Source organism: Nelusetta ayraudi, unplaced genomic scaffold (genome assembly GCF_046127955.1).
Source record: "Nelusetta ayraudi isolate G7.1 ecotype Tasmania unplaced genomic scaffold, CSIRO-AGI_Nayr_v1 ptg000052l, whole genome shotgun sequence".
Taxonomy (NCBI): domain Eukaryota; kingdom Metazoa; phylum Chordata; class Actinopteri; order Tetraodontiformes; family Monacanthidae; genus Nelusetta; species Nelusetta ayraudi.
The window spans coordinates 729,076-801,164 of NW_027466102.1; positions in this window are offsets into that span (position 1 = coordinate 729,076).

Consider the following 72,089-nt stretch of genomic DNA (forward strand, 5'->3'; position numbering starts at 1 on the left):
CTATTAACTGGACAATGCAAGTGCGCATGCGCCACGCCTTGCTCTCGCGACTCATGACCGCACAACTACGTCGTCTAACAAAACAGACGGCGCGAAACAACCTGGCAAACGCGAATAAGAATGTTGACATTTGGAGAGAGGATGAGACCGGGGCGATGCTTTCTCTTCTAAAAGAGATGGACATATTAAAATAATGCGCAACGGAGACCTTTTTAAAAAGGGTAGCGCAGCAAATGCAGGGCTCCGGCTTTACGCACCCCTGAACAAATACGTATTCCTTCGTATTTATATTTCTACCTTTTCGTTCACATTTTTTGTAAGTTAGAAGAATTTTAACTTTGTAAATAAAAGCACAGCAAAGACATGTTTTCCTGATTTGTTTTTATTTTGGTAATTTCGCTGTTATTCTGCTGGAAACGGTGTGCAGCGGCACCAGCTTCCTCTACGGTCGGCACTTTAATGAGCGTGTGTATAACTGAAAACACTGTTCCTTTGCAAAACCTGTACACAAACTCTCCCACCAGTCTGCGCGGAACCCGAATCCAACAAGAACGAGAGTTTGGGGTCCGTAGCGACGACACAAAGCGTAGCATCGAAGTGTTGTTGTAGCCCTCCAACAGCAAACAACGTTCTTGTCTGCCTTTTAAAATAACCATGAGCACAAGAAATAGGGTACACCTTATCTGCAAAGCAAGTAACACGTACATTATGAACTATCGTTCCATATCATAATAGATTTAATATGTCAACTGAAAGCAGCTGACTATATATATATACATATATATATATATATATATATATATATATATATAACCTCTTTCATTGAACTCCAAAACATACATGGTCAAAATCCATATTTTTTTTAAATGCTCATACAAAACAAAAAAAAAGTGTGACATTATTTTTGCCAGCAAGCTTCTCTTGTTATGACTGAATACGTTGAACCATATTTCCCATATACTCACTTGTATCAGATACCCTGCAAGGGCCCCGAGGTGATTGGTGGAGTGACGCGCAACCAGTACGTGACCTCTACGACGAGCTTCCACCCACGGAAGTACCATAGGAGGACACGGCTTAAATAGTATGGCTTGTCCACCAGAAGGCTGTATTATGGTGTACATCATATAAAACTTCGGCCCAGTTCTGCTTGTATTGCAATGGTTGGTGTTCCTGAAGTTTCATTTTTCGTCCCTTTTTATTTTTTACATCCATGTTTGTGATGAAATAGTATTGTGAATCGCGAGCTCGCATTGCATGCTGGGAAACAGCGTCACTCAAGGAAGTTTTGGCTTCGCTGACACGGTCCTGAAGGGAAGTGGGTTTTAGTGCACTGGAACGGGATGAATGTGTTCAATCAAGCAGTACAAACCTGATTAATTGTCTTAATACTTGACTTGGAATGGCCATATTGTTTAGGATTAGAATTAGATGACAACTTGTTCACAATATTTGCAACTATTCAATTTGACCAGCAGGTGTCAGTAGAAGACGAAATTTCATGTTGACTATTTCCTAATGGAAGTGCTCTCTTTACGTTGGATTTTTCTCATAATTATTTGAAGTGTAGGCCTGTAGTTGATGAGGAATCACGGTGTGCTAACGCTACTCAAACAGCTTAGATGAAAAAAGGGAGTGTGATTTGGGTTTGTGGTACATTATGACAATCTTGGACTTGCAAGACTGAGGCGATGGTTCAATTCCCATCAATGTGTATCATATATGTGTTATTTAGCTCATCTATTCTACATTTTAAATAGATCACATTTGACATCTGACCCACTGAACACTTACTATTGAACATAGTTTTAAACTATGGGCTATTTAGTCTTGTTTTAGGATATAATATAATTCATTGCACAAACTGTCAGGCTAAGTATAAGAGCTATAGTCTACTACAATCAGTCGTGCCAAAAAAGAGACATTGTCTTTATTTTTCATTTTTATTTTATTGTGTCAGCATTGAACCATACAAGCATGTAGTGTTGTCCAACAAGAATGCATGGCGAATCAAATCCCAAACAACCTATGAAACAATGAACACGTTTCCATTGCACTTCATTTTATTGAGCACTAGATGACCTCCTCGAGCACTGTGTCATTGAAGCCTCGAGGAATGAACCATTTTTTGAAACAAGTGTCAACAAAGCCTCGATTGGCCATCACTTCCTACGGCTGCGTGCTCTAACACAATTTCAGAAGTGACTAACTGCAGAGTTGGGAGCGGAGGAGGGATGACCGTCAGGCTGGCTCGACTGCTCCTCCTTCTCAGCCGTGGCGCGTCCAATCAGCAGCCGACATCGAGGACCGCACCTGCAAGGCGTCATCCACTCTCTCTCTCACACACAGACACAAAGATAGAGGCACCTAGACCCACCCGTGGGTCATAACACTCCGTGTGGATCTTTTCACTCTGGCATTGAAAGGGGGTGCTAGCGCTAGCCGTTTGCTAAGCTATGTACAGACAGCACCACCGCTTGCCGAACCACATAGTCACACCGTTTATATACAACAACTCGTCATCAATATCTCTAAAGTAGAAGTCTTTTTTCAAAAACGATAACTAACTCACACTTTTTTGTGTGTTTATAAAAACAAACTAAAACAAACTTAAATTGAAGTCATATTTCACTTCGTTTACGTCTGTCAAATGAATATTTACACAGGAAAATCGTTTAGTTTTACGCAGCAGCACCAAAATGCACCTCGCGTTCTGTGACATCACCCCTCTTTCACAGCAGTATGTTGACGAGCGACTCGCGGCGGGAAAGTCCGATATGCCACTTTTTCCCAATACGACGAAGAGAGTGACAAAAGCCAATGTCTTGTGGTGGAAAGACACAAAATATGTGGCTTGCTTCTAAAAAGGGAAAAACCCCGACAAACCTCCATTTCAGAAGCAGCAGTGGTGAACATGTTTATTGAGACTGGGAAGTAGACACGACAGTTTGACTCAGTTGACTCAAATATCCTGTGGCGATGAGAGTGGTTATGGCTATCTGATAAAGCAAGATTTAATATTGGGAATTTAACAAAATGAAAAGGAACCGACAACGCCACCCTGGGAATTTCACCCAGGGAGTTCTACTAAACACAAAAGTAATAATTAGGCACACAGGTAAGTTCTACGAGGAAGGAGTAGGAGACGTGGTTCAGAATGTTTAAAATATCAAACCAACTTTTATTCAACATTTAAAAATAAAAGGAACAAACAGACCAACACTTAAAACGGAGCTACTGAGCTCCTTATTCTTGGTGTAGAAACTGAGGCTTACCGATGAGGGGGCCAAACGGGGGAGTGTTGTGATTCTATATTAAGTTTAATGCATTATAGCTGTGTGAGTTAGTATATTAGCAAATATTGTATGTATGTGTTAGAATTATTAGAGTTAGTTAAATGTTTGAATGTAGTGAATATTAATACATGTAGTTCTCTTATAACCATTTGCCCATCATTATCAGTACTTTAGGGTCATTCAGAACCTCTGAGCGAAGACTGTGAAACTCATTAAGTCTCGTAAACAGTGACCTGGGTGAACAGAGAGTGGTCAGCTAAGGAAACTGCATTTGCGACCCCCATAAAGTTTATGACCCATCCAGGCACGGGAACAAGAACTTTTCACCCCAGGAGGTTATGGCATGGAAGTGTTCCAGTAGACCAGATCGGAAGGAGGATGGATCATTTGGCTCCCTGCCAAATAAGGACTTGTTTATTTTTACTATTATTAACTGGGGGCTGGGATCTGGACACCCGGCAGCCAGTCAAAGGAGGACAATACCGGAGAACATTTGCATGTTTTCATTATGTATAAAAGGACTGGGTCAAGGGACAGATAGCAGTCAGACTTCATGCCCTGACAATACATTGTTGTTGCTAGGGTTTTGAACTCGGCCCAGAGCTCTGTATATTTGTATCCTGAATTGTTTTATTTACTAAAGATATATTTAAATTGGCATTCTTCTCCTGAGACCCTTCATTCAACGAACACGCGGATCAGCAGCACGACATAAGGAAATAATCTGATCCAACAATTTGGTGACCCCGACGTGATGAAGGAGGAGAAGTAATCTGAAGGAATGAATTCAACAACGGTCACTTCGGAGGACAACTGACGACAAAGGCGCCAACAAAAAAGGTAAGCAGACACCTGTTTAATCAAAGTTCTGCACATTGGCTATTTCCAAAATTTGTCGTCACTGTCAATTGAAGTGTCCTAGTTAGAAAATCTGGGTACAAATATAATATAAATTATTACGGTTCATCACCGGAAATACGGTTAATCACCGGAAGGATACAGTTTAAACTGGTAATACGGTTCATCACCGGAAATACGGTTAATCACCGGAAGGATACAGTTTAAACTGGTAATACGGTTCATCACCGGAAATACGGTTAATCACCGGAAGGATACAGTTTAAACTGGTAATACGGTTCATCACCGGAAATACGGTTAATCACCGGAAGGATACAGTTTAAACTGGTAATACGGTTCATCACCGGAAATACGGTTCATCACCGGAAGGATACAGTTTAAAAAAAAAAAAAAAAAAAATTATAAATAAATAAAAAACTGGGGTGGAACTCGGAGCGCATTTGACGGGACGGACACTCCCGGCGTCCGAGCAATATGATTGTGTGGGTGGAATGAATGAGTTAGTGAACGTGAATTAAAAGATTCTTTGTCCTTGAGTGAAACCGGACCAACTAAAGTTGGTCTCGGAGCTTGTTTCACTGAGGCACTGAATTGGCCGACGGAGCCATTCACATTCAAGCTCACTCGGGAACATAATAACTAAATAAATAGGTATATTCATAAATAAATAAATTAGAATGGAAGGCAATAAAGAGTGTTGGGAGCAGGGAGGTTGTCCTCCCTATCCATTGACGGTGCAAGACCAGTGGAGACAGACACTGGCACAAGCAGTAAGTAGTATTCCGAAAGAAGAAAGGGAGAAAGAATTAGAGGTGATGAATGAGATTTGGGAAGCAGGCCAGCAGGAAGGAAAACTACCCCCATTTACAGCTAACGTTAGTTTGGTCTATGCATTGTCTCAGATGGAGAAAGAGGCAAAAGAGGTGTTAAAACAACATCGAGAGAATAAAAAAGGAGGTCCTCTGGCGGGACCTAATTGGAGAAAAAAGGAGAGGAATCTAGAAAACAATCGACGTCTTATACACCTCATGGCTATGGCATGTGCTGCAGTCCATGGAGGTTATCAAATGGGGGAAGAGGGTACGAAGGAAGAGAAAATTCTTGAGAAACACTCAGGGCCCACACCAACCTCATCATTGTACCCTCAGTTATCATCTGTGAATACACCACCACCTTATCAAATGCCAGTTGCACAAATTACTGAGGGGATATTGAAGTATGATGATGAGGGACAGAGAGAGTTGATACATATGATGCAGCGTCTATCCAGACAACTTGAAGGTAGAGAAGGACAGGGTCAGGAGCAGGAGGTTGAATATGAAAGTAATGAGACAGAAAAGAAGCCGTCCAGCCATACTACTCCACAAACAGATATAAACACAACACATTTGAAGCAGGAACCATCTAAGCCGACAATAGATTATTCTGGAGGGTTTGAGAGACAGGCACTGAGAGAAGGTGTGATGCCCAATCCAGAATTAGGACCACCTGTAGTGAACAGGAAACAAAGAAAGGAAACAGAAAGACTGGACCTTACGTCATGCATTCCACTAAGCGGAGAAAAAGAAAATGATACATTGTACCCCCAATTTGAATCTGAGGATTATGCGGTTGATTTTCAGGGAAGACTGACAGTGCACGGGGATGGCCCCCTCACACCACAAACAAAGAGGCAGTACCGCCCCACTCCTGTGAAATCACAGGAGGAGGAGGAGGGGTGTCACAAATGTGTAAGGGACAAACAGGAGCGCGATGCCATAAATTTAGACTTAGAAAATGATATTTTCTCAGAGGTAACAGGAGACTATGATTTCCAGACTCGGAAGAGATATTGTACTAGAAGTACTACTCGAGGGGGTGATCACCCAGTTGCTATTCAAATGCCATTAGTTCCAAAAGGACAAAATATGCACCCTACATATGTACCATTTGCGATGACAGACATAAATTGTTTGGTGGAACGCATGCCTCCTCCCTCAGAGGGGGGTAACAAATGGATGACATCATTCTGTAGTTTTACCACAGGCATGCAATTAGCATTGGGAGACTGGAGAAGTCTTATATCCAGACAATTGGCCCAGTGGGATGTAGATCAGATTGAAGTGGTTGCTGCCACTAAAGATTTGCCAAATAGAACTGCTCTAGGCCCATATGCTACTGCATTGGGCAGAGCAATGCGTGATAAGTTTCCTGTTCCCTTAGGTGCTGTTCATTCCCTAACTTTTAAGTTGATAGATAGTGAAAACATTCATGGGTATTTGACACGCTGTAAGGAGGAATGGTTGGGTGCTGTGGGATGTCATCCAGGGACAGATCGTCTTCAGACCACTCTTTTCCGGCAATCTGTGATGGCAGGATTGCCCCAAGGTGTGAAGGGGGCAATGGAAAATAACCCTGATTTACCAGGAAGCACAACTGATGTGTGGGAGAGACATCTTTCTCATCACATCAAGATTTACCGTGAAAAAGAGGCAAGTAAGAAAGACGGTGTTGTGTCAGCTCAGGAACAATTGTTAAAACTCCAGTTGGACGAGGCCAGGCGTAAAGTTAATGATAAAATGAAGAAGGAACAAGTAAACGAAGACCGACAGATGGTCCAACATCTATCTCAGCAGCCTCCCCCTCAGGAACAATCGCAGGCAGTTTGGTTTTTTAACCCCTATTGGGGCGGTCCTAGAGGAGGCAGAATTGGGGGTCGCGGAAGGGGTTGGGGGACCGGCATGGCGGCATCGGGTTACGGCAAAGATCTGTGTCACCGTTGTGGACAGAGAGGACATTGGCGTAACAGTTGTCCGTGGAGTCAACAGTTCAGAACACAAAGGAATTTTGATTTCCCGTCCTATGGAGTGTATTCTGATCCGCCTCACAGGCCACCAGCAGGGCGAGGCAACATCCCCCAGACTCAAGGTCCACCGCAACATCAGGCTCCCAATCCAGGAGCTGCTCCGCAAGGCCAGTACACCCAGGGTGACTATCACTACACTCAGTGATGGAGCCCAGAGGTTCCCACGGAGGAGGCGCTGGCAGAACCCCTCATCCAAATGACGGTGTGAGGGAAGGAATTTTCCTTCCTGGTCGACTCAGGGGATCGTTATTCAACGCTATCTCAACATCTTCCAGCGTCATTGCTCTCATCCGACACCGTTAAACTTGTGGGTTTCTCGGGACGACCAGCATGTCTGCCAATGACTGTTCCGTTACATACTCGACCAGCTGGACAAACTTTGTTACATCCCTTTGTGGTTTCATCGCACTGTCCCATAAATCTCTTGGGAAGAGATTTATTGGTGAAAACAGGTGAGGCTATTCTCTGTGGCTCTGATGGAGTACAAGTGAGATTTCCTGATGGAACTGAACTGAACTGCTCAACCAGCACACCCGGTGCTACGTGTCGCATGTTGATGAATGCCAACACAGCACCGGGCGAAGAATTCTGGGCAGATATTTATTGGGGTGAACTGGAATCTGAAACATCTTATGGAACTGGCATAGTGTCGCTGTTTCAAAGCTGGAAGCCCTGGTTGTCTCTGCTCCGGCCTTTTACTCCGCCCGCTGACCCCTATCATGTCACCTTATTCTACGATCGTGATGAAAATGAAGTTTATAGGGATGCATTTGAAAATGAATTAGAAGGGTCTTTTTGGTCCATAACATCGCCTTGTCTTTTAATAGGTCCGGAGGGTGTGGCTGCTCAGGTAGTATTGACAGGTGAACAGATGGAGTGGTATGAGATGGCAAAAGAAGCATTTCCTCATGTCACGTTGTCTGTTCATGCTAAGCACCAAGCCAGAGATTTGGGCCCTATGACTAAACGCCTCGTCTCAGTTCAAGACTGGGTTGATATACAAGTTCCGGGGTTATCACATTCACCGTCTGAAGATAGTTATCGCATCACACATACAACCACTAATACAGTGGTGCTCCACCATCGGCAAATTGAAAGACATCATGGCAGGGAATAGACTGATCATTCTCTGAGTGATCTAATGTTGGACGACCTGCCAGAGGGACTCTGGTCAGCTGGTCCCACTGATGTTGGATTTTGTTCCACAGTGAAGCCCACTACATTTGCTATCTCAGACTCGACACCAATTTGGCAAGGGCAATATAAACATAAACCGCAGGCAGAGGAGGACATAGTTGACACCATTGAAGGCCTTTTGGTGTCAGGAATTTTGGAGCCGTCTGATTCCCAATGGAACACTCCTATTCTGCCAGTTGAGAAGACAGGGACAGGCAAGTATCGGATGGCACATGATTTGCGGCGCATTAATGCAATTGTGACCACTCCCACGGTCCCAGTCCCAACCCCTACACAGCAATGTCAGCATTAGAGTCAAACCATAAGTGGTTTACATGTATAGATTTGGCTAATGCATTTTTGTCTCCCTCTAGATCCTGAACGCCGAGACATTTTTTCATTTACTTATAGGGGGAGGCGACTCCGATACACTCGACTTCCACAGGGGTTCATTTTGTCCCCAGGACTATTTAATCAGTCTCTAAGGGCACTCTTACAGGATTTTGTTTTGCCTGAGGGTGTAGTTTCGGTGCGGTATGTTGATGATATCTTATTAGGTGCCACGTCGTCGGACTCCTGTCTACAAGCGACGCAGTTTCTCCTCCGACATTTGTTTGAGGAAGGGTTTAAGGTCTCTAGGAAAAACTCCAATGTTGTCCGAGTAACTCTGAAAAGACTATACCCCTTCGTGCGCTCTTCAATCAGCAGGGCATGCGTAATTTAACGGTTCCATTAACTTGGACCAAAGAGGCAGAAATGGCATTTATTCTCCTTAAGCAATCACTGACATCCGCAGCACAGCTAGCTGTTCCAGATTACAAGAAACCTTTCTTTTTGGATGTTTCTGAAGGACAACACACGGTAAACGGTGTTCTCTTTCAGAAAAAAGGGGGTGAGAGAAAGGTTTTAATGTACGCTAGTGTAACATTAGATTTAATAGAAAATAGGCAACCACCATGCGTTAAACACGCAGCCGGTGTAGCAAAGCTGTTGCAAAAGACAGCACACCTGGTGATGGGACACTCTTTGACAGTACTCACAACACATAGTGTAGTCTCGTTGGTGAGTTCAGCAGCATTCACAATGATCACTCAGGCAAACGAGAATGGAGAAAATTTTAACGGCACCACATATAATATATACACATGAAGAAGTGAACATGGCGATGGCATGTGGGAAGGTGAACCACATAGGTGCGAGGAGAAGGTTGCAAGGGATGAGAAAGTAAGAATAGATTTACAGGCAGAACCGTTGACTGCCCCAGATGAAATTTTGTTTACAGATGGCTGCTGTTTCAGACACCCCCAAGAGGGTCTGAAGGCAGCCTATGCGGTAGTAAGGAAAGTAAAACAAGGGAATGAGGCAGCAGATTTGGCAGCTAAGAAAGCAGCAGGATATCACCCAGTTATATCATGCTCCATTTTGAAATATAAACCCTATTTTGATCAACTAAAAGCGACTCTCTCAGTTTTCTCTCAACAGGTAAACTTGGGAACCGCAGGTGAAGGAGAGCAGGGGACTCCAGACGCATCGGAGTGGGTTCTCTTGACAGCCATTAAGAGAAAGTGGGCTGACCCGAGGTGGACAGGACCGTTCCGAGTAGTGGAGCGTACGATCCACGCTGTTCGTCTGCGGGGCAAAGGTGAAACCTGGTAGCACTGGAGCCAGTGCACACCGGCAGCTGCACCTCGGAGATCACTTCGCAACTGTGAAGAACATCAACAGGAAACAATATGAAGTTTTGGGTTTTATTACTGCCTGGGCTATTAGGTTTGTGTGAGGGGCAGATAGGTGAGATTTGTTTAGGTTACACAGGGGTGGTGTTAAATTACGTTAGGGGAAGTGACACTACATTTCAATTTGACTTGTGTGATGTAGTAGGAGGCTGTAGAAATCCAGAGGGATGGAGGAGTTATGATGTATATATATGTATGTATAGCGTGGTGCATTATACTTGTTTATATGGGAAAGGGGTGGTTCAGGAAATGTGTCCAAATTGGAATTATGTCCATTGGTACACGGGGCGGAACTGGAGTCCCAGTGTCCCAGCGTTTTGGACAAAGGATGATAGGGACAAGATAACATTTACCAGGGGACAGTTGATAGGACAGAAACATAGGGGTTCAAATCCACTGCTACTCTCCATCAGGGATATGCAGTATTCTCCACAAAGGAGGTTGGACGGGACAGGTGACAGATTGTTTTTAGTATTAGGTGTAAATGCAGCAGGTCAGGATCCCAAAGGTATTATAGAAATTAATTGGATTGACCCAGTGCCATTAAGTCCCGCACCAACAGCAATTCCTGTGTTGAGGGGGTTGGCCGAGGTTATCGCCATTGATGTAACAAACCTGACCGCAGGAGATGTGGTCCGGATGGCGACGGGATATGGTGATACCAACATTTGGATTGAATGGATACAAGCTACAGTTAGAGACAGAAACATGACAAATTGTGTGGCTTGTTCCTCAGCTCGTCCCGTTCTGCGTACATTTCCGGCACCCTTATTGATTGACACTGACCCTCAAGGATTTCAATGTATGCTTTCTTTGCATTTGTATGATAACCCTCTTAACTGTACAACTCTATCAGCCCTTTTCCCAGTGATGTCCAACAAAACAGCCCCACCAATGTTTGCACCATCTAAAAGCAACTATACGTGTCTCAGTAGGAAGGGAGACGCTCAGATGGGTGAGTTACCTGGCACCTGGTGTGGGAAAACAATTAATGTCTCATCATGGAATAATGCCTCTCATTTTCCAGTACATCGTGCAGACCTGTTTTGGTACTGTGGGGGACGGACATTATTTGCCGCCCTCCCTCCAAGGTGGTCAGGCACCTGCACCATTGTACGATTATTGCTCCCATTAACCCTTCTGGGTCAAAAGGGGGTGCCTTCTCTGCCAGCCAGGGAAAGGAGATCGACTCCATCGTTTGATCTCACTCAAGGATCCCCCACCTACATTGATGCTATTGGGGTTCCGAGGGGTGTTCCAGATGAGTATAAATTAGTTGACCAGGTGGCGTCAGGATTTGAGAATATTCCAATTTTATCTGCATTGTTCCCTGTCACCCCAAATAAAAATATAGATCGGATTAATTACATACATTATAATGTTCAGAGACTGGCTAACCTCACTCGGGATGCTGTTGCAGGTCTGTCAGAGCAGCTGGCGGCCACCTCGCTGATGGCGGTTCAGAACAGGATGGCACTCGATATGCTCCTGGCTGAAAGAGGTGGTGTCTGCTCTATGTTTGGTGATCAATGTTGCACCTTTATTCCTAATAACACAGCCCCGGATGGTTCAGTAACTCGGGCGCTAGAAGGTCTGAGGACTTTGTCAGAAGAGTTGAAGGAAAATTCGGGCATTGATAATCCTCTGGGAAAATGGTTAGATAGAATGTTTGGAAAATGGAAAATGATTATTGTATCTGTATTAATCTCATTCATTTCAGCTGTAAGTGGTTTAATTTTGTGTGGTTGTTGTTGTATTCCATGTATTCGTTCATTATGTAATCGCCTTATTGTTACTGCTTTAGAAGGTAAACAACCCCCACCCTACCAAATGGCTCAATTTCAGAAGGAGAGGGCGCCATTAATGGAGGATTTAGAAGAAGAGATAATTGTTAACATGTTCTGAGGTGGTTTGTGGTTGGCCTAGTGGAGGCTAGGCCAAAAGGGGGACTGTTGTGATTCTATATTAAGTTTAATGCATTATAGCTGTGTGAGTTAGTATATTAGCAAATATTGTATGTATGTGTTAGAATTATTAGAGTTAGTTAAATGTTTGAATGTAGTGAATATTAATACATGTAGTTCTCTTATAACCATTTGCCCATCATTATCAGTACTTTAGGGTCATTCAGAACCTCTGAGCGAAGACTGTGAAACTCATTAAGTCTCGTAAACAGTGACCTGGGTGAACAGAGAGTGGTCAGCTAAGGAAACTGCATTTGCGACCCCCATAAAGTTTATGACCCATCCAGGCACGGGAACAAGAACTTTTCACCCCAGGAGGTTATGGCATGGAAGTGTTCCAGTAGACCAGATCGGAAGGAGGATGGATCATTTGGCTCCCTGCCAAATAAGGACTTGTTTATTTTTACTATTATTAACTGGGGGCTGGGATCTGGACACCCGGCAGCCAGTCAAAGGAGGACAATACCGGAGAACATTTGCATGTTTTCATTATGTATAAAAGGACTGGGTCAAGGGACAGATAGCAGTCAGACTTCATGCCCTGACAATACATTGTTGTTGCTAGGGTTTTGAACTCGGCCCAGAGCTCTGTATATTTGTATCCTGAATTGTTTTATTTACTAAAGATATATTTAAATTGGCATTCTTCTCCTGAGACCCTTCATTCAACGAACACGCGGATCAGCAGCACGACATAAGGAAATAATCTGATCCAACAGGAGGAACCAAAGAAAACAAGTAACACCCCACTCACACGTGACACACCTGCAAAGAAAGTGAAGTGCAAAAAAAAAGAAGAAAACAACCACAATCCCGGGTCACAGCACTCGAAGGGGCCCACCACCCGGGACACCGCCACAACCAGCAGCTCTCAGCGACTACAAAAGAAAAGATAAACAGTTGGTTACTAAAAGTTCCCTAAAATCTGTCACATGTACTGAAATAGCAAGAAAAACAAACAAACAATGCAATCACACACACACACACACACACACACACACACACACACACACACACACACACACACACACACACACACACACACACACACACACACACACACCAACCAAGTTCCCACCAACCACGCACACGCATACACGCACGCACACCACTGTAGCTGGACCGGCGACTTGATAGTGTAACGTCTGCTGTCTGAGGGTCAGCAGTGGCGACGTAAGCAAACGAAGAAAAACAACGCAAGAACGGAAAAACAACAAGTAAAACCAAGGCGGGACGGAAGCAACATGCACCGTCGACCGTCTGTACAGGGCGGCTAGCACAATCAAGTGTGGGCGAAGCAGCAGTGTTCCTGCACCAAGTTTTGGGCCACATGTCTTGATCAACAAGCGTCCTCCAGGTGAGGAGAACGAGGAGGCTCTGCGCAGCTTTGTGCTAGCAGGCGGCTGTAGTGTGCCGGTGAGGTGTTCAGGAAGCACTGTAAAAAGAACGGACAGGTGAGGTACCTATGCTAATAAGCCATAATAATTTAAATGCTAAAATGTCCGCACCTGATCCTCTTAAAACTCGGGCACACAAAGAGGATGTTCAGTGTCCCATTGACCACAATGGACCACTAAACGAAGCTTTTAAGAAAAATGCGAAATGAAGCAACTGAGAGCTAAAACAACATGCAAACAATGCCACAGTGCAGCTTTTCTCAAACGGGTCAATTTTGAAATCATTTTAATCAACTCTGTCTTCATTGATCAGAAGCTTTTTGCAGATTTGGAATTAAAAAATTTTAACTGCAGGAATCATAAAATCGTCTCATCAGTGACGTTTATAGAGCCATTAAAAAATTAAATATGTGCTGAAGAGACGAACGGAGGTGTAAGAGGCCTGTGTGACCAGCAGGGGGCAGCAGAGGACCGACAGCCGCAAGTTCCTCCTCAGAGAGGCCTGAGAAGGTTCTGCACCTTCAGCTCCTCCAGGAGGTCCTCAGCAAAGTGTCAGAGTTCGTTGGTTTTTTACCTCGGTCGGCAGAGTCACAGTATGAAACTTGTAGCCAGGGGGCGCTGCAGCTCACTCAACACCTACAAGGTTTGAAAAGGAAATTGAGTGGAATTCATCTGGAATGAAAAGAAAAGCACAACTACAGCAGAAAAACTGAACACAAAGACGCACAAAGTTTGAACTACACACTGATTTTCTCCGAACGGGGGCCCCACAGGGCAAGCGAGACCGGACTCATCCCCATGACAGGACCCAGCCCCTTCACCCACCGGGAGGATTGGTACCCAAAGCAGGCCCGGGCACCCAGAGGCCCCCCCCCTACGGACCCAGTATGGCGCATCGACCGCCCCCCTCCACCCCCCCCCCCCCCCCCCCACCCGCCCCCACTGCCCCGGGACCCCCCGGCCCCCAAGGCCACAGCCGCACCCCCGTCCCCAACGCCGGCAAAGCGGGCCCCCAAGTGAGAGTCCCCCCTTCTTCCCCCTGTGCCCTGTAAAAGAAGAAAATAAATAAATACATACCTAAAATAAAAAGATTCAAAAAATAAAATAAATAAATAAATAAATAAATAAATAAAATAAAAAGATAAAATTAGATAAACAACCTGTGGACCCCCGCCCACCACTGTCAGACCCCCGTGTCTCGGGTCATCGCCGCCCAGCCGCCCCCGAGCGGCGCAGGGGGACCACCCGGGCAGCGGTCCCCATAGGCCCAGCCGGTCTCGCACCCCAGGGGCACCGGACTGCACAGGGCCCATCCAGGGTGGGAAAGATGCTGGATCCCGCCCCCGCTAGCAGGCCGGCCCCACTGTGTGTAGGGGTGTCAGTGTGTGTATATGTGCACTTGCTGGTGTGTTGAACTATGGTGCGTTTAAAATGGAGGGGTGGTAAGGCCCTGGGGCAACCACACTGCTGCTGAGCAGGGCGATGGAGACCCTCATCCAAAGCCCTAGTGATAATGTCAGTGGGTCATTGACTGCGTGGGGGCCAGGTCCTCGCCAACGAGGGTGCAGTCGGTGCCCCATAGCAAGGGTGAGGAGACCGTACTGGGGGCAGGCCCACCGGGGACCCGGTCGCCGCCCACATCGAGTCCCCCACGGCGCCCGGCCAGAAGGCCGGGCAGCGACCACCCAAGACACAAATCCCCCGAAACAGAAGAAAATAAATTAATTAATTAAAAATTTAGGGAAAAAAACAAAAAAACAAAACAAACACCTATTATGTGACCAGGGGGGACTCCCGGTCAGGGCGCCCCCTCAGCGACATCGGGGCCAGGGACACCACAGGGATCCAGGAGCCAAAGGGGGCCCACCCCCCACCGCCCGAGGGCCCCGGAGCAGCGGCAGCGACCAAGGAGACGGAGGGCGAAGGTGGGACAGAAGGCACCACCCGGGCACACAGGAGCGGTAGCCGGCGAACGTGCAGCCCCACCCCAGGCATGTGACCCCACCGCTTACGATCCAGCACCAGTCCCCAGACACAGGGACGGACCAGCCCTCCCACCAACAAGGGGGCCCCCAGACCAGAGCCAGGGACGCCCCCCCAGAGCACAACCCCCGGAGCACCACCCACCAACCATCAGGCCCAGCCCCCCGCGTGGTAGACATCCCCCGCCGGGGCACCCAACCCTCGAACCCCCACCAACCCGCAAAGCAGCCCAACCCCCACGCCCAACCAGCAGACATTCCTACCAAGGAGGTGTGGTCTAACAGTAAGTTCCTATATTGTGCAATGTGCAGGTGTTGTTTTGTTTTCCAGTTTGTGAGGATTGTTTTCTTAGCGATAGATAAGGAGGTGATCAGCATGCGAGATTCTGCCTTATCTGATGTGATATCACTGAGGTCCCCTATGAGACAAAAAGAAGGAGTGGCTGTGATGTTGTAACCAACCTGTGCTGATAGATCATTGCATACTACGTGCCAGAATTTATTTACTGGTGGGCAATGCCATACAGCGTGTAGGTAATTATCTGGGACATTAACTGTGCAGTGTGAGCAGGTCTGAGAGGCGGTCATGCCCATCTGAAACATCCGCTGTCCAGTGTAGTGGATCCTGTGGAGTACTTTAAAATGTATTAATTGTAGAATAGGTTGTTTTATCAGTGAAAAGGTGTTCAGGCAGAGTGTTCTCCAGAAATTAGAGTGAGGCTGGAGAGACAGGTCTCTTTCCCACTTAACAATTGGGATAGAAATTGTGCAATCTGTATTTGTAAGCAACTCACTCCAATAGAACTGCACTCGTCCTTCTCTCACATTACATTGGATCACAATGACCAAACAACAGAACAAAGACAATGATGCCACTGTGCTGCCACATCCAGACTCTGTGTAGGTCTGTAGGCCTCTTGGACCTTCACGTGAACCACTGCGTGTTGACTGGAGGTGAAACATGACTGACTGCTGTCCTCCTCCCTGGACAATGCAATCTCACTTTCAATCTCACAGCCACTAAAAAACCTGATTGTGATTGAGAGGTCCTCAGCAGCCAATCACTGTTGGGAGTCCAGCCTTCAAACACTCCTCCTGAATCCACAGTCACATCTGTGAGCATCTGGAACTTTGGCCCCGATCCTCCACACCACACAACTTGGGATGACAGCGCCACCTACCTGTATACTTTCAGCAGCCAGTCCCATGTTCTGACCCGTTTCCACTGTGGCCTGTTGGCTCATCTGGTCCAAAGTCTGGATCATCAGTGTCCAGGTTCATGGAATGAATCAGTGTGCCGCCGTCCTGTGATGTCATGATAGAGAATCACTCTATTTATACTAATGTGCAGAACCACTGGAGTGTGGAAGCAGACAGTTACCATAATCCAAATGAAAAAGCAACAGCAGAAATGCTTTTTCATTTTAAGAACGTGGCTGCATTATTTGACTCATAAAAAAAATTGTTAATAAATAATCCAAACTGCATTTTCATTTTCTTATTCATGACTGCTCATTCTTGTACTTAATTCAAATGAAGGAAAACACATTTGAGATTCAATTTTCAAAACATGCACCAGCAAAGAGTTACCAAAATTCAATATGAAATGTAAAATTCAAAAATGAAAAAGCAATAGCAGAATGCTTTTTCATTTTAAGAACGAAGCTGCATTATTTGACTCATAATTAAAATCATTAATAAATATTCCTATATGCATTTTCATTTTCTTATTCGTGTCGCACCTTTTATGACACAATCAAAAAGAAAACTGAGGGCATTGCTTTTTAATTTTCGTGGTCCTGCCCTGCACAAGAGTTGCCACAACTCGAAAACGAAATCGCAATCTCAAAGTAAGCGCGCGGCGCAGGAAAGTGACGTCAGCAGCTCTCCACCTGTGGGTATGGCGGTATGACGCCAAGTGTCATTTGCCTCCTGTTATGTGTAAATTGTAATGTTTGTGAATTTAATAAAGATATATATATATATATATATATATATTATTTTTTTTTTTATTTAAAAAGAAAAGAAAAGAAAAAAAAGGTATGGCGGTATGACACCACTTTGCCATCGTTACTACTTTCACGTCATTCAAGTTGCCGGTAATCGAGATTTAAATCGCCGAAAAACATGGACCACTGACAGATCTCGCACCAGCATCTGCCACCAGTCGACGGATTGATCTGTTGCTTCGCATCCTTCGTCGGATGGACTGGTGGCCGACGCCGAACGGAAGCAATGATCCGTTGCATCGCATCCTGCGACGGATGGACTGGTGGCCGACGCCGAACAGCTGTTACTCCACCCATGTAACAAATAGCTTTAGCTTTGATGTTGTGCTGGTGCATCAAGGTGTTCCATAACTGACAACAGGTTGGCTAGGGCAACCTTGTTTGCGTCCGTATCTGGGACGGCAGAATACCTGCTCAACTCGGTCCCGAGCATCAGATTCAGATACACTATTCAACTCCACCTGGGAAGCTAAATCCAGCAGGGTTTGAACAATTGTGTCAATGTGCGCCATGATCAAATCTGTCCGACCAACGAGATCTGTCAGTGGTCCACGTTTTTCGGCGATTTAAATCTCGTTTACCGGCAACTTCAATGACGTGAAAAGTAACGATGGCAAAGTGGTGTCATACCGCTATACCTTTTTTTTGTTTTGTTTTGTTTTTTTAAATATATAGTATATATATACATTTATTAAATTCACAAACATTAGAATTTACACATAACAGGAGGCAAATGACACTTGGCGTCATACCGCCATACCCACAGGTGGAGAGCTGCTGACATCACTTTCCTGCGCTGCGCGCTTACTTTGAGATTGCGATTTCGTTTTCGAGTTGTGGTAACTCTTGTGCAGGGCAGGACCACGAAAATTAAAAAGCAATGCCCTCAGTTTTCTTTTTGATTGTGTCATAAAAGGTGCGACACGAATAAGAAAATGAAAATGCATTTAGGAATATTTATTAATGATTTTAATTATGAGTCAAATAATGCAGCTTCGTTCTTAAAATGAAAAAGCATTTCTGTTATTATATTCTTATTTTAATTTGGATTATGGTAACTGCTTCCATAAAAAACAAATACATCCATAAATATATACAATGTGAGAATTGTTTCTTGCAAGAGCTGTACTTCAACCCATGACCATCGATAAAAGTGTACACATCTAATCGTAAACAATCTGCTGCAACCTGAATTTCCACTTCTGTGTCTATAAACCAGTCACAGCTTGACTGATGGCTCTGAAGAAGCAGTTTCCATCAGCCTCTACATTCTCATTTGTACACGGCGAACCTAATGGGCCATTGCAATCAGAAATTGGAAAACTCGCACGGTCCAAATGAATCTTCAAGTTTTTGCAAAGGTCTAAACAAACATCAACATCAAGGGGAGAGAAGTTACACTCTTCATTGGTCACAGCACTGACAAACTCTACGTCAGAATTATCCATGTCAAAGTGAGGAGTTTTGCTCTTCTGAAGTGACTCACTGTTGCCAGCTGGTGCTGGAATTTTAAACCGTGACCGGTTTCGCCTTGATGAAAAGAACCATGCAGAACCTTGGCTAATCTAATACCAGTGCCATGATCTGCCACTGCATCTTCACTAGTACTAACTGATGATGGATCACAAATCACATGTGCGAGGCGTAGAACGAGCGGAGCAGTCAGAGGCAACAGAAGAAGAAAGAAAAGCCTCCTTAGCTTAGTTGATCTTCTGTGTTGCCTCCTGGACGGTGCTGGCCTCCTCTGGCTTGGTGCTGGAAACCACGGTAGCCACAGGAACCACGGGCACAGCTCTGGTCATCTGTGGCGTCGCCTCCACCTGATTAAAATAAGAAAGATGTGATTTTATGCCAATAAACATAGAAAGGAAAACACTAGGCTTTACACGATCACGATTTTTGTGCCGATCACCAATCAGTGAGTTTAAATAAACCGATCACCGATCACCGATCCAATCACGTTAGGGGCAATAAATACTTGTTTCTGTACACCCCTTGCCTTCTCACGAGCACCGTCTAAAGTTGTTTGCTTTAGCATCCGTTTCAGAGTTTGCTTTTCTTTTTCCGCATGTTTCTTGAACTCGACATGCTCCTCCGTGTGTATCTTTTCCAAGCGCCTGATTAAATTTGTGGTGTTCAAGTTTTTGCCAAAGTTCCCCCGCTAGGTACTGTAGCGTTGCATATATTGCAGATAGCTTGTGCTATGTCTGTTTCTCTCACTTTGAAAAACTTCCACACCCCCGACACGTTTGTTTGTGTCGCCCATGGATGTTGCTGTCGTGAAGATTCAAAGAAACTTTATTTTCCGTCACATAGCGACAGTACTCAAAACAGGAAGAGGCACGAAGACGAAAATGAAGGTTTTTGAATCATGAATCATTAGCTCTCGGATACAAACAAATAAACATGTCGATGTTGTGAAACTACTTTGGAGGAAATGAGACAGATTAAAAAAGTTTCAACACGACCATGACGTCATTGATCGGTGATTCATGACATGACGCCCGATCATGAACGTTTCTAAAAATGCCAAATATCGGCCGATCCGATACAGCCGATAAGATCGGTGTAAAGCCTAGAAAACACACACAGGTGATGAAGTGGAAATGAATAAGTACAAACCTGCTGCACTGCTGTGACATTGCTGGAGGCAGACTCAGTCATGTGGACAGTTGAACGTGTTGCCCACACCTGCAAATACAAGGACACAAAGTAACGTTTAAAGAACTGCATTTATTGTCCTATCACAAAGATGCACACAATGAAATACACATATCCCAAATACCAACATCGGCCATATACACAAATGTTAAACCTGGAAGAAGTGTCACATAATCAATTGTGTAATCACACAATTCTAAGAAATATCTGTTAGCACAGTGTCACTGAAGAGAAAAAAATACAACAAAAATATGTATTTTACACACCCATGCGTGCAGCAACACGATGATATACTTGACGTAGCGCTGTTTGTAGTTCTGGCTTGACAGTCAGGCGAGATGGAAAGTCAAGCACAAACACCTACAAAAAACCCCAAACAAACATAAAAATGCAAAATAAATTCATGAATATTCTTGTTATTGAACTATGGATCATGGAATTACTTGATATTGATAAAACAAAGTGGCGATGACATTCATGTGTTCAAATTTGTTTGTCACAGCAGATAAACAAACCTTGGGCCAGCGGTCCAACACAGTTGCCAGTAGCGCAGCAAAATCCTGGGCGGAGTCTGTTACAAGCCCGTGTTCAAGGTTGTTGCCCGGGACGAGAACACAAAACCATCCACAAGTGGACAGAGATGTGAGTCTCCCACCACCAGAACAAAAACATAAAGAAACTCGTGGCTTGACAAAATCACGACCCATACCTTCTTGTCTGGTTGCTGGGCCTTAAGAACGAACTTGCACTGTTTTGTCAGTCAGGAGCAAAACGGGCCATCTTCGCACCCAGGTCGCTGACCAGTACTGCGCCCTGTGTAAATTGACAAAAAAGAAAAATCTAAATATGTTTTTGTAAGATTTATTTGGAATACAACATAACAACACAGGCAGAACATGAAATCATGAACGTGGAAGTACTCACGACGTTCAAAGTCCTTCCGAGGTGGAAAAGGTGTCCAATCCTGTTTTTGCTCCAGGCGTCGTTTCATGGCCAGAGAGCGACGGAATGCCTTGGTGTTCGGCATCTGAACAATGAAATGAAAGATTGTGTCATTTCCAATGAAGGACAATGATAACACAAGTTTACAGAAAAAAGTGATGTTTTCTCACACACAACATCAAAACACAGAAAGGTTTCTGTACCTTTGCAGCTGGAGACGATGAGCTTAAATCAATAAAGCAAAAGAAAATGTGTATGTGTACTCTTGGACCCTAACCCTAATGCCATACAAGTCTATGGGGTGAATTTTCAACTTTGTCCTAGAGACTTGGGGCCACTTGCTTTTTCATCAGGAGCCCCCAAGAAGCACCCACGCCAAATTTTTGGGCTTCTAGTCCTTGAGGAACCCTGAAACCCTAACCCTAATTTCAGCTAACCCTAACCCTAACCCTAACCCTAGTTTCAGCCTTATTGTTAACCCTAATTCAATGCAAGTCTATGGGGTGAATTTTCAACTTTGTCCTAGAGACATGGGGCCACTTGCTTTTTCATCAGGAGCCCCCAAGAAGCGCCCACGCTAGATTTGGGGCTTCTAGCCAATGAGGAAAAATTTGGAGCAGACACGAAAGGGTTACAGCTGAGAAGGCACTTAAGATCCTCAAAGGACTGTTGCCACTCACTAGACCAAACAAATGGTTTCAATGGACTGGTTAATTCTTCTCTCGTGGCCGGCAGCTCCACTGCCTTAGTGCTGGAGATGCCCGCTCAGGGGCGCCGCCAGGAATTTTGGGCCCCCTTCAAAAAAACAAAAACAAATGGGCCTCCTTTGCGCAGCGCTTGTCAAAAGCTTCACATCACTCAAAAAATACAGTATAGTTCAATAATAGTGCTTGAGTCCATCTTGACAGTGTCAATGTATTTTTATTGTGAATTCTCCACAAAGCAAACTCTTAACATTTATGAATGATTCATGAAAAAACACTTGATGTCTCTCGGACAAAGTTGAGCTTTGACCTTCATAGACTTGCACTGCATTAGGGTTTAGCGATAAGGCTTGAATTAGAGTGAGGGTTTTGGGGTTCCTCATGGGCTAGAAGCCCCAAATTTGGTGTGGGTGTGTCCAGGAGGATCCTGATGAACCTGAAAGTGGCTCCATGTCCCTAGGACAAAGTTGACCTTTGACCCTCATAGACTTGTATGGCATTAGGGTTATCGATATGCGATACAAACCTGGTGAGTTTAAGACTTAGTGACTCTACGTACATGAATGTATGGGGTACCCCGTCCTTACCTTGTTCCAACCTTCCCTCCACAAACCTGGCTGTCCAGTGCCGAAGTCAAAGTGAGAGAGAGAACAAAGAAGGAGGAGGGCCTGTGACGCCGCTGCTGATTGGCTCGTTGGTCGGTTGAATGAGCCAATTCTAGAGCTCCCCTCGGTGTCCACACACTGCAAAATATATCTAAGAAATAAACACTTAAATTGAGAAAGAACAGGCTAGAAACAAGTCAAATTATCTGCCAATGCAGTAAGATATTTAGACTTGGTAAGATTTCTTAAAATAAGACGATATATCTAGGCATTTGAAGAATGGAAAAACTCTTGAAATAAACAGTAAAGCACTCATTCCAAGGACTGTACTAAGTCAAATAAACTTGATACTAGCTTCTCAATTCTTTTTTCACATTTGCTTCTTTCTTAATTTGAATGAAAAGATCTTAAAACCAGACCTACTAACAGTGCAATTCTTCTTAATTTAAGTGTTCACAATATTAGCTTTTTTTTCTCAAAATGAGACAAAGCATCCACCCCCCCTACGCCCATTCCCCTCCAAAAAAAAATAATTCAGCAAACAGAATTAATATTGTCAACAACTATTTATTCACTTAAATTGCTGACAGTGCCTTCACTGCCTTGTAATAAAAACGTCACTAAGGCATTGCATCTTAAAACAACCTCAAGCAATCATTTCTAGAACGCAAGTAACAATTGTTACAATATTCACCGTCATCATTATTGAATATTGATTCAGATTCCCTGACACTCAGTTACACAAAAAAAAACAAAAAAACAGCATGGGGACAGCATATAGTGTTGATATATCCTGATAACATGTTTGTTCCAACAGACTCCCACCCACCCTCAAGTTACAACTACCAGGGGAGTGTATCACTACCTATGCCTAGTACACAGCTCTACTCCCCAATAAAATCTTTCCATTCTGCCATGGTCTTTTTTGTATGAGGCTGTGGTGTCTCACTCATGGATAGTGTCCTGTAGCACTTCTGTCTGAATGACAGAGAGAAGGGTTGCCACACACTTTTGAATATGTGAGGTGCAGGGCATAGTAGTAACCCATCAGATGAAGCAGACCGTCACTCAAGTCTTCCTTGGCAAGCGTGGTGGCGGGAGTGGCTCCAAGACAGATGAGACAGCGGGTCCCATCAAACAGCAACACAGAGGTGCAGAAAGACCTCTTCTGCGAGTACATTGTGGGATCTTCTGTTGGCTAAAGAAAAAGAAGAAGGAAACGCCACATCCATGCATGGAACTATGAAGTGTTGAATGTGAGAAAATGCAAACAAACTTTCACCTGAATGACATGAAGCAGTGCCTCACTGGCATGTCCCAGCTTCTTCGGTGGTGGACTTGGTGAAGGAAAGAGTGTGGGGAGTGTCCTGAGCAGCGCGATGGAATATTCCACTGGAATAGAACAAATCAACTTTGAGTTCAAAGTTAGTCTTCCTAAAAATGAGTCTTATTAGGTTTGTGTTGATCACAAAAAAAATCTTATTTTTTCAGCATGAAGAGTATTACCATTCTGCATCTATTCATTCAGCGCAACATAAACCATCCTATGTCCAAGGAAACAGCTACACAGTCAATTAGAGACACAGCAAAATGACTCACCTACATCCAGCGTTATGCGTGGCTTCATCACTTCATTTTTTTTCCAAACACCATAAAATTACACATTGGTGCAGAAGTCTTCCCATCTCTTTTTTTAGTTCATCAATGAATTTTCTGTTGCCCTTATCCAGAATGCGCCGCAGCTCATTCATCGCCTATAATGCAAGTCAGTGTTAAAATCTGCAAAAATGCTTGCTTTTCATCATAAACCAAAACAAGTTAATCACTTACATGATAAAGATCCTTGACACATGGATATGCATCCAGGATCTTTGTTGGCCTTGTCCTGTTCTTACAGAACATCACTATCAATGAAGGATCTTCTTGCTTGAAACTGCAGGTCAAGAATTTGGGAGACAGCATCTTGGTTGGGTTTTGTTTTTTCTTGTACAGCTCCTGCAGGGTCTGATAATGTCTGGCCTGTGCTGTCAGACCATCTTTGGCTGATGAAATGGAGGAGACAAATCAGTAAATCAGTCAAATGGATGCAGAATGAAGACACAGTTCCTGGCTTCATTCGGTGCAGTCTTGGTACAGTGGAATTCTCAGCCGAGAGGAAACCAGATCCAAAACATTATGAACAAGAGAGAAACAATAGACCCAATTAGGAAAAAAGAAAAAAAAAGTGTTATGCTCGATGTTTTCAGAGCAAAGTAGGTAACCAATCACATCTACACTAATAAGGGCCCAAATCCGTTTCCTCCTGAGAAAGTGTTCTGGTCCAGGAAAAAGGTCTCTCAAATCATCATGACGGAGGGTGTGGAGCAAGACTTCATCGATGTTGGCAGCTATAAAGACAGTCCAATCATTAACAAACCTTTTACACTTAACAACTCATACATTTTTTTAACTAATGAATTTAATTCAACTTGACAAGTCAAACCAAGTTTGTTTTGTGCCAATTTCTGTTATCAGAATTAATTGTAAATGCAATTCAGTTTAGACATTTTGTCTCAAATTTGTAAAATACTTCTTTTTGAAATCAGTGTCAGCATACAGTTATTTTAATTACTTAGCGGACAAATCACAGTAATGGAAATTTTTTCATACCTACACATGACATACCATTTAAAATTGATACTGTGACATCATCCAGCTCATCCATTATTGGCCCCGGTTTGGATGTCCATTTAATTTCTCCTCAATCTGGCAGGGAAAAAAAATCATCATATTAAGGTCACAATTAGGACAAGCTAGCCTTCCGACTCAAGATCCGTTTTTTTACAATGCCCATCTGCCATGGATCCCAAAGTTCCCATGCAATTAAAAGTTGTGACACCTTATCTGAATGATAACCCTAGACAGCTCAACGGATTGCTAGTCATACAGACAACAATCAAAATTGGAGTGAAACTTGTAACCACAATGCCTGCAACATGGTGGTACTTATGGTAATAATCATCAAATACCAGTGTTCTTCGTGACCAAATGACAACATCTGATAGGATTGTGCCACCTTGAACTGCAATCAACTTAAATTTTGATAAAAACAAGCAAATTGTACCTAAACTACATCTTCAATTAATCCAATTTGAGCACCCTCTACCCCATAAACTGAAGATACTGCAATACAAACTTAGTAGTACAGTATTTCGTCATGCCACATATAACTAGGAATGATAATTGCTTGTTCACATGACTAGAATTGCAGTACATCAATCCAATACAAAATACACACTTGTGACACTTGTCATCAAGCTCATAAATCCATCGAGTCGAGATGAGCACGTGCACAGAGTCGGACTCCGTGAGTTCACGTAAACAGAGCATTGCGTTTGCATAAGTTATGCACGGCTATCGAGCAAGAAGCCGAGTCCGATTTGGTGCACACAACCACACTATAATGCCTCTCAATGTCCTAACCCATGCCACGCAACACAAACGTGAGGGACCGATTTGAGTTTCTCACGGGACCAGCAGTGAAGTCACAACCGTCGCCCCAAATGAAATGTCGCAGCAGGAGCCTGAGGATTTTCTGAGTCAACATGCTGATCATCAGGTAACGTAATGTTGGCTTCCTTGACGACATTAGACAACTCCCTGTTTATATTTTATCCATATTTTAGTACAAAGCCTCCTTGTTTTCTGATCTGCTCCTGTTTGACTTGTTCGGTTTTTGTTTTGACATTATGCTGTTAGTGTTTATTTCAAATTAACAAGAAGTACCGGTACAGATAGTAGGAAATTAATATAACACTTGCGTCAAACAAAGAATAACTAACTGTACATATCAAGTCTACAGGAAGGAGCTGGTACATTAAGTGAGAATATTCAAGAATATTAAGAGAAGATATATTCAAGGTTGTCCTGAGGTCAACTGTACCAACCATTGCCAGAGCTTATGGAGCAATTTGATGTTATTGTACAGTAAAAATGGAATATTGGAGCTGTTGGAAAAAAAAAAGAAAAAAAAAGCCAACTTTAAGGCTTAATATCTCCAAAATGATACTGTACATATGCTTGATAATGACTGAGGATATAGTCAGGGTGTTCCTCAGGTCAACTGTACCAACCACTGACAGAAATTATGGAGCAAAGCAATGTTACTGTACAGTAAAAAATTGAGTACTGGGCCCTTTTTGCCTGTTTGAAAAGCTAAAAAAAAAAAAGGAAAACAACAACTTTGAGGCTTAATATCTCCAAAATGGTACATTAAATATGCCTTATAATGATTGAAGATATACTCAAGGTTGTCCTGAGGTCAACTGTACCAACCATTGACAGAGCTTATGGAGCAATTTGATGTTATTGTACAGTAAAAATGGAATATTGGAGCTGTCGCAAAACAAAACAAAAAGCCAACTTTAAGGCTTATTATCTCCAAAATGAAACAGTAATCAATCACATTTAGAAATCAAATGTTTCTAAATGTCAAGTCAGTAATGTCAAGTCAGTGCTTGATGTGTCATCAGCAGGCGTCGGCGTCAGGAATGGGGCATCGGCGGGTTTCGGGCGGAATCGCCAGGCGTTGGGAAGCGTTGGCGGGTGTCGGGGGCTCGTGGCCAGGTGGCGGACGTCACGGCAGGCAGTGGCCAGGTGGGCTCAGTCCCGCAAACGCTGCTTACAGCTTTAATTTTGTATTGCTTTGATAAAATTGTTTAAGTTGAGTTTAAATTTACACTATTTTTTTTTTCTTATCTGCTAATTGTTCAAAAATGCTGATGTTAATAGTGTGTTTGCACAGTAAATGTTATGGCACTTTAATTCATATGGCAGTACATTTAAAATAACTGGCCGTCAAGTTCCAGGAACTGACAAACTGCACTGAGTTGAGTGAGATTCTCCAAAGGAACTCCAGTATAAATGTGGACTTTACATTCTAGTCCCATGTGAAGAAAAACCCAAAAGTGAACGTTTTTGTGCCTCACCCTTTCTAACTGGGACATTTGCAAGGGAATGCAGACTGGTTATGCATATTGAATATTCCTGCCTTTCGTGAGAGATCGGTGAGAAACAAGTTTTTGTGTCGTCCTGATAAAAGAAAAATGTTTCTGCTGTTACCTCAGAAATTGCCCGTTATTATTGTGGCTCAGGATTTTGGAGGTAGATTTTTTTTATTTTTCATAAGGAACAGGATAACAGTAATGCCCTGGCATTGGCAATAAGCTTTAATTTTGTATTTGCATTTTTTTTAACTTTAGATTTACATTAAAAATGTTTCTGTGTAAAGTGCTGATGTTAAGTGTTTGCACGATAAATGTTATGGTGCTTTCGTTTATATGGCAGAACATTTCAATTAAAGTGTATGAAAGACTTCTTTTAAATTCATTATTGGCTTTTGCGTATACAACGTGATTAATCGTGATTGATCAGGTAAATCATGCGATTAATTGCGATTAAAATTTTTAATCGTTGCTGTAGTGCCGCATCTGGGCCTAATCTTCTTTTCACAGGACAATAGGAATTTATTGCAGCACGGCCTTCCGATGAACCACGTTGGGAGGACGCAGAGGTGGTACCCGATTGGCTGTGATGCGACTCTTCTGATGATCAGATCTCATTTGGGGTCAGGAGAGACCGTAAAATACCCACTTTAGGAAAACACTTTCCCCACAAATCACAGGGGGGAGTCAGTCCAAGGGGACCTGGCGCCAGGAACGAGGGGTCCTGCTTGGAACTATCCCCAAAGTTTACGACTCTTATCTGCTCCAGGACATTCCTCAGCTTTGAACAACAACACCAGATGTTCATGAAGGACTCACATTTGCAAAATGTTAAAATGTTAAAAACTGTATTTTCTTCTCCACAGGGACACTTCAAACTCACGTATTCACAATTGTTGTCAAAATTAAAGCACAAATGGACTTTGAATGGTTTCCCTAGCTCAAGGTTTGGCCAACCCAGGATTCCATCCTGAAGGAGATGTACAATGGAACTTCAGGTGGAGCCACAGTGCCTTCAAGAGGCAGGAATAGGAAGTGCCTCTGGGGGGTTGATGTAGACTTGGACAAACGTTTCATCAGTTTATCTCCCTCTGCGTTACACAGTTAATTCTTTCCTTCCCACATTTCTCTTACATGCCCCATGCTACACTCTAACAACTTTCACTCTCATTAGGGTTACAACTATGGCACACTCGTGTCTTAGCTATCTCTAGCATTACACACATATACATATGCACACATATATATATATATATATGTATATATATATATATATATATATATATATATATATATATATATATATATATATATATATAATATAGATACATACACTCATATACGTTGGTAATCTGTGTTTCATATGTCTATAGTTATGTCGGCAAAAATAAAATAAAGATTTGTTTATGCCTTTGTTACCCTGTTTCATTAAAATCTCATTTTCAGGTATGTGTGTTTAGATTAGGTTTATACATATGTTGATATATTTGGTACTTTATAATTAAGACGGTTCAATATGCTTGTAAAGATAATGTCGTTTCTATCTGCTTAGTTATTTCGTTTTCGTTCTTCCCTTCTTCTTAAGGTTGTCCCAGTTCAAAAAAAAGGGGCTATGTGATTGTGTTTATTCATCCTGTGCTTGTTTCAGTCATTGTCGGTTTTATTGGTTTATTGATTTATCAGCAACGAAACCTACACTACATACATGCTCATCATACGCAACTGGTATAGGCGGACCTACCAGTTTTAGGGTCTGAACGGCCTCTTCCTTGGCTCTCGGAGAGCGGGATACCACCCCCGTCCCGAAACTTTAAGCTAGTGAATTTCACTCTGCCGTTCAGAAATTTCTCATCCCTCGTTTTGTGAAGGCCTTGTTTTCATTTGTTTTCCCTCTCGTACTTAGTTCGTTTTTGTCGTAATTGTTCATTTTTGTTTAAATCATTTTTGCCTCGGCATTAAGCCAACTCTTTGCTCAATTTAAGCGGCAGCTGACAGCCCTGAGACTCGTTCCGAGACCGCTACTTTCATTTTAATTTTTACCTTTTTCAATTTTTCCTTCCACAATCTCGAGACCGATTTTTGTCATTTTTCCTTTTTCTGTTTTTAATTGGCTCAATGTCGCGCCATCGAAGTAACCGAGTAGTTTGTTTGATCACCGCACTTATCTCGGATTACGCAAAGAAGAGCGCACGTCGATGCTGAACTGCCAGTGAAGACATCTCCCAGACAACAGCAGAACGGGCTTCCAGCGTCTGAGCTTGGTGCGTCCATCTGAGCTCCCTGCGCGCTGCCGGACCCGAACGGCCCAGTACCATCTCCCAGGACCACCTTGGAGGACCATCAAGCAGCGATCTCCCAATCACCTGCGGGCCGACGCTCATCCAACGTAAGCCTCGTCACTCGCTTTTGTTCTGAAGTCTGGTATGCATCATAATAAATTTAGTCTTAAATTCTAAAGCCCGTAAACAGTCTGGTTGGCTGTTCCAACAGCCGATAGGTCATAATTTTTCTTTCCCTTTTATTTTGCTACTTTAGGTCTCAGTTTAGGGTCCGTTTCCAGTCACACACGCCTCACCATTAAGGTGAAACGGTACTGAGACTGATTCTAGTGTTTCTTGCTCACACTAACAACCAAGAGCAGGTGGTGCTCCGTAAATTTTCAGATCAAATATTCTTTCCTCTGTTCCGAGTCGGTCCTTCCGTGGGAGCAGGGACGGCGTCACGCGTCCTCCCTGTCCCCTCGGAGTCCCTCTAGCGGTCAGAGTAAGAATTGCATGTAAAATCCATGTTTATATATTTGCCATTCCGTTTCATTCCTTAGGGAGTTTGATGGTTCAAATTAAACAATCCTCCTCCCTCCACTACATTGCCCAGCCCCAAGAAAAACATTTTTTTGGTGCCAGCATTTCGTGAGGCAGAAGTTGATTCATACTTCAGTGCCTTGGAGCGAATAGCTTTGCCACTCAACTGGCCAAGAGACATGTGGCCTGTCCTTCTCCAATGCAAATGAATAACTATTGTCAGATATCATATTAACTACAAAGTGATCAGGGGAACGTTGGAATGGGAAGGAAAACTCCATTCAACCAAAACAGAAACACGGTAACAGACAATATGGCGGAACTACCAGCTTGCTCTGAAACAGAGGGAGATGGCGAAACAAACTCCTCGTGACTAACGACGCGAAAAAGGGCTCGGACATAGAAATTATTAGCAAGGAGATACGGGATTTAAAAATGGAATCAAAAGAAGTCCTTCGCACGTTTGGAGAAACACTAAGGAACGACGTGGAAAAAGACTTGGGCGACTTCAAAGACGAAATAAATCAACAACCAAGCTGGAACGTTGGGCACAGGAAGCTAATGACGCTCTGGTCATATCACTGAGAGAACAAAAAGCTCTTCAGGACAAGTTAACTGACCTGGAGTCCAGGCCGAGGAGAAACAACCTACGTATCTATGGAGTCACTGAAGGAGAGGAGGGAGAATCTGTGGCCAAGTTTGTGGAAGAACTGCTGAAAAGCAAACTGCACCTGCCAGCAGATTTTAATTTCCAAATTCAGAGAGCACACCGCTCATTTGCACAGAAGCCAGCGGACGGTGCCCAACCGAGACCCATCATTGTTAACTTTCTGGAATTTACTACCAAAGAGAGGGTCCTGAGAGAGCTATGGACAAAGAAAATAGAACTGGGGAATAAAGTACCGTCATTCCATCACGATTACGCGACAGAGATGGTCCAAAAGAGAAAGGAGTACAACACTGCTAAAAGAATCCTGAAGGAGAAGGGCATCCGCTTCCAGACGCCATTCACCAAGATGAGGCCCCACTGGGATACGGGAACTCGAACCTACAACAGCGCAGAGGAGGTAAAGGAGGAATTGGCGAGACGCGGCCTGGCGGAGAAGACGGCGGTGGCGACGGGTGCGGAGGGGCCTGCGGCACTCGGTGCCCCGCACTACGACGGAGTGGCAGTGCAAGGAGGGATCCTGGAGGGGCTACGCATCAGCAGCAACACGAGCCAGAGAAAAGCTACAAGAGTTTCAAAGATTCTTTGATTAAATTCAGAGAATAAAGGGAAGAAAGCTGGTAGGGATGTTCTAGTATGACCGGTGTTTTTAGTTGACAAATTATTAAAATTGAATTCCCATGTTAATAGAAAAGAGACTGTGGGAAGTCCGGGTCGCTCCTTTTTTTCTAACGTTGGACTCATTTAGAACGACTAAAATACTCATTGCAGGTTCAAGTGTCATTTCTAAGTTAGGTTAGATTTTTGACTGCCTTCACGCGGGCCAGACAGAGACACGCCATAGGTTGGCCATGCCTGATCTACAGGAAACACATCTCTCTCAACAAGAGCTAAATCAACATGATTTAAAAGCTAAACTCGACACAACTAATGGCAACAGAAGTAAGACCCGCCTGTCGAAACTTGTCAACGTCTCTCTAGCCGAACTGGGGATGTTTGATGTTTGGAGGGACCTCCACACGTTACAGAGGACTATTGTTTTATTAACATTACAGACGGATACAGAATAGAGAAATGTAAAATAGGAACGACTTACTTGTACTGACACAGTATTAATTACCTTATTATTTGTCTAAATAAGAAGAAGAAAAACACACTTTGGAGATTAAATGTGGGTATGCTAAATAATCCAAAAACACTGGAGGAGGTTAAGAAAGAGATTAAATGCTCTATGGAGGAGAACATAGATAGTCCAGTAGACACTACCATACTGTGGGACACAATTAAAGCTGTGATGAGAGGGAGGTTAATAGCGAGGGCAGCCTATCAAAAAAAGACTAGATGTGGCGAGGGGGAGGGTCTGGCGGAGGTGGAGACAATTCTGATGGTGGGTATAAAGGTGGGTATAAAGGAAAATTGGGGGGGGGGTTGCCTGACAACGCCACCTGGGGCGTTGCACCCGAGGAAATAAACTATAATAAAATTCCACGGGCTACACAGGTTCGTTACGCTTTGAAATTTAAGAGGACGAGACGGACTTCCAATGAAACAGCTTTATTTGACAACAATTTAAAATAGACCAGGTATAGCTGCCTGAGTGTCAAGGAAATAAGTACCATACCAAAAAGACTGTTCAACATAAGAAAATAAGGGGAACAGGGCCAAAGAAACCAAAGAAAACTCAAAAAAGGGAATAAACAAAGCTAAGGGAATCACTACAAACCAAAATTCACGCTACGCCAACTCCTGTCCTAAAGAAAAGAGAACAAAATTAACATACTAATACCTTGAGACACCCAGGCAAGGGTCAAACAGTTAGAACGATAGGAAAACTTTTATTTATTCTTCGCGCACACACACACACACACACAAAACAGAGGAGGACGGAGCGACTGCACCCAGGCAGGGGGTTGAGACCAGTGTCCTTCCAGTACCCGTCTCGGCGCACCGGTGTTCAACTGCAAGGCAGCCTCCCCGCCAAGCGCCAGAGGAGGAGGGGGGGGGCTTCGGCTTTAACAGCCAAGCGGTGAATGCACAACGATCACGCACACACAGCACCACCTCCTGATGAACGGGCACCCGCCAGGGTTCCTCCTCCGGCTGTGCTTATGGCCCAGCCCGCTCTGGGATTGCTAGCCGAAATGCTAAGAACTGCGAAGGACAGAGTTCTCAGCGTGGACACGCCAGAGGACAGAGTGCTGACTCCAGCCTGCGCTTGTTTTTAAAAGAGCTGCTTTCACTCTGCACTCTGGCGCAGGTGTAATCAGTGCGTTTACATGCAGAGCTTAATCGGACTAAGCAATAATTCGGTTTTCTCGTTTCTCGGTTTTTAATTACTGACGGGAACGTGTCCTCCTCCCAACAGTAGGGGGTGGAGTGAGCCTTTTCAGCTGGTCAGCTGCTTTCGGTTGACATATTACATCATTATGATATAGAATGATAGTTCATAATGTACGTGTTACTTACTTTGCAGATAAGCTATACCCTATTTCTTGTGCTCATGGTTATCTTAAAAGATAACCATGAGACAAGAACGTTGTTTGCTGTTGGAGGGCTACAACAACACAATGTCTTCGATGCTACGCTTTGTGCCGTCGCCACGGACCCGAAACTCTCGTTCTTGTTGGATGCGGGTTCTGCGCAGACTAGTGGGAGAGTTTGTGTACAGGTTTTGCAAAGGAACGGTGTCTTCAGTTATACACACGCTCATTAAAGTGCCGACCGTGGAGGAAGCTTGTGCCGCTGCACCCCGTTTCCAGCAGAATAACAGCGAAATTATCGAAATGAAAACAAATCAGAAAAACATCTCTTTGCTGTGCTTTTATTTACAAAGTTGAAATTCTTCTAACTTACAAAAAATGTGAACGAAAAGGTAGAAATATAAATACGAAGGAATACGTATTTGTTCAGGGCTGCGCAAAGCCGGAGCCCTGCATTTGCTGCGCTACCCTTTTAAAAAAGGTCTCTGTTGTGTGTTATTTTAATATGTCCATCTCTTTTAGAAGAGAAAGCATCGCCCCGGTCTCATCCTCTCTCCAAATGTCAACATTCTTATTCACGTTTGCTGGTTGTTTCGCGCCGTCTGTTTTGTTAGACGACGTAGTTGTGCGGTGGCGCGTGCGCACTTACGTTGTCCAGTTAATAGTCCGACTAAGGCGTATACATGGCCTAGAAATTAGAATTCCAATCGCATTATCTGGGTGTCTCAATCGGAGTTCTCAAACTCCGATCATAATCGGACGAAGGCAATCATTTCTCAAGTACCATGTAAATGCACTGAGGGACGCAAAAATTGCACTCCGGCGCAGGTGTGATTGATGACGCGAAGGTGGGGGCAAACCCACCTGCCACATAGAGAAGAAGGTTACAAGAAGCTGGTAAACCAATGAACAACTCTGGAACAGCAACACAAAAGCAATGAGGACGATACAGTGTCACAACAAATAATCGGTGTCAGAAGGGAAATAGACGATGTCTTGAGGCTAGATGTTGAGAAAAAGCTGAAATTCATTAAACAGACCCACTATGAATCAGGCTGTAAATCAACCAAATATTTAGCAAGAGGATTAAAGGCCCAGCAAGCTTCTCATGCAATATGTAAAATTAGAGACCCATTAACGAAACAGCTACTACTTGAACCTGAAGAAATAGAGAGGGTTTTTAAAGATTACTATGAAAATCTATATACCCAACCCACGGCTAAAGAAGATTGTGAGATGAAAGAATTCCTTGACTCATTGGACCTACCAGCCATTGGAGATGAGCAAAATAGAAAACTCATTTCCAGTATAACCAAAAAAGAAATAGATGCTGCCATTAGCAGGCTTAAAATCAACCAAAGCGCCAGGTAGTGATGGGTTTCCTAGTGAGTGGTATAAAACATTTGGAGAAGAATTAACCCGATACTCCTAAATTCTTTTAATCTGACTCTGACAGAGGGCAAACGGCCTCCCTCATGGAAAGAGGCTGTCATTCCAGTTATTCCAAAAGAAGGGAAAAATAAGGAACTTTGTGAATCGTATAGGCCCATTTCAATCTTAAATGTTGACTAGAAGATCTTTACTTCAATCATCTCAAAAAGACTTGAAAGTTTTATGCCGGACTTGATAGATGAGGATCAGTCAGGTTTTATAACAGGTAGGCAGACTCAAGATAACATTAGACGGGACCGTCTAGGGCTGGACGATAATTCGATAACGATATATATCGATCGATAGACGTGTGCTGCGATAGGAAAAAAAGGGGTCGATAAAAAGTTTGATAGAAAAAGTTTCACTTCTAAAAGTATTTTTCAAACAAAGCTCTTCCTCGTCTGTACAACGAGTGCAGGGAATCAGTGCAAAACGAGCTGTTAACCGCCACAACTTCAGACCTCTGGTCGAGTCGCACGTTCGAGCCCTATCTCAGCCTATTTTTTTTTTAAATAAATAAATAATAATAATAATAATAATAATAATAATAATAATAATAATAATAATAATAATAATAATAAAAAAAACAATTCAGTTGTGTTTAAAAAAGGTGGTTGAATAAAAGTTTGAATTTGAATTCAGTGCTCGTGTGTTCTTTATTAAAAGTCTGTCATGAAGTAATAGTATAAAACATCCAGTTAATTAAAATATGTTTTAAATTTTTTTGATAATTATCGATATCGATCAATATGACTTTTTTTTATATCGATATGCTTTTTTTCTATATCGTCCAGCCCTAGGACTGTCCTATACATAATAGATCAGCTCCAAAAGTTGTTACTGGTGAGCCTTGACTGTGTGAATTGGAGATTTCTGTATCAAGTTCTTGGGAAACTAGGGTTCCAAGAAAAGTTAATACAGTGTATTCAAGGTCTCTACCAAGAACCTACGGCAAGGGGGAGGGTCTGGCGGAGGTGGAGACAATTCTGATGGTGGGTATAAAGGAAAATGGGGGGGGGGGTTGCCTGACAACGCCACCTGGGGAGTTGCACCCTAGGAAATAAACTATAATAAAATTCCTCGGGCTACACAGGTTCGTTACGCTTTGAAATTTAAGGGGACGAGATGGACTTCCAATCAGTCAGCTTTTTTAACAGGTAGGCAGACTCAAGAAGACATTAGACGGGTCCTATACATAATAGATCAGATCCAAAAGCAGGGCCTGCGAGCTGTTACTGGTGAGCCTTGGCTGTGTGAATTGGAGATTTCTGTATCAAGTTCTTGGGAAACTGTGGTTCCAAGAAAAGTTAATACAGTGTATTCAAGGTCTCTACCAAGAACCTACGGCAAGGATAAAGATTAATGGTACTCGTCAAGGATGTTGCCTTAGCGCTACATTGTTTGCTATGTTCATTGAGCCGCTGGCACAAATGATCAGACAAAGTAACAATCTAAAAGGAATACATATAGGAGAGCAGGGACATCTAACAGGGCTTTTTGCTGATGATATTATTTTGGTTCTCCAAGACTCGGACAGAACCTTACCTCATTTCATGTTGATAATAGAAACCTATGGTAAATACACAGGCAACAAGTTAAACATAGCAAACACTCAAATTCTCACGCTGAATTATCATCCAGGCTGAGAAATTAGAGGAAAATATAAAATCAAATGGAATTCCAAGGTTATCAAATATTTGGGTGTGCTATTGGCAAAAGATCTTTTGAAAAGGTTTGAAATCAATTAGAATGCTATTATCAATAATATTAAGACAGATTTGGGAAGATGGTCAGCCTTTAATATGGATTTTGAGACACGAATTGAAGTGATAAAAATGAATGTACTACCGAGACTGCTGTACCTTTTCCAATCCATCCCACATATGATTCCAGAATCACAATTCAGACACTGGGACAAACTCATATCTAGATTTATTTGGGCCGGAAAGAGACCGAGGATCAGATATAAGACACTCCAGCTGCAAAAGGAAGAGGGAGGGTCGTCCTTGCCTGGCCTCTTGAATCATTTGAGGCTGCCGCTTATGCTGCGGCACTTCCTGCCGCTGCTGCAGGATTTGCTCGCTTGCTATTTCGGCAGCTTAATGAAGTCTTAACCTTGCATTCGCCCCCTGGTGGTTGGATGACTGAATGTGCTTGATTTGACATGTACGGTTGCCGGCTTTTTAAATGTTAGTATCGCCGACGATCACCTTAATTTAATCGTGGCCGCCAATATCGTGATCGTGATTAAAATTCGATTAATTGTGCAGCCCTACATCAAACTACTAATGTGGCCTTCTCTTGATCCCAGATTTGAACCAGGAACCACAGACATTGAATACAGACGATGGTGGGATAGGAGTATAACTGCAGTATGCACACTCGTTCACAGGGGGGTTTTAAAAAGTTTTGGAGAGTTAAAAAAGGAATTTGGACGAGGAAACAAAGATTTCTTTCGATACATGCAATTAAGAGATTACTATTGTAAGATAGTCAAATCCACATCCTGAAGTGTTTTCTCTAACAATGGAAGTTCTTCAAAGACGGGGGTTACAACTGTATCAATCTCACCTATTGTAATTAACTAACATGATTTACATGTCGCGGGAAAGGAACCCCCGGGGGCCAAAAGGTATCTCCTTGTGTTTGTTGGATTTGCATTCAGGGACTGTCTCTGCCTTTTGTTTAGAACTTTCCTTTGAAATGTTGTGAGTGTCAGTGCGAGAGGTATGAAGGTCTTGGTGATCTATTGTTGCTGTGGAAAATTACCCCTGATGACCAAAAGGTTCCCGAGTAGGAAGAGTTGATCTGATTTGAATCTTTTAAATATGCATTTTAGCAGTATCTCTGTTCTGGGAGGATATTTAAGGGAAGGAACAAGAATCTGAAGCTCTCTTCTTTTCTCTCTCCTTTTCTGGGACCCACTCTTCTTTTTTCTCTCTCCTTTTCTGGGACCCACTCTCTCTCTCTCTTTTTCCTCTCCTTTTCTGGAACCCACTCTCTCTCTCTCTTTTTCCTCTCCTTTTCTGGGACCCACTCTCTCTCTCTCTCTCTCTTTTTCCTCTTTTTCACTCTCTCTCTCTCTCTCTCTCTCTCTCTCCCTCTTTCTTCTTCTTCTTTTTCTTTGACTTCTTGATTTGTTTTACCATCATTTTTACACAACCGGTCTGTTACATTTTTGCTGCATTTTTACTCTGGACATCGCAATAAACTGGTATGTTATCCATTCCCCTTCAATATTAACTTGTTGAGACTTTTGTTTCTATGTGGAGAACAATCTGACATCAGATATTGATTTAGTCTTCAGTTATATGGAAAATTCATTCGAGTAATGCTTGTACTCTTTACCTCTGAGTTGAATAGAAAAGATTGAGTGTCATGTTTTTCTAACTATTGAGTTGGAAGATATAAACCTCTGAACATCTCAACCTAGATGTCTGGGCTGTTCTTCTATGTTAAGAAGGTCACTGAATGCTTTGTCTATATCTGCCATCACTGAACTAAGATAGGGATTAATCAGAATCCCAAGGGGGGTCACAAGGGGGTTTTAAAAAGTTTTGGAGAGTTGAAAAAGGAATTTGGACGAGGAAACAAAGATTTCTTTCGATACATGCAATTAAGAGATTACTATGATAAAAGAATCAAACCAACATCATCTGGAGAGGGCAATATAGTGATAGATATTCTGATCGAAGCCTGTAAAAAGATGAAGAGAAAAATCATTTCTAAAATCTATCAGGGCCTTCAGAAACAGAACAGCAACAAACGCAGGATACATCAAAGCCAAATGGCAGAAAGAACTAAGCATGAAAATATCAGAGGAAGGTTGGCGTTCCATGTGGGATGCACAGCATTCATCCACAAGTTCAAAGAAGTGGTGAACAATTGGTTGGAAAAATTTGATCCGTTTCTTCATATAAAAAGTAAGGGTGTCAAAGTTAACGTGTTAACTCAACGCAGCTTTATCGCCGACAATTTTTTTATCGCGCGATTAACGCAGACGGTGCTTTTTGAACCTTTGGCCGCTCCGTAGATTGTGGAAACGGGAAATGAATTGACTCACAGCACACAGTCACACGCTTGCAGCCGGCTTGTAAGCACAAGAAAAAAAAGAAAAAGACACTGAGCGTAGATGAGCACTAGGAAGGACTAACATGTTCCATGCGTTGTTCAAATTCCATGCGTCAATTGTAAATGGAAAGTTCCACTTCAAAACCCTGCCAGATGGCAGTCTTGACAGGACAAAAGTGATATGCATTTACTGTAAAGCTGTATTTAGTTTCCACCGGAGTACGAGCAGTCTTACGTTTCACTTGTCTGCGAAGCATACAGCTGACGCGGAGAGCCCTCCGCCCCCTTCTGAGGTAAAGCAAACCACGTTGGATGGTGTGGCACGGAGACCACTGGCCGCGTCCACCACACGCCAACTTTCAACAGCGGGGGCTCACTGACTGGATGATTATGGCACTGACTGTGGATTACTATGGATGCTGAACAGCTGTTATAGGCTATACTGCCTAACTGCACTATATCAGTTGAGTCCTGTACTGTATTGCACTGCCCCCTGGTTAATGCACACTTTATTTATTGTTTTGATTTAATTTAATTGATTTTGTGCATCACAGTTTGATGCAATGCATAAGTGTCATCCTTTTGTCTTAATGGCTGCTGAAAAAAGGGGATGAATAGTTCAAGTTCGAGTTGAAAAGTAAAATATAGAAATTTTGGTAGTACTAGTAATCATTACTATGTAATGTTACAGTTATGCCCATCTGTTATCTTTGTTGGGCTTGAGTTTATGATTATTTGTCTTACCCTGTGCATCTTTTGTTTTGTTAGTCGTACTTGTCATTGCTCCAACACGAATAAACATGCTGCATCCCACTAGATGGCGCATTTGCCTTATTTACAAGCACCACGGTCATCGGAGCTGATTGCTGCCACTCTCAGCAGCGTGCATCTACTAAGGTCTACTAAGATTCCACAATGTATTACACCTCGTGAGCAAAACAGGCTACAGGTAAAATTAAACATCTTCAGTTGAGCAACTCAGGCAAGTTAAACTGATTTAAAAACAAACAAACACTATAATACTAGGAAAATAATCCTCTATATGTCAATAAATACAACAGATTGAGTATTCATAAAAAAACATGCTTACTTTAAATAAGAAAATCCAACAAACCAACAAGTGCAACACTAAAAAGCAAACCAACAATCAAAATAATGCTTAATTGCCTTAGTTTCGTCCCACACTTATCAGCTTAGCTACTAAGAATAACACACATTATTCACCTGGACAGAAGGAGGTTCTGAGGAACGTGTTGGTCCTGGAGCTTCCTGGTCAGGATGTTCGGGAGATCCCTCTGGCTCAATGTCTGGAGCGCCAACATATTTTAGAATTGCTCCTGCAGAGACAAAGCTCATTAGATCATCAAGCAAAACAGATCAGAAGCGCATTTTCCTATTTTATTATTACAGTGATGTTGCAGTAATATAGGAAAATTAAAAATTCATTTGTTTTTAAATTAAACATTATGGTTGCAGTGTCCCTTTAAAGCTTTTACCCAATTACAGAACTGTCATTTTTAAGAGTTTTTGGCATTACTTTACACACTGTACTAGTTAAAGTAATAAAACTAAGATAAACGACCCACTGCCACAACAGTCTAAAATAGTCAACACCATGCCAAATAAAGTATTTCCATAAAATATTTCTTTGAATTATAAAACAGTAGCACATTTCTAATTAAGGGCCTACAAAATACAAACTAAGCTTAGTAAATTCATCCTAAGTTAAGGCTAAAATAACATTAAGAGTCAAATATGTGAGACAACTTCCACTGAACAATAACAGGGGACTGACTACAACAACAACTACAACATGCCCTCTCTCCCGCCCTCCCTGTTAGAATGTGAATGAACGGGTGTGGAGTCAATCAGTCATTCCCATGGCAGGATATGGTCAACTTTCATAAAACAAACAAAAACGCTGATTCATGACGAACAAATATTAGCCAGCCAGCTAACATTTATCCGACGCTAGCTAGCTAGCTGGCTAGCAGGACAAATAAACAAACTTGGGGGGGGACAACAGCGTTTCACCTCCACCTCTCCAGCCCACATCACAAACAAATAACTTACCTTTCCCCTTTGCAAGTTTTTCTTGATCAGTTTTCTTTTCCTTCCGTTTTTCCGCACCGCTGGGATCACTCCTTTTTGATGCCAATATGGTGTCTGTTTGTTTTTAATCCCCTTGCTAACGGGAACGAATGGTAGCTGTCAATCATTCACGTCATACCTGTGCGTCGCAGGCCCGCTCCGTCACAACCTGCGTGACAGTGCGGCAAGCCCCCAGAGTCCAAGATGGCGTCCCATTCCTTTCAATGAAGTTGCTCACCCAGCGCATGGCTCCCAAAAACTTTTTGACTTCCGCATTGATGGGATAATAGAGCATGCGCAGTTGTGTCAGTGTGGAGACCTTCACTGACAGACGTGAGCGCTCACGAACCATACAAAATTCAACATGGAAATCAATGTATTTTTTCCGGAACAACTGACGATTGTTGTTTGGAAATTTTATAAATAATAATGATGATGATGATGATGATGATGATGATGATGATGATGATGATGATTATTATTATTGTTATTATTATTATTATTATTATTATTATTATTATTATTATTATTATTATTATTATTATATTAATAAAATAGTATTATTATAATAATATACTATTATTTGTGTATTAAACAAGTGAGCAATGTGCCACTGAATAATAAATGATAATTCTTTGAAGCAACTCTCTTTGGAAAGCAGACAAAGTAATGAAATGATTGGTCTATTTATTTCATCAGAACTAAAAAAATAAAAAAATAAAAACTCAACGATCTTGAAAGTTCCTCCCTTTCTCTTGCACCTGTCGATGTGTGTAGCTAACACAAATTTGCAAATATTTTGTCGTCCTCATGGAATTAAACAGCACACCATGTTAATTTATCAGCGAGTGCTCTCTCTTTTCATGCAATTCATCACGCTTAACATGTAATGCTGAATCATGAAAGCTATGGAGCAAAAAATAATAATTACATAAACCACAAGTGAAATAAAATGTGTCATTCATTCAATAAAGATTTCATTCATTCATCTTCTATACCCGCTTATTCCTATTCAGGGTCACGGGGGTCTGCTGGAGCCTATCCCAGCTGTCTTAGGGCGAAGGCAGGGTGACACCCTGGACAAGTCGCCAGTTCATCGCAGGGCCACATAGAGACAAACAACCATTCACACTCACATGCACACCTACGGACAATTTAGAACGTTCAATTGACCTCACATGCATGTTTTTGGAGTGTGGGAGGAAGCCGAAGAACCCGGAGAGAACCCACGCAGACACAGGGAGAACATGCAAACTCCACACAGAAAGGTCCCAGGTCCAGGCCCCGGAATCAAACCCACGACCTTCTTGCTGTGAGGCGGCAGCGCTAACCACTGCACCACCGACTATTTTATTACTTAGTTGAAAATGCCATTTTATTTCATTTAACAAAGCATATCATTATTTCATCATGCATTTAATTGTTTTGTGGTCCTGTGTTTTAGTGCTTCATAATTGTATTCTGTTGTCAAATTTGCCCATCAAAGTCAGATTAGTAATCCTGTACATCAGTTTAAGGAAAACCAATTCTAGGTAATGGATTGCAGATCTTGTAGTGACCTGTTACAATGGAAAGAAATGTATACATAATAAGTACGTCTGTGTGCCCGATATTTTAGCTAACACTAAACTTTCTGCACAACTGTCTGCATTGTGCTTTTTCTTCGGCCACAGAGAACAGAAACGTCTGTAGTTCTTTGTTCACCCATGGTATCATATGGTTTCATAAGCTTTTCAGTTTTTAATACGTGTTAATGTAAAAATCCACACGCGAGGCATTTAAAAATGGCGGTTTTGGTCTTTCGTGAAAGACGGCCTTTGGCCAATCAGTGTCCTGAACGTTGCTACGTCACCCTTATGGTCTCAGCTCTGCTCGCTTCGAAGCCCAACGAGGCAGGTACCAAAATCCTAACCCCTGGGAACATGACAATTGTTTTTTTCAATTGAAGTTTTTGTTATTTTGTTCGTTTTCGTTAACTATTATAACCGTGGTCAGGACCTCCAGTGAGAAGATCCACTGGAGGACATTGAGAGCAAACAGTCAGACAACAGCAGCTTCACCACATCAGCTGAAAAATGGAGTTTGGATGCTTTCAGCTTCAAGTCGTGGACAGAAAATGATGACACTGTCACACTGATGTTTTCTTCTCCAACCTTCTCTCAGCTCCAGAGGTTGGTGGTCTGCAGGAGCTTCTACAGCAGCAGAAGATCAGTCTGGAGAGGAAATGTGAACGTGTGACTGAAGGTGAAGAAGCAGGAAGTCAAACTCTCCTCAACAGCATCTACACTGAGCTCTACATCACTGAGGGACTGAGTGAGGAGGTCAACAGAGAGCATGAGGTCAAACAGCTGGAGACCAAGAAGACCAAGAAGACCAAGGAGATCCTCCACGACCGTCCAATCAGGTGCAGCCAGATCTTTGAAGCCTCACCTGAGCAGCAGGGACTCGGGGAGTCACAGTGGTGCTGACCCGGTCTCTGGGCTGGACTGGGAAGTCTTGGGATCCCACTGGTGGAGCTGGAGGAGGTGACTGGGTCCAGGGAAGTCTGGGGGTCTCTGCTGAGGCTGCTGCCCCCGAGACCTGACTCCGGATACGGCAGTAGAAGATGGATGGATGGATGGATGGATGAATGCCAGGTGATAGAACATTTCATAAAAACAGACTCTGCATTATAACTTCTATTACACTCTAAAAAATCACTCCAATATAACTGCACTCGTCCTTCTCTCACATTACATTGGATCACAATGACCAAACAACACAACAAAGACAATGATCCAACTGTACTGCCACGTCCAGACTCAGTGTAGGTCTGTAGGCCTCTTGGACCTTCATGTGAACCACTGCGTGTTGACTGGAGGTGAAACATGACTGACTGCTGTCCTCCTACCTGGACAATGCAATCTCACTTTCATTCTGCTGCAGATGGCCATTTTCATTTTACACCGTCCAAATTTACAGCTCAGGGCGCTGGGACGAATTCCAAATTGTGTGCAGATACAGGCCTACACTTCAAATAATTATGAGAAAAATCCAACGTAAAGAGAGCACTTCCATTAGGAAATAGTCAACATGAAATTTCGTCTTCTACTGACACCTGCTGGTCAAATTGAATAGTTGCAAATATTGTGAACAAGTTGTCATCTAATTCTAATCCTAAACAATATGGCCATTCCAAGTCAAGTATTAAGACAATTAATCAGGTTTGTACTGCTTGATTTGAACACATTCATCCCGTTCCAGTGCACTAAAACCCACTTCCCTTCAGGACCGTGTCAGCGAAGCCAAAACTTCCTTGAGTGACGCTGTTTCCCAGCATGCAATGCGAGCTAGCGATTTCACAATACTATTTCATCACAAACATGGATGTAAAAAATAAAAAGGGAAAAGGGGAAAAATGAAACTTCAGGAACACCAACCATTGCAATACAAGCAGAACTGGGCCGAAGTTTTATATTATGTACACTATAATACAGCCTTCTGGTGGACAAGCCATACTATTTAAGCCGTGTCCTCCTATGGAACTTCCGTGGGTGGAAGCTCATCGTAGAGGTCACGTGCTGGTTGCGCGTCACTCCACCGATCACCTCGGGGCCCTTGCAGGGGATCTGCAGGGTATCTGATTCAGTTGAGTATATGGAAAATATGGGTCGATGGTCAGTTGTAACAAGAGAAGCTTGCTGGCAAAAATAATGTACTACAAGTGAATGTCACACTTTATTTTTGTTTTGTATGAGCATTTAAAAAAAACAACATCATGATAATCGAATACAGACACACACCCGAATCCAACAAGAACGAGAGTTTGGGGTCCGTAGCGACGGCACAAAGCGTAGCATCGAAGTGTTGTTGTAGCCCTCCAACAGCAAACAACGTTCTTGTCTGCCTTTTAAAATAACCAGGAGCACAAGAAATAGGGTACACCTTATCTGCAAAGCAAGTAACACGTACATTATGAACTATCGTTCCATGTCATAATAGATTTAATATGTCAACTGAAAGCAGCTGACCGGCTGAAAAGACTCACTCCACCCCCTAGTGTTGTGAGGAGGACACGTTCCCGTCAATAATTTGAATTTCTCAGCTGCATGGATACGGGGACCAAGCTGAGAACTCCGATTGGACGAGAAAACAGAATTATTGCTTAGTCCGATTAAGCTCTGCATGTAAACACACTGATTGATTAACATGGGCGCTGAATGGAAGCGCTCGGCGCTTCGCGGCGCTTCGCGGTGCTTCCACGTCCAGTGTGAACCGGGCGGAACTTTTCAACATTTTGACGTGGCAGACGCGGGACGATCGTTTTCTATCAGGAGTGTGCACTACATAATCTGTAACGGAAAGTTTGCGCTCCACGACATACGGACCAGAAAAACCAGCCTGCAAACGGGAACCGGGTAACGGCAACAATACCAACACTCGGTCGCCTGTCTCAAAAACTCGAGCCACAGCTTTCTTGTCAAACTGCCGCTTCATTTTAGACTGGCTGGCGACAAGAGTTTTGTGAGCAATTTCACACGCACGATGCAAGCATTCACGAAAAAAAAAAAAGACGTAATCTAACACATTATTCTCGACTCATTTAACATTGGAAAGCCACTTACCCCTTAACAGACATGAGGGTCCTCTCACCGAACACTAAATCAGCTGGGCTGAACCCGAGGGACTCCCACACATACAATCGACGGCTCATTTTAACCCCCCCCCAGATAGATCCCTAGATAGTACGTTTGATAGATGGATAGAAATAGATAAGTTAGTTAAAGTTACACACACACACACACACGCACATATATATGTATATATACATATATATATATATATATATATATATATATATGTATATATATATATATATATATATATATATATATATATATACATATATATATGTATATGTATATATATATATATATATATGTGTGTGTATGTATATATATATATATGTATATGTATATATATATGTATATATATGTATATATATATATATATATATGTATATGTATATATATGTATATATATGTATATATATCTATCTATATATATATATATATATATGAATAAACCAAATCAATGAACTCCAAAACATACATGGTCAAAATCCATATTATTATGTTGTTGTTGTTTTTAAATGCTCATACAAAACAAAAAGAAAGTGTGACATTCACTTGTAGTACATTATTTTCGCCAATAAGCTTCTCTTGTTAAGACTGACCACATTGACCCATGTTTTCCATATATTCACCTGTATCAGATAACCTGCAAGGCCAACGACCTTGTCTCAGACCTTCCCCGGGGTGATCGGTGGAGTGACGCGCAACCAGTACGTGACCTCTACGATGAGCTTCCACCCACGGAAGTACCATAGGACGATACGCTTTAAATAGTATGGCTTGTCCACCAGAAGGCTGTATTATGGTGTACATAATATAAAACTTCGGCCCAGTTCTGCTTGTATTGCAATGGTTGGTGTTCCTGAAGTTTCATTTTTCCCCTTTTCCCTTTTTATTTTTTACATCCATGTTTGTGATGAAATAGTATTGTGAGTCGCTAGCTCGCATTGCATGCTGGGAAACAGCGTCACTCAAGGAAGTTTTGGCTTCGCCGACACGGTCCTGAAGGGAAGTGGGTTTTAGTGCACTGGAACGGGATGAATGTGGTCAATCAAGCAGTACAAACCTGATTAATTGTCTTAATACTTGACTTGGAATGGCCATATTGTTTAGGATTAGAATTAGATGACAACTTGTTCACAATATTTGCAACTATTCAATTTGACCAGCAGGTGTCAGTAGAAGACGAAATTTCATGTTGACTATTTCCTAATGGAAGTGCTCTCTTTACGTTGGATTTTTCTCATAATTATTTGAAGTGTAGGCCTGTAGTTGATGAGGAATCACGGTGTGCTAACGCTACTCAAACAGCTTAGATGAAAAAAGGGAGTGTGATTTAGGTTTGTGGTACATTATGACAATCTTGGACTTGCAAGACTGAGGCGATGGTTCAATTCCCATCAATGTGTATTATATATGTGTTATTTAGCTCATCTATTCTACATTTTAAATAGATCACATTTGACATCTGACCCACTGAACACTTACTATTGAACATATTTTTAAACTATGGGCTATTTAGTCTTGTTTTAGGATATAATATAATTCATTGCACAAACTGTCAGGCTAAGTATAAGAGCTATAGTCTACTACAATCAGTCGTGCCAAAAAAGAGACATTGTCTTTATTTTTCATTTTTATTTTATTGTGTCAGCATTGAACCATACAAGGACATACAATGAGGATACTCATTATAATATTGATGAAGTGTTGTTGTTTCATGTTTTGTTGGCTGTTTCAAGGGTTTATTTAGTTTGTTGTGACACAATCTAAGGTTCAATCTGTAAAGAAATAAAAGTTTTTGTGAAAAAAGATAGTGGTCAAAGTGATTGATATTTGTGTTTGTGTTTTTTGTAGTCTTGTCTGGATTTGTCCTGTTCGTTTCTGGTCTGTGTTTGTGTTCCCACTGTTGGCCTTCACCTTGTCGTGGTGAGTGGGCTTTTAACTAAGACAGGCCAATTATATATATTGTGTGAAGCCAGCAAAACAGTCATTATTATGAGAATTACAACTGAAGCACACTAAATAATACACCATAAGTCACATTTTGCTTTTCTGTTATTAATCTAATGTGTGTTATGTCAAGCCTCCACAGTGGCGTGCTGCAGTCAGGATGAGACGAACAAGGTGAATGGATGGACGGATTGATGAGCCCAGCGAGCCTCCACCATCCACAGACAAGCCAGTCCCATCTTCTACCCAGAAGGATGTCTCTTCCATCTATCTTTGCCTGCCAGGGAAATGCAACCAAACATAGTAATTACAGATGGTGTTGTCTCTGTTAAAGTGACACATGGAAAAAAAAATATATATATATGTTTTGTGATTCATGTTCATGAAAATAACAATCGAACAGATTTTCTTCATTCTTCCAATGAGTTTCGCAAACAAACATGGAATTTTCTTTTGATCATACAAATACATTTGTAGATTATATAAAGACAATTATAAAACACATTTGTTGTGGTTTTATATTAAAGCAGATAGTCAAACGTAAATGTAGCATGGTAATGTTGCGAAGACACATTTATTTTTGTTTTTCTTTGTTTCTTTAGAAGCTTTTATTTTGGTTTTCTGTGGAAGCACAACAGACAACACACATGTCAACGTCCACTACTACGGTTCGCTCCGCATAGGTCTCACGAGCCACTTGAGAGACTTCCTCTCGAGCGTTATCTACTTTTTACATTTCAAAACACAGATCCATACCCGACTTCGACTTGAACTTATTAATCATGTCGTTTCCCACATTTCCCACATCACTCAAAGACGATACATTCAAAACGTAAATTTAACTCACATACCCTCGATCTCGAGGGTATGTGTCCTCGACTTCAATTACGAAACAGCCACACATACATTTGCTCTTATTTTCAACCATTTCCCCTTCTCACCTGTGGAAGCACAACAGATAACACACACGTTAACGTCCGCTACGACGGTTCGCTCCACATAGGTCTCATGAGCCACTTGAGACCTCTCTAGCGTTATTCCCCGGGGAGAACACGACCTCCACTGGTAGAAGTGGGTAACTGCACCCTGCTCACTGATCACTCTCACACACGCCACAAACCACAACAAAAGCAGGAACAGTGCTTTGCCACAATTATGCTACATAAACACGTCCTGGTCCCCTCTGGATCCTCTTTTCCGGTCCTCGCGATCACTCTCTTGGCTGCGGTGGGCATGGTTCTTCCTTTGTCAGGGCATTCTCTGGCCCAGTGACCCATTCGGCCGCAGATGTGGCACGCCCCCTTTTCGCCTCTGTCTCCGCTAGTCGCCCTTCGTCGGTTGTCGTTGTTCCTGTAGGGCCGTCTCGCCGTGTCACTGAGGTGCTTCATCATGGTGAGGGAGGCACGCTTTATCTTCTTGTCCTCTGCATCGCTGGCCTCCTGCAGAAGCCTCTCAGCGTGCACTGCATGACGTCGGACCTCTGTCAGCCGGGCATCTTCAATCCCCACGCAGCAGCTTCTGTTAACTGCTTTGGCGATCTGGGGGAGCAGCCCTTGTCTGAAAGCAGTGATGAGGCTGGCCGTTTGGTTGACGGCAGTCCTGATGAACGTGGCGACGCTGCGGCGTCGGTGCTGGAGTGCGCAGAGTTGTACGGTGGTAGCGTTGGATGAGGGCAGGCGGGAGGAGGGAAGACAGGCATGTCCAGGAGAGGGTCCCTCGGGCCTGTAAGAGAAGGATACAGACGATTTGGTGCATTTGAATGCTCATGTGTGAGCGGCTCCTTTTCTCCCTCCTCTGGGGAGTGTGTGTGAGTGTGTGCACCCTCTGCCGTTATCTCTGTCACCCCTGTGCTCCAGCGCCCAGCGCTGTTCACACGTTTGTTTTTGTTTTCTTTACTTGTTTCCTGTCCCTGACCTCTGCTTCAGGTTTCCAGAATGAAAAACACCTTTCATGATCTTTGATGATTTGAATCTCCCACCTGTTTGGGTTTTTCTTTTTTGTAACCTTTCCCTCTGCTATCTTCAATTTATCCCGGAGGTTTCTCAATTCCTCCAAACTCAGTGATCCCCCTGCTGGGAAATCATACTTTTCAACCCAAATTCCCAACATGTCAAGACAATCTGGACCATATTTTTTCCTCATGTCGTCCACAATTGGTCCCCCCTGGGGAACAGCAGCAGCCACTTTGCTCTGGTTCTTCCCCAGCACTGTCTAGCTAGACTTATTACTCTGACTTTTCACTAAGTTTTCACAAAATTCCAAGTCAGAAAATACACAGGCGTCCCCGTGCACCCCTTTTTCTTACTCTGGAGCAAAAAGGTGGAGAAAAAACTCACCCCTCTGGTAGTTTACCTACCAGAAGCTTCCAGCTCACTTGTGGAGCGGGAATTTCAGTGTTGATTCAGAATCAACACCGACCTGACAGGCACGGTTAACGTATGCGCTCCGTCCTGCCCCGGGACCATTCGTAGACGACAAGGAAAACAACCCACTGGTCACTGATATGTCTGAGACAAGAACAATTACTTCTCACCCGATCTCTGAATCAGCACTTCCCTTCCAGGTTCGCTTGGATAGACGTGAAGCCGATCAGATCCACTCTTAGACGCCGATCCTCTCATCTCCGAATGCTTGGTTCGAGGTAGAGGGGGAACGAGGAGTTTCCTCCGTTCCTGGTCCCGGGCCCTCAACGTCCCAGAGTTCCACTGACAGGTCTCCAGCAATCCTGTTCGTGACGCCAAATTGTTGTGGAAAAGAGCGAAGATGCCGATGCAGGAATACTGGGATAATAAGTAATTTAATGAACAAACAATAAAAAAAGGGATCGGAGCTCCGAGGCACAAAACACAGTAAAATGGGAGTGCGAGTGCAAGGTGGGAAGGAGGAAGAAGGTCTCTTATACACAGGACTGGGAGGGGATAAGATAAGGAAAGAACAGGGAGGAGAACAGAGAGAGACAAACCAACGACTATACGATAGTTGACCGATTTCACAGCTCATATCCTGTACAGGGAGAGGACGAGCACATCAGTGGCAGGCCATAAAACAAAGTGAAATACGATGCGTATATGTTAGCCTAGGATTCTAACAGTTTACACGTGCTACTAGTGATCATACAATATAAACCAAGATAAAGAATAACACAAGAATACTCTATCATGTTCGACCCATCTTAATAACCGAGATTTTTTTTTCCAGGTGCGCTTTGCTCATCACTTTGTACCAAATATTTAGGGGAGTTTTTATAACATCACATAGGTTATTAGAGTATATAGTCTTGAAAGCTTTGTCACCCAGCAGAGATTGAAGTGGGATATCTAGTTGGTCAAATTCTAGCTCCTTCCATTTTGCATCGTAACCCGCCCTGCACCAGTAGACTATATACTGCAGTTGTGCTGCTTTATAGTAGTCCTCCAAGCATGGGAGTGACATCCCTCCCTGTTAAGTGTAATGTTTTGTAGCGTACCCTTGGTTTCTTGTTCTGCCATATGAATCTAGAAATGATCCGATTCCATTCACTGAATTTCTTATTGGGTATTTCTACAGGTAGCGATTGGAGTAGAAATAACAATTGTGGTAAAATAACCATTTTTTAAGTATCTATTCGGTTGTAAAAATCAAGTACTAGGGGGGTCCAACTATCCAGATCATTTTTAATTTTGGTTGTGATGCTACCGTAGTTTACACTATATAAATCTTTGGGGGTCTTGGGAATATGAAGACTTAGGTATTTGAAAATTCTGGTTTTCCATTTAAATTTAAAGGACTTACGTATGTTTTCTTGAGGTATGTAATTAAAAGTAAGAGTTTGAGTTTTCTCTATGTTCAATTTGTATCCCGAATATGAATCACATTGGTCAAAGGAGGGCATTCATTTAGGGAGACTGGTATCCGGGTCGGATAAAGTCACCAGGATGTCATCTGCATATAAACATGTCTTATATTCTTTCCCCTTGAATAGTATTCCCATGATTTCTGGGTCTTCCCTAATCTTTTGAACAAGTAGCTCTATAAATAGAGCAAACAAGATGGGGCTCAGTGGGCAGCCCTGTCAGCAACCCCTCTCCAAACTTGTACCTGAAAGACTGCCATTTATTCTGATCCGGGCCACAGGTGAATTTTAAACATTTTATAACTGTATTGTTAAAGCCAAAACGTTGCAGGACCAGGTATAAAAATTCCCATAGAACAGAGTCAAAAGCTTTTTCTGTGTCAAAGCTAATTGCTAAGGACATTGTGTTTCCTTTGCTCATTATATGGAACAGATGTATAGCTTGCCTAACATTGTCTTGTGTTTGTCTATTTTTAACAAAACCTGTCTGGTCTGTGTCAATTAGGTTAGGGATAATATTTTCTAGTGTGTTGACAATAATTGAAGTGAACATTTTATAATCAGTGTTTAAAACTGAGATAGGTCTGTATGAGCTGCAATCTGTCCTATCTTTCCCTGGTTTCAGTATTACAGATAATATGGCCTGTTTCCAAGATGGTGGGGTCTCGCCACCTTTTAAGACATAGTTAAAACAATTTAATAAATAGCAGTGGGGTCACAGAGTCCCTAAAAGTCTTATACCATTCTGCTGGTAGTCCATCTCCCCCGGCTGCTTTGCTTGTTTTCAGTTTAGAAATTGCCTTGTCGACCTCTGCATTTGTAATCTCTGTAGTTAAGCACTTATTTTGTTCTGTGACAACAGATGGCAGGTCTAGGGATTTCAAAAAATTGATTGACTGTTACTGCTTCTGCTAATTCGGGTTGAGTGTATAAATTCCTGTAGTATGATTCAAAAGACTTATGTATTGCTTCTGGCTTATAACACATCTGGTTGGTGACCGGGTCCTTTACTTTATATATGGATCTTCCAGACTGTTGTTTTTTAAGTCTCCAGGCTAAGAGTTTTTTAGCACGGGGTCCATTTTCATAGTGGGTTTGTTTGATATACTTAAGTGTAAGTTCCTCCTGGTCGTTCAGTTTCTTATTTAGTTCTGATTTTACTACGGTTATTTGTTCCAATAAGGTGGGGTCGTTAGTCTCTACATGCTTCCGTTCCAGTGAGTCTAATTTACTTGTCAAGTCGTTAAGGTGTTTAAGTTTTTCTTTTTTCCTTTGTGATTTTTAGTTTTGTATGAGCATTTAAAAAAAACAACATAATAATAATATGGATTTTGACCATGTATGTTTTGGAGTTTGTAGGGGAGGAAATATCTAGACACAAATAGTAATATCTCCCCAACACGTATTCCGTCGTTCCGGTGTCAAGGTGAGGATTTCAAAGTAAAATACATAATAATTAATTTAATCTGACTCCATTTGATAATAATAACTTTACTTTTATACATTGATTGAGAGAAAGACTTGATTAACAATTAAGAATATAGACTCAATAATAATAAACTTCTCGTGAACTGACATTAGTCTTCAGTTCAGGGATGGCTTCTATAAATTAACAAAACTATTCAGTTTGTTCATTAAACATGGAAGAATAGCCTGATGTCTGGGTTGGAGTATTCAGAGGTTATTGAACATGATACCCAATCTTATCTGACCAACTCAGAGGTTAAGGGTTTGAATAATGTCCAGTGAAACTTACCATATAACTAAGGTCTTTGGGATTCTGATTAATTCCTATCTTAGTTCAGTGATGGCAGATATAGACAAAGCATTCAGTGACCTTCTTAACATAGAAGAACAGCCCAGACATCTAGGTTGAGATATTCAGAGGTTTATATCTTCCAACTCAATAGTTAGAAAAACACGACACTCAATCTTTTCTATTCAACTCAGAGGTAAAGAGTACAAGCATTACTCAAATGAATTTACCATATAACTGAAGACTAAATCAATATCTGATGTCAGATTGCTCTCCACATAGAAACAAAAGTCTCAACAAGTTAATATTGAAGGGGAATGGATAACATACCAGTTTATTGCGATGTCCAGAGTAAAAATGCAGCAAAAATGTAACAGACCGGTTGTGTAAAAATGATGGTAAAAAAAATCAAGCAGTCAAAGAAAAAGAAGAAGAAGAAAGAGGGAGAGAGAGAGAGAGAGAGAGAGTGAAAAAGAGGAAAAAGAGAGAGAGAGAGAGAGAGTGGGTCCCAGAAAAGGAGAGAGAAAAAAGAAGAACTTCAGATTCTTGTTCCTTCCCTTAAATATCCTCCCAGAACAGAGACACTGCTAAAATGCATATTTAAAAGATTCAAATCAGATCAACTCTTCCTACTCGGGAACCTTTTGGTCATCAGGGGTAATTTTCCACAGCAACAACAGATCACCAAGACCTTCATACCTCTCGCACTGACACTCACAACATTTCAAAGGAAAGTTCTAAACAAAAGGCAGAGACAGTCCCTGAATGCAAATCCAACAAACACAAGGAGATACCTTTTGGCCCTCGGGGGTTCCTTTCCCGCGACATGTAAATCATGTTAGTTAATTACAATAGGTGAGATTGATACAGTTGTAACCCCCGTCTTTGAAGAACTTCCATTGTTAGAGAAAACACTTCAGGATGTGGATTTGACTGTCTTACAAAAGTAACACACTAATTAAACTGTACATGTACTGTACATATGTGATCTTGTGTTGATAATAGGGCTGGGGCGATACGGCTAACCCACGATTCGATACTGTGACGATATTTGGCCCACGATAATGACAACATCACGACACACGATATCTTTGATATCTTCGAAATTTTGCCGACGATATGTGACTGAAAAAGAAAAAAATACCCATAAAAAGGAAAATGCCTGTGATCTTGCATTTATTCCAAAACTTTGTATAATGTACAAACAAACGTGCACTGCACAAGCAAACATATTAAAGTGCATGAACATTAATAACTTTCATGTAAACAAGGACAGTGCTTTCTGGTAATGTAAAGTCAGTAGCAACTTGTCTTATCTCAACTTGGGGACTTGGGATATACAAACCGACGGGAAGATGAAAGAGGGAAAAAAATCCTTTCACTGCCCCGATTCTGAAAATCAATAAAAAATGATGCAGACAAAATAAATAAATAAATGAATAACCGCGTCCCCGAAATATACGGGACAAAGTGAAGTGCGTACCCCATCAGTTCATTACGGGACAGGCTTTTTAGTTGCCAAATATGGGACAATCGCGTATTTTACGGGAGGGTTGGCAACCCTATCTAGACCACAGACGGAAATTAAATGAGGTTTTGTCATTTTCCCTAAAAAACGGGACAAATTGTGTCCCGGGAGAGATTTTATCTTTCCCGGGACAGGTGGACAGGTGGTGTTTGGAAAAAAATATTGATATTTGCAGTCAGTGTATCGATTATTTATTGTGACAGAAAGGACAACAATATATTGCAATATTGATTTTTTTTTTTTCACCCACCCCTAGTTGATAAGTGCATGAATAATTGTGTGGCAGCTGGGGAAACCCTGCCAGATGACTCCACGACGGTCTCCATGTGGTCCAGCAGCACAGCCTCACTGAACCACACGGGATTGGACGGGATGTCTGTGTGAAATGCAGTCTCAAAAGCTGTTGGTACCGTCTATAAAAAAAAAAGAGGAGAGGAAATCAGAGTCAACTTAGGATAAGTGTTCATTTTTAAAATAAAAAGTTGCACTGTTTGACAAATACACGATTGGGGGGAAAAAAAAAAAAGAGGGATGAACAGGTTACCTCAACCTCCTGTCCAACAAGAGTCCATTCAGGAGCAGGTCCATACACTGGCATGTGGACAGGACCTGTCACAACCACTCTGGGAGACACCCTGGGCGATGATTGGTTGTGGCACAACACCCCTGGCCTAGGTGAAGGGGGTGCGAGCTGATGGAGGATGCAGCATGCAGACGCTCCACCAAAATCAGTCCTGAGGTGCACGTAAACAGAAAACAACATGTTAACACATATTTGTCATATCAAATGAAGAGCAAGTAAGGCTGAAGAAGGCAAAACTTACACCATCATAACACCACCATGTACAGCTGACGAAGGGGGAGGTGATCGGCCATATACACAAATGTTAAACCTGGAAGAAGTGTCACATAATCAATTATGTAATCACACAATTCTAAGAAATATCTGTTAGCACAGTGTCACTGAAGAGAAAAAAATACAACAAAAATATGTATTTTACACACCCATGCGTGCAGCAACACGATAATATACTTGACGTAGCGCTGTTTGTAGTTCTGGCTTGACAGTCAGGCGAGGTGGAAAGTCAAGCACAAACACCTACAAAATAGTTGTATATAAAAAGAAAAACCCCAAACAAACATAAAAATGCAAAATAAATTCATGAATATTCTTGTTATTGAACTATGGATCATGGAATTACTTGATATTGATAAAACAAAGTGGCGATGACATTCATGTGTTCAAATTTGTTTGTCACAGCAGATAAACAAACCTTGGGCCAGCGGTCCAACACAGTTGCCAGTAGCGCAGCAAAATCCTGGGCGGAGTCTGTTACAAGCCCGTGTTCAAGGTTGTTGCCCGGGGCGAGAACACAAAACCATCCACAAGTGGACAGAGATGTGAGTCTCCCACCACCAGAACAAAAACATAAAGAAACTCGTGGCTTGACAAAATCACGACCCATACCTTCTTGTCTGGTTGCTGGGCCTTAAGAACGAACTTGCACTGTTTTGTCAGTCAGGAGCAAAACGGGCCATCTTCGCACCCAGGTCGCTGACCAGTACCGCACCCTGAGTAAATTGACAAAAAAGAAAAATCTAAATATGTTTTTGTAAGATTTATTTGGAATACAACATAACAACACAGGCAGAACATGAAATCATGAACGTGGAAGTACTCACGACGTTCAAAGTCCTTCCGAGGTGGAAAAGGTGTCCAATCCCGTTTTTGCTCCAGGCGTCGTTTCATGGCCAGAGAGCGACGGAATGCCTTGGTGTTCGGCATCTGAACAATGAAATGAAAGATTGTGTCATTTTCAATGAAGGACAATGATAACACAAGTTTACAGAAAAAAGTGATGTTTTCTCACACACAACATCAAAACACAGAAAGGTTTCTATACCTTTGCAGCTGGAGACGATGAGCTTAAATCAATAAAGCAAAAGAAAATGTGTATGTGTACTCTTGGACCCTAACCCTAATGCCATACAAGTCTATGGGGTGAAATTTCAACTTTGTCCTACAGATATGGGGCCACTTGCTTTTTCATCAGGAGCCCCCAAGAAGCACCCACGCCAAATTTGGGGCTTCTAGTACTTGAGGAACCCCGAAACCCTAACCCTAATTTCAGCTAAGCCTAACCCTAACCCTAGTTTCAGCCTTATTGTTAACCCTAATTCAATGCAAGTCTATGGGGTGAATTTTCAACTTTGTCCTAGAGACATGGGGCCACTTGCTTTTTCATCAGGAGCCCCCAAGAAGCGCCCACGCCAAATTTGGGGCTTCTAGTACTTGAGGAACCCCGAAACCCTAACCCTAATTTCAGCTAACCCTAACCCTAACCCTAGTTTCAGCCTTATTGTTAACCCTAATTCAATGCAAGTCTATGGGGTGAATTTTCAACTTTGTCCTAGAGACTTGGGGCCACTTGCTTTTTCATCAGGAGCCCCCAAGAAGTGCCCACGCTAGATTTGGGGCTTCTAGCCAATGAGGAAAAATTTGGAGCAGACACGAAAGGGTTACAGCTGAGAAGGCACTTAAGATCCTCAAAGGACTGTTGCCACTCACTAGACCAAACAAATGGTTTCAATGGACTGGTTAATTCTTCTCTTGTGGCCGGCAGCTCCACTGCCTTGGTGCTGGAGATGCCCGCTCAGGGGCGCCGCCAGGAATTTTGGGCCCCCTTCAAAAAAACAAAAACAAATGGGCCTCCTGTGCGCAGCGCTTGTCAAAAGCACATCACTCAAAAAATACAGTATAGTTCAATAATAGTGCTTGAGTCCATCTTTGACAGTGTCAATGTATTTTTATTGTGAATTCGCCACAAAGCAAACTCTTAACATTTATGAATGATTCATGAAAAAAAACACTTGATGTTTCTCGGACAAAGTTGAGCTTTGACCTTCATAGACTTGCACTGCATTAGGGTTTAGCGATAAGGCTGGAATTAGAGTGAGGGTTTCGGGGTTCCTCATGGGCTAGAAGCCCCAAATTTGGCATGGGTGTGTCCTGGAGGATCCTGATGAACCTGAAAGTGGCCCCATGTCTCTGGGACAAATTTGACCTTTGACCTCCATGGACTTGCATTGAATTAGGGTTAACGATAAGGCTGAAACTAGGGTTAGGGTTTTGGGGTTCCTCAAGAACTAGAAGCCCCAAATTTGGCGTGTGCGCTTCTTGGGGGCTGCTGATGAAAAAGCAAGTGGCCCCATGTCTCTAGGACAAAGTTGACCTTTGACCCTCATAGACTTGTCATTAGGGTTAGCGATAAGGCTGGAATTAGAGTGAGGGTTTTGGGGTTCCTCATGGGCTAGAAGCCCCAAATTTGGCGTGGGTGTGTCCTGAAGGATCCTGATGAACCTGAAAGTGGCCCCATGTCTCTCGGACAAAGTTGACCTTGGACCCTCATAGACTTGTGTGGCATTAGGGCTATCGATATGCGATACAAACCTGGTGAGTTTAAGACTTAGTGACTCTACGTACATGAATGTATGGGGTACCCCGTCCTTACTTTGTTCCAACCTTCCCTCCACAAACCTGGCTGTCCAGTGCAGAAGTCAAAGTGAGAGAGAGAACAAAGAAGGAGGAGGGCCTGTGACGCCACTGCTGATTGGCTCGTTGGTTGGTTGAATGAGCCAATTCTAGAGCTCCCCTCGGTGTCCACACACTGCAAAATATATCTAAGAAATAAACACTTAAATTGAGAAAGAACAGGCTAGAAACAAGTCAAATTATCTGCCAATGCAGTAAGATATTTAGACTTGGTAAGATTTCTTAAAATAAGACGATATATCTAGGCATTTGAAGAATGGAAAAACTCTTGAAATAAACAGTAAAGCACTCATTCCAAGGACTGTACTAAGTCAAATAAACTTGATACTAGCTTCTCAATTCTTTTTTCACGTTTGCTTCTTTCTTAATTTGAATGAAAAGATCTTAAAACCAGACCTACTAACAGTGCAATTCTTCTTAATTTAAGTGTTCACAATAATAGCTTTTTTTTCTCAATATGAGACAAAGCATCCACCCCCCCTACGCCCATTCCCCCCCAAAAAAAAATAATTCAGCAAACAGAATTAATATTGTCAACAACTATTTATTCACTTAAATTGCTGACAGTGCCTTCACTGCCTTGTAATAAAAACGTCACTAAGGCATTGCATCTTAAAACAATCTCAAGCAATCATTTCTAGAACGCAAGTAACAATTGTTACAATATTCACCGTCATCATTATTGAATATTGATTCAGATTCCCTGACACTCAGTTACACAAAAAAAAACAAAAACAGTATGGGGACAGCATATAGTGTTGTGTTCCTATCACCACTGATAACATGTTTAGGGGAGTGTATCACTACCTATGCCTAGTACACAGCTCTACTCCCCAATAAAATCTTTCCATTCTGCCATGGTCTTTTTTGTATGAGGCTGTGGTGTCTCACTCATGGATAGTGTCCTGTAGCACTTCTGTCTGAATGACAGAGAGAAGGGTTGCCACACACTTTTGGATATGTGAGGTGCAGGGCATAGTAGTAATCCATCAGATGAAGCAGACCGTCACTCAAGTCTTCCTTGGCAAGCGTGGTGGCGGGAGTGGCTCCAAGACAGATGAGACAGCGGGTCCCATCAAACAGCAACACAGTGGTGCAGAAAGACCTCTTCTGCGAGTACATTGTGGGATCTTCTGTTGGCTAAAGAAAAAGAAGAAGGAAACGCCACATCCATGCATGGAACTATGAAGTGTTGAATGTGAGAAAATGCGAACAAACTTTCACCTGAATGACATGAAGCAGTGCCTCACTGGCATGTCCCAGCTTCTTCGGTGGTGGACTTGGTGAAGGAAAGAGTGTGGGGAGTGCCCTGAGCAGCGCGATGGAATATTCCACTGGAATAGAACAAATCAACTTTGAGTTCAAAGTTAGTCTTCCTAAAAATGAGTCTTATTAGTTTTGTGTTGATCACAAAAAAATCTTATTTCTTCAGCATGAAGAGTATTACCATTCTGCATCTATTCATTCAGCGCAACATAAACCATCCTATGTCCAAGGAAACAGCTACACAGTCAATTAGAGACACAGCAAAATGACTCTACTGAACTACAACCAGCGTTATGCGTGGCTTCATCACTTCATTTTTTTTCCAAACACCATAAAATTACACATTGGTGCAGAAGTCTTCCCATCTCTTTTTTAGTTCATCAATGAATTTTCTGTTGCCCTTATCCAGAATGCGCCGCAGCTCATTCATCGCCTATAATGCAAGTCAATGTTAAAATCTGCAAAAATGCTTGCTTTTCATCATAAACCAAAACAAGTTAATCACTTACATGATAAAGATCCTTGAAACATGGATATGCAACCAGGATCTTTGTTGGCCTTGTCCTGTTCTTTCAGAACATCACTATCGATGAAGGATCTTCTTGCTTGAAACTGCAGGTCAAGAATTTGGGAGACAGCATCTTGGTTGGGTTTTGGTTTCTTGTACAGCTCCTGCAGGGTCTGATAATGTCTGGCCTGTGCTGTCAGACCATCTTTGGCTGATGAAATGGAGGAGACAAATCAGTAAATCAGTCAAATGGATGAAATTGTTTGGAGCATCAAAATATATCAAATGACAATTCAAATGTAAAAACTGCCTGTGATATATCATGATATCCAAAACTATCATCACATTGCCTAGCTTTCATACATTATCATTATTATTAAAATGGACATGTTTCTACTTACGTGAAGTGTGGCCATTATCAGAACTGCGCCCTGGTGTGTGACACAAAATAATTGTTGATCCACCAATTGAGTCTGCATCATGATCTTCTTCTTGGTCACTTGCTGAGAAGTCAATGCGATGCCTTTTCTTCTTGTGGCCCCTCTCTGGTGAATCTCTTGTGAAGATTCTTGTAAGTGCTCGCCTGTGGTAAATAAAATTTCACTCATTGAAAGAACAAATAAAGATGGAACGTGAACATGCACAGATAAAAAAAAGTATCAGCCAAAAATAACCACACGCTTCAAAATCTTCACACTTTTTTCACAAAAAGTGCGCAAAATAATATAATCACTTACATGTTTCATTGTTTTGTCTTAATCCTTCAGCATGGGATAATACTCCACTAGTCTTTTAGCCATTGCAGTGACTTCATGCTTAGAAGGGTACCGGACCCCCTCTCCTTGCTGACTGGCTCTCAAGATAGAAATCATGCTGGTGACAGTGTTTCTCACCAGCCTGCATCTCAGCTCTTTGAACATGACACATTTCCCCTCACTGGCAGTGCGGGCCATCTGGAAGTAGTGCTTACGAGTTTGCTCCAACTCACTGTCTGTATAGAGGGTGGGCAAACTTTTTTAGCAACGGGCCACATGACAGACCTGCATCGAGTCGGCGGGCCACGGAAGGGGGGGTTGTAGGTAGGTACAGAATTCATAATTCAGTGCCTTGGAGCGAATAGCTTCGCCACTCAACTGGCCAAGAGACATGTGGCCTGTCCTTCTCCAATGCAAGCGGGTGGGAAAAGCACAGGAGTTGGTGTCTGCTCTTTTCTTAGAAGACAGCCTGCAATATGATGTTGGAAAGGAAGCAATTTTTCCTGCTTATGAGCTTGTTCCTGAGCCCTACCGGCAAAAATTTAGGAACCATAGAAAATCTAGTGGTCAAACCTTTGTCGAGTTTGCATGGGAGAAAAGCAACCTCTTTGATAAATGGTGTGCAGCTAATGATGTCAAAAATGACTTTGAGTCACTCCGTGAGTTCGTTCTTTTAGAAGATTTTAAAGACTCTTTGCCAGAGAAGGTGGTAATGTTCTTGAATGAACAGAAAGTGTCGTCATTGTCCAAGGCTGCTGTCCTCGCAGATGAGTTTGTGTTGACCCACAAAAATGTCATCTCATCTTCCCCCCCGATCGGACAGGCCTTCTGCTTCTCGTCCCACAAGAGCCGAGTCTAGCCACCTCCCCCTTGAAAAGGCTAGAGGGAAGGGACTTCTGGTTTGGCCATAAAGCGGTAGACTGCGCGACACCAGGGCTCTCGACCGTCTAGGGTAAAAACTCCCCGAAAACTTGAATGACTATTGTCAGATATCATATTAACTACAAAGTGATCAGGGGAACGTTGGAATGGGAAGGAAAACTCGATTCAACCAAAACAGAAACACGGTAACAGACAATATGGCGGAACTACCAGCTTGCTCTGAAACAGAGGGAGATGGCGAAACGAACTCCTCGTGACTAATGACGCGAAAAAGGGCTCGGACATAGAAATTATTAGCAAGGAGATACGGGATTTAAAAACGGAATCAAAAGAAGTCCTTCGCACGTTTGGAGAAACACTGAGGAACGACGTCGAAAAGACTTGGACGACTTCAAAGACGAAATAAATCAACAACTTGCGAAAGTCATCACCGAACAGGAGCTCCAGACCGGCAAGATCAACGAGGCTGAGTCGCAGATTGAAAAGCTAGAACGTTGGGCACAGGAAGCTAATGACGCTCTGGTCATATCACAGAAAAAAAAGCTCTTCAGGACAAGTTAACTGACCTGGAGTCCAGGCCGAGGAGAAACAACCTACGTATCTATGGAGTCACTGAAGGAGAGGAGGGAGAATCTGTGGCCAAGTTTGTGGAAGACCTGCTGAAAAGCGAACTGCACCTGCCAGCAGATTTTAATTTCCAAATTCAGAGAGCACACCGCTCATTTGCACAGAAACCAGCGGACGGTGCCCAACCGAGACCCATCATTGTTAACTTTCTGGAATTTACTACCAAAGAGAGGGTCCTGAGAGAGCTACGGACAAAGAAAATAGAACTGGGGAATAAAGTACCGTCATTCCATCACGATTACGCGACAGAGATGGTCCAAAAGAGAAAGGAGTACAACACTGCTAAAAGAATCCTGAAGGAGAAGGGCATCCGCTTCCAGACGCCATTCACCAAGATGAGGACCCACTGGGATACGGGAACTCGAACCTACAACAGCGCAGAGGAGGTAAAGGAGGAATTGGCGAGACGCGGCCTGGCGGAGAAGACGGCGGTGGCGACGGGTGCGGAGGGGCCTGCGGCACTCGGTGCCCCGCACTACGACGGAGTGGCAGTGCAAGGAGGGATCCTGGAGGGGCAACGCATCAGCAGCGACACGAGCCAGAGAAAAGCTACAAGAGTTTCAAAGATTCTTTGATTAAATTCAGAGAATAAAGGGAAGAAAGCTGGTAGGGATGTTCTAGTATGACTGGTGTTTTTAGTTGACAAATTATTAAAATTGAATTCCCATGTTAATAGAAAAGAGACTGTGGGAAGTCCGGGTCGCTCCTTTTTTTCTAACGTTGGACTCATTTAGAACGACTAAAATACTCATTGCAGGTTCAAGTGTCATTTCTAAGTTAGGTTAGATTTTTGACTGCCTTCACGCGGGCCGGACAGAGACACGCCGTAGTTTGGCCATGCCTGATCTACAGGAAACACATCTCTCTCAACAAGAGCACGACACACTGAAAAGATTTGGATATAGAAATGTTTTTTTTAGCTTGTTCAGGAAAGGCCCAAAGAGAGGTGTCACAATATTAATCTCTAATTCTATCAGTTTTGAAGTTGTTAAAAAAATAAATGACAAAGAAGGGAGATATGTAATAGTCAAAGGGAAATTGGATGATAACTCAGTTACTTTGGTCCAGGGTTGGACAAGTGCTTTTTGAAATCACTGTTTGAGATCATAGCTGTGGAAAGTGAAGGAATCCTAATATGTGCAGGGGATTTCAACATGATTTAAAAGCTAAACTCGACACAACTAATGGCAACAGAAGTCAGACCCGCCTGTCGAAACTTGTCAACGTCTCTCTAGCCGAACTAGGGATGTTTGATGTTTGGAGGGACCTCCACCCGTTACAGAGGACTATTTTTTTTTATTAACATTACAGACAGATACAGAATAGAGGAATGTAAAATAGGAACGACTGACTTGTACTGACACAGTATAAATTACCTTATTATTTGTCTAAATAAGAGGAAGAAAAACACACTTTGGAGATTAAATGTGGGTATGCTAAATAATCCAAAAACACTGGAGGAGGTTAAGAAAGAGATTAAATACTCTATGGAGGAGAACATAGATAGTCCAGTAGACACTACCATACTGTGGGACACAATTAAAGCTGTGATGAGAGGGAGGTTAATAGCGAGGGCAGCCTATCAAAAAAAGACTAGATGTGGCGAGGGGGGGGGGTCTGGTGGAGGTGGAGACAATTCTGATGGTGGGTATAAAGGTGGGTGTAAAGGAAAATTGGGGTGGTGGTGGTGGGGGGGGGGTTGCCTGACAACGCCACCTGGGGAGTTGCACCCCAGGAAATAAACTATAATAAAATTCCACGGGCTACACAGGTTCGTTACGCTTTGAAATTTAAGAGGACGAGACGGACTTCCAATGAAACAGCTTTATTTGACAACAATTTAAAATAGACCAAGTTTAGCTGCCTGAGTGTCAAAGAAATAAGAACCATACCAAAAAGACTGTTCAACATAAGACAATAAGGGGAACAGGGCCAAAGAAACCAAAGAAAACTCAAAAAAGGGAATAAACAAAGCTAAGGGAATCACTACAAGCCAAAATTCACGCTATGCCAACTCCTTATTTATTCTTCGCGCACACACACACACACACACACACACACACACACACACACACACACACACACACACACACACACACACACACACACACACACACACACACACAGGACCAAAACCCAAAACAAAAAGGTAACGATCACTGGGGAACAAGATATTAATGAACTAAAAAAGGAAATCAAACTATAACAAAATCGCTACTCAATAGAAAACCCAAAGTTTCACCAAAATTTCACAACAAAACAAAGAAAAGAAAACCAACCAAAGAAAGTGGTTACGCTAACAAAAGAAACAGACAAACTGAATTGTCTAAACCAAATAAACCAAAATCAAAGGAAAAGTGTCCGCGTTGTGTTGTTGTGTTGCTGTTGGAGGGCTACAACAACACAATGTCTTCGATGCTACGCTTTGTGCCGTCGCCACGGACCCCAAACTCTCGTTCTTGTTGGATGCGGGTTCTGCGCAGACTGGTGGGAGAGTTTGTGTACAGGTTTTGCAAAGGAACGGTGTCTTCAGTTATACACACGCTCATTAAAGAGCCGACCGTGGAGGAAGCTTGTGCCGTTTCCAGCAGAATAACAGCGAAATTATCGAAATGAAAACAAATCAGAAAAACATCTCTTTGCTGTGCTTTTATTTACAAAGTTGAAATTCTTCTAACTTACAAAAAATGTGAACGAAAAGGTAGAAATATAAATACGAAAAAATACGTATTTGTTCAGGGCTGCGCAAAGCCGGAGCCCTGCATTTGCTGCGCTACCCTTTTAAAAAAGGTCTCTGTTGTGTGTAATTTTAATATGTCCATCTCTTTTAGAAGAGAAAGCATCGCCCCGGTCTCATCCTCTCTCCAAATGTCAACATTCTTATTCGCGTTTGCTGGTTGTTTCACGCCGTCTGTTTTGTTAGACGACGTAGTTGTGCGGTGGCGCGTGCGCACTTACGTTGTCCAGTTAATCGTCCGACTAAGGCGTATACATGGCAGAGAAATTAGAATTCCAATCGCATTATCTGGGTGTCTCAATCGGAGTTCTCCGATTCCAATCGGAGTTCTCAAACTCTGATCATAATCGGACTAAGGCAATAATTCAAATTTCTCTAGTACCATGTAAACGCACTGAGGGACGCAAAGATTGCACTCCGGCGCAGGTGTGATTGATGACGCGAAGGTGGGGGCAAACCCACCTGCCACATAAAGAAGAAGGTTACAAGAAGCTGGTAAACCAATGAACAACTCTGGAACAGCAACACAAAAGCAATGAGGACGATACAGTGTCACAACAAATAATCGGTGTCAGAAGGGAAATAGACAATGTCTTGAGGCTAGATGTTGAGAAAAAGCTGAAATTCATTAAACAGACCCACTATGAATCAGGCTGTAAATCAACCAAATATTAAGCAAGAGGAATAAAGGCCCAGCAAGCTTCTCATGCAATATGTAAAATTAGAGACCCATTAACGAAACAGCTACTACTTGAACCTGAAGAAATAGAGAGGGTTTTTAAAGATTACTATGAAAATCTATATACCCAACCCACGGCTGAAGAAGATTGTGAGATGAAAGAATTCCTTGACTCATTGGACCTACCAGCCATTGGAGATGAGCAAAATAGAAAACTAATTTCCAGTATAACCAAAAAAGAAATAGATGCTGCCATTAGCAGGCTTAAAATCAACCAAAGCGCCAGGTAGTGATGGGTTTCCTAGTGAGTGGTATAAAACATTTGGAGAAGAATTAACCCCGATACTCCTAAATTCTTTTAATCTGACTCTGACAGAGGGCAAACGGCCTCCCTCATGGAAAGAGGCTGTCATTCCAGTTATTCCAAAAGAAGGGAAAAATAAGGAACTTTGTGAATCGTATAGGCCCATTTCAATCTTAAATGTTGACTAGAAGATCTTTACTTCAATCATCTCAAAAAGACTTGAAAGTTTTATGCCGGACTTGATAGATGAGGATCAGTCAGGTTTTATAACAGGTAGGCAGACTCAAGATAACATTAGACGGGACCGTCTAGGGCTGGACGATAATTCGATAACGATATATATCGATCGATAGACGTGTGCTGCGATAGGGAAAAAAGGGGTGGATAAAAAGTTTGATAGAAAAAGTTTCACTTCCTTTTTCATCATAGCCAATCATGTAGCTTAATATTACGGTCATTTCTTCCTCCAACCAATCGCAAACGCAGACCCAGCGGCTCCACGTTGTCGGAGGAATCCACTGCCAGCGCCAGCACCAAGCAAGTAAAGCAGACCAAACTGGACTTCTTGCAGTAAATACGACAAAGCGTCCAAGCGCCATAAGGACATCACCCATGTAGTAACATGCTTCATAGCGAGGGATATGCTGCCAATAACCACCGTTGAAAAGCTTGGCTTCAAACAGCTTCTCGCCACTCTTGACCCGCGATATGAAGTTCCAGACTGCAAGTATTTTTCAAACACAGCTCTTCCTCGTCTGTACAACGAGTGCAGGGAATCAGTGCAAAACGAGCTGTTAACCGCCACAACTTCAGACCTCTGGTCGAGTCGCACGTTCAAGCCCTATCTCAGCCTATTTTTTTAAATAAATAAATAAATAAATAATAATAATAATAATAATAATAATAATGATAATAATAATAATAATAATGATAATAATAATAATAATAATAATAATAATAATAATAATAATAATAATAATAATAAAAACAAACAAACAATTCAGTTGTGTTTAAAAAAGGTGGTTGAATAAAAGTTTGAATTTGAATTCAGTGCTCGTGTGTTCTTTATTAAAAGTCTGTCATGAAGTAATAGTATAAAACATCCAGCGCTGCAATTAAAATATGTTTTAAATTTTTTTGATAATTATCGATATCGATCAATATGACTTTTTTTTATATCGATATGCTTTTTTTCTATATCGTCCAGCCCTAGGACTGTCCTATACATAATAGATCAGCTCCAAAAGTTGTTACTGGTGAGCCTTGACTGTGTGAATTGGAGATTTCTGTATCAAGTTCTTGGGAAACTAGGGTTCCAAGAAAAGTTAATACAGTGTATTCAAGGTCTCTACCAAGAACCTACGGCAAGGGGGAGGGTCTGGCGGAGGTGGAGACAATTCTGATGGTGGGTATAAAGGAAAATGGGAGGAGGGGGGGTTGCCTGACAACGCCACCTGGGGAGTTGCACCCTAGGAAATAAACTATAATAAAATTTCTCGGGCTACACAGGTTCGTTACGCTTTGAAATTTAAGGGGACGAGATGGACTTCCAATCAGTCAGCTTTTTTAACAGGTAGGCAGACTCAAGAAGACATTAGACGGGTCCTATACATAATAGATCAGATCCAAAAGCAGGGCCTGCGAGCTGTTACTGGTGAGCCTTGGCTGTGTGAATTGGAGATTTCTGTATCAAGTTCTTGGGAAACTGGGGTTCCAAGAAAAGTTAATACAGTGTATTCAAGGTCTCTACCAAGAACCTACGGCAAGGATAAAGATTAATGGTACTCGTCAAGGATGTTGCCTTAGCGCTACATTGTTTGCTATGTTCATTGAGCTGCTGGCACAAATGATCAGACAAAGTAACAATCTAAAAGGAATACATATAGGAGAGCAGGGACATCTAACAGGGCTTTTTGCTGATGATATTATTTTGGTTCTCCAAGACCCGGACAGAACATTACCTCATTTGATGTTGATAATAGAAACCTATGGTAAATACACAGGCAACAAGTTACATGTGTACATGCTGCCCTCAATATCAGGCACGATGGAAATAGATGGAGGCCGGCAGAGAAACGACTCTCACACTGGCATTAGTAGGAGACATAAGAACTAAATCAGCTCAACAAAGCCAAAATGAAATTATTAAGCACACACCGACTATCTGGAGTAAGATGGTAAAAGAAAACCATATGGAGGGAAACTACTAATGTGGCCTTCTCTTGATCCCAGATTTGAACCAGGAACCACAGACATTGAGTACAGACGATGGTGGGATAGGAGTATAACTGCAGTATGCACACTCGTTCACAAGGGGGTTTTAAAAAGTTTTGGAGAGTTGAAAAAGGAATTTGGACGAGGACACAAAGATTTCTTTCGATACATGCAATTAAGAGATTACTATGATAAAAGAATCAAACCAACATCATCTGGAGAGGGCAATATAGTGATAGATATTCTAATCGCAGCCTGTAAAAAGATGAAGAGAAAAATCATTTCTAAAATCTATCAGGGCCTTCAGAAACAGAACAGCAACAAACGCAGGATACATCAAAGCCAAATGGCAGAAAAAACTAAGCATGAAAATATCAGAGGAAGGTTGGCGTTCCATGTGGGATGCACAGCATTCATCCACAAGTTCAAAGAAGTGGTGAACAATTGTTTGGAAAAATTTGATCGGTTTCTTCATATAAAAAGTAAGGGTGTCAACGTCGCTTTATCGCCGACAATTTTTTTCATCGCGCGATTAACGCACACGGTGCTTTTTGAACCTTTGGCCGCTCCGTAGATTGTGGAAACGGGAAATGAATTGACTCACAGCACACAGTCATACGCTTGCAGCCGGCTTGTAAGCACAACAAAAAAAAGAAAAAGACACTGAGCGTAGATGAGCACTAGGAAGGACTAACATGGATAAGGCGTCAATTGTAAATGGAAAGTTCCACTTCAAAACCCTGACAGATGGCAGTCTTGACAGGACAAAAGTGATATGCATTTACTGTAAAGCTGTATTTAGTTTCCACCGGAGTACGAGCAGTCTTACGTTTCACTTGTCTGCGAAGCATACAGCTGACGCGGAGAGCCCTCCGCCCCCTTCTGAGGTAAAGCAAACCACGTTGGATGGTGTGGCACGGAGACCACTGGCCGCGTCCACCACACGCCAACTTTCAACAGCGGGGGCTAAATGGGTGTGGCTACGGCTTGCAGGCCAATTAATGTGGTGGAGGACGAGGGTCTGCGCGATATCATATATATTATACTGACTATGGATGAATATGACACTGACTGGATGATTATGGCACTGACTGTGGATTACTATGGATGCTAAACAGCTGTTATAGGCTATACTGCCTAACTGCACTATATCATTTGAGTCCTGTACTGTATTGCACTGCCCACTGTTTAATGCACACTTTATTTATTGTTTTGATTTAATTTAATTGATTTTGTGCATCACAGTTTGATGCAATGCATAAGTGTCATCCTTTTGTCTTAATGGCTGCTGAAAAAAGGGGATAAATAGTTCAAGTTGGAGTTGAAAAGTAAAATATAAAAATTTTGGTAGTACTAGTAATCATTACTATGTAATGTTACAGTTATGCCCATCTGTTATCTTTGTTGGGCTTGAGTTTATGATTATTTTTTTTTACCCTGTGCATCTTTTGTTTTGTTAGTCGTACTTGCCATTGCTCCAACACGAATAAACATGCTGCATCCCACTAGATGGCGCATTTGCCTTATTTACAAGCACCATGGTCATCAGAGCTGATCTCTGCCACTCTCAGCAGCGTGAGTCTAAGGTCTACTAAGATTCCACAATCTATTACACCTCGTGAGCAAAACAGGCTACAGGTAAAATTAAACATCTTCAGTTGAGCAACTCAGGCAAGTTAAACTGATTTAAAAACAAACAAACACTATAATACTAGGAAAAGAATCCTCTATATGTGAATAAATACAACATATTGAGTATTCATAAAAAAAATGCTTACTTTAAATAAGAAAATCCAACAAACCAACAAGTGCAACACTAAAAAGCAAACCAACAATCAAAATAATGCTTAATTGCCTTAGTTTTGTCCCACACTTATCAGCTTAGCTACTAAGAATAACACACATTATTCACCTGGACAGAAGGAGGTTCTGAGGAATGTGTTGGTCCTGGAGCTTCCTGGTCAGGATGTTCGGGAGATCCCTCTGGCTCAATGTCTGGAGCGCCAACATATTTTAGAATTGCTCCTACAGAGACAAAGCTCATTAGATCATCAAGCAAAACAGATCAGAAGCGCATTTTCCTATTTTATTATTACAGTGATGTTGCAGTAATATAGGAAAATTAAAAATTCATTTGTTTTTAAATTAAACATTATGGTTGCAGTGTCCCTTTAAAGCTTTTACCCAATTACAAAACTGTCATTTTTAAGAGTTTTTGGCATTACTTTACACACTGTACTAGTTAAAGTAATAAAACTAAGATAAATGACCCACTGCCACAACAGTCTAAAATAGTCAACACCATGCCAAATAAAGGATTTCCATAAAATATTTCTTTGAATTATAAAACAGTAGCACATTTCTAATTAAGGGCCTACAAAATACAAACTAAGCTTAGTAAATTCATCCTAAGTTAAGGCTAAAATAACATTAAGAGTCAAATATGTGAGAGACAACTTCCACTGAACAATAACAGGGGACTGACTACAACAACAACTACAACATGCCCTCCCTCCCGCCCTCCCTGTTAGAATATGAATAAACGGGTGTGGAGTCAATCAGTCATTCCCATGGCAGGATAGGCCAACTTGGCAGGACATGGTCAACTTTCATAAAACAAACAAAAACGCTGATTCATGACGAACAAATATTAGCCAGCCAGCTAACATTTATCCGACGCTAGCTAGCTAGCTGGCTAGCAGGACAAATAAACAAACTTGGGGGGGGGGACAACAACGTTTCACCTCCACTTCTCCAGCCCACATCACAAACAAATAACTTACCTTTCCCTTTTGCAAGTTTTTCTTGATCAGTTTTCTTTTCCTTCCGTTTGTCCGCACCGCTGGGATAACTCCTTTTTGATGCCATAATGGTGTCTGTTTGTTTTTAATCCTCTCGCTAACGGGAACGAATGGTAGCTGTCAATCGTTCACGTCATACCTGTGCGTCGCCGGCCCGCAACGTCACAACCTGCGTGACAGGGCGGCAAGCCCCCAGAGTCCAAGATGGCGTCCCATTCCTTTCAATGAAGTTGCTCACCCAGCGCATGGCTCCCAAAAACTTTTTGACTTCCGCATTGATGGGATAATATAGCATGCGCAGTTGTGTCAGTGTGGAGACCGTCACTGACAGACGTGCGCGCTCACAAACCGTACAAAATTCAACATGGAAATTAATGTATTTTTTTTACGGAACAACTGACGATTGTTGTTTCGAAATTTTATGAATAATAATGATGATGATGATGATGATGATCATTATTATTATTATTATTATTATTATTATTATTATTATTATTATTATTATTATTATTATATTAATAAAATAGTATTATTATAATAATATACTATTATTTGTGTATTAAACAAGTGAGCAATGTGCCACTGAATAATAAATGATAATTCTTTGAAGCAACTCTCTTTGGAAAGCAGACAAAGTAATGAAATGATTGGTCTATTTATTTCATCAGAACTAAAAAAATAAAAAATAAAAACTCAACGATCTTAAAAGTTCCTCCCTTTCTCTTGCACCTGTCGATGTGTGTAGCTAACACAAATTTGCAAATATTTTGTCGTCCTCATGGAATTAAACAGCACACCATGTTAATTTATCAGCGAGTGCTCTCTCTTTTCATGCAATTCATCATGCTTAACATGTAATGCTGAATCATGAAAGCTATGGAGCAAAAAATAATAATTACATAAACCACGAGTGAGATAAAATGTGTCATTCATTCAATAAAGATTTCATTCATTCATCTCCTATACCCGCTTATTCCTATTCAGGGTCACGGGGGTCTGCTGGAGCCTATCCCAGCTGTCTTAGGGCGAAGGCAGGGTGACACCCTGGACAAGTCGCCAGTTCATCGCAGGGCCACATAGAGACAAACAACCATTCACACTCACATGCACACCTACAGACAATTTAGAACGTTCAATTGACCTCACGTGCATGTTTTTGGAGTGTGGGAGGAAGCCCGAGAACCCGGAGAGAACCCACGCAGACACAGGGAGAACATGCAAACTCCACACAGAAAGGTCCCAGGTCCAGGCCCCGGAATCAAACCCACGACCTTCTTGCTGTGAGGCGGCAGCGCTAACCACTGCACCACCGACTATTTTATTACTTAGTTGAAAATGCCATTTTATTTCATTTAACAAAGCATATCATTATTTCATCATGCA